The sequence below is a fragment of the Pelobates fuscus genome, chromosome 6 (genome assembly GCF_036172605.1).
Source record: "Pelobates fuscus isolate aPelFus1 chromosome 6, aPelFus1.pri, whole genome shotgun sequence".
Lineage (NCBI taxonomy): Eukaryota > Metazoa > Chordata > Amphibia > Anura > Pelobatidae > Pelobates > Pelobates fuscus.
In genome coordinates this window covers 182,127,973-182,200,061 of record NC_086322.1, presented here as the reverse complement: position 1 = coordinate 182,200,061, position 72,089 = coordinate 182,127,973, and positions in this window count along the sequence as shown.

Sequence of the window (72,089 nt, the reverse complement as noted above, 5' to 3'; positions counted from 1 at the left end):
GAGGCCATAGCAAATTGGCCCCAACCCCGCACTAAGACCCAGGTATTAGCTTTCTTAGGCACAGCAGGGTACTACCGCAAGTTTGTCCCCGAGTATAGCACTCTAGCCAAGCCCCTCACCGATCTAACCAAAAAAGCCCTACCCAAGCAGGTATCGTGGTCCCCGGAGTGTGCAGCAGCGTTCCAAAGTCTTAAGGCAGCTCTGAGCAAAGCTCCAGTATTGGCGGCCCCAGACCCTAATAAGACATTTCTCGTTCACACAGATGCCTCCATGTTTGGGCTGGGAGCCGTGCTGAGCCAGGTGGGGGAAGATGGCATGGAACACCCGGTGGCATACCTCAGTCGGAAGTTACTACCTCGGGAGGTCAGCTATGCCACCGTGGAAAAGGAATGCTTGGCGTTGGTATGGGCCTTAAAGAAGCTCCAACCGTACCTCTACGGCCGAGCTTTTATGTTACTAACTGATCACAACCCCCTCATTTGGCTCAACTGAGTCTCTGGAGACAATCCCCGGTTGCTACGCTGGAGTTTAGCGTTGCAACCATACAATTTTACACTGCAGTACCTTCCGGGCAAACAGAACGGTAATGCGGATGGACTTTCCCATCAGACAGACTTGGACTCTTAATGCTACCACCCGGACATCCCCTAGGTCTAGGCGGGTATGCCGACCCATGGAACTAAGGGGGAGTAATGTGAAGAAAAGAGACCTCAGCCGACCTTTTCTTCTATTTTTGTGTATTTTGTTTCCCTTTTTCTGCCTATAGTGGATTATTCATTCGGCAGTTTGCAACTACCGAACCCCGACCTCCCTCCTGGCTTGTTGTGATCTGAAGCACCGACAATTGAGTGTTCCCTGGGTGGCTGCTGTTCGTATAGCCGAACGCCACGAGGAAAAGAAAATGGCGGCCATCTTGTTCGCACGAGGCGAGTCAGCGGGACTTGGTCGTCGAGTGTCTGGAACTAAAATCGGACACTCGACCGTGCGAAGTACCGCTGAACTTATGTTCGTATGGACCAGGGGAACAATCGCTCCTATGAGCCAGGAGGGTATCTTCGGTATTTTGACCGCTTTCGCCTTTTTCTCCAATTGACCGACCACACACACTGAATTCGTGGAACTGTTTTGGGCAGGAGCCTCGTGTGTGGTCGGTAAAACAAGACTTCCACACTTTTTAAGAACCCCTGAACCGATCTGGGTGAAATTTGGATATGTTTGCCTCCCAGATCGGGGCTATCAGGGGATATGTATTTTGTGGGGATACCTTGTGGGGAAAGGGGTGTTCCAATGTTTGGGTAAAATGTGTGCCCTCTGCCTGGAGATAATTGATTTACCCCTTAACTTATCTCACTATCTTCCAGGCAGAGGGAGGGCGTGTATTAAGAAAATACTGTACAGTGATTGGTGATATGTTTGTTTGTTTGTTTTGGGAGGTCCTCTTGCATGAGGATCCCCCATAAAAGCCAGCCTGTTTCAATAAAGCTTTAGTTCTGTTACACCCTTCATGAAGTCTTGGCTCATGTTTGGGGAAAGAATACTCTAACTACTGGGAAGGATTGTCTGGAAGCTGTATTCATCTCTCCCCCCTGCTGGAGCTATAATCACTTATACTCAGCAGCTGGAAAAGGAACAAGGGACCGCAGCACCATCACCCCTGCAGGTCTTAACACAGGGTTAAGGTTAGTGGGAGTTGGCACCCAGACCACTCCAATGGGCAGAAGTCGTCTGGGTGCCTGGAGTGTCCCTTTAAGGGTTTAAGCTATACCTGCTCTGTGCACTCGAGCCGGGTTACAGTATTCTTTTGAAAGAGGCTCTACCTTCTGTTGAAAAGTAGAGTATTTTACATTTGGAAAAAAAAACAGTTCCCCTTAAAATGCAGTTTACTAATCTACTGAAGCGGAAATAATATTTGGTATTTAGATTTTGGAGCCTGGTTGTAGCCATGTAGTATGAGCTATGTCTGGGCTACACAGCTGTGAGTTTTATTTTGCCAACTTTCTCTATGCTCTGTAATATTCCATGTAATTCAATCTTATTAGCAGTTGTATCCTTCCTATTAACATTTTAACTGCTTTGTTTTCTTCTGTCTTATCAAATTTTCAACATGTTGTTTTAGTAGATTTTTTTTCTTAGTAGATTGTAAATTACATTAATACTAATAAAGGAAGAAACAACCACATAGACCACATCTTGCAATTTCCATGATTTCGTTTTAAATTAAATTTGTCCATTACATCTAAACCCAAAACCAAAGTCTGATACCAGACAGACAGTGAAAAAATACACATCTGTATCCATCCTTTATTTGTAGCTGCAGATTGGTAACTAGTTATAGAGTTGAAATATGTTTCAAACATGTCTCCCTTTCACTACATTAGCTGTTTAGTGGATAATGATAACTACAAAGAAAGTGTTAGAAAATATTTCTATGATAACACTGGGCTTTTTTATGGGCACAATCATAGTTTCCTTTTTTACAATTATATTTATTTCTTCCTCTCTCTCTCTCTCTCTCTCTCTCTCTCTCTCTCTCTCTTATCTCTTGCTCATTTATTTTTCATTGTTGAAAGAGATGATTCTAGATAGAGCCATATAGACACTGAGGGAAGGGAATCTTTTTATTATTAAAGCAGTTTTACACTATGCAAATCTTTTTTTGTATCCTTTTAAGGTATAATCCACACAAGAGCTTCAATGTATCCATGGATGGTACTTTTTCTACTGCAACATAAGATTAACCCTCCAAAGACTCCAACCCAGAACTTTTGGACTCTTTTGCAAGTTTCAATATACTTCTTGTTGTGTGTATAATCCCCTTTAAGCACCCTTTTAGAACGGAAATTCCCTAAGTACAAAAGATATGCCATGCATGTAAAAAATGAAAAAATGACTGAATTGGGAAATACATATTTTCTATGTTGTGAACGGATAAAATTACAGCTTCCAGGAAGGGAATCACAGGAATATATACATCCATGGATCATAAAATGTCAGAGACTATGACAATACAAGTGCACCTTATTATTAATTAAAGGTATCTCCTAATGCAAAGAGCAAATATGCCTGTAAGATGAATATCAGTCCCAACAAATAGTCTCATAAAAGTGAAATATGTTCAAACCTGTCTTATCTACGCCCGGTTTTGCTTTGGGCCATGTCATTTACTCCTTTATATGCGGTTATATGTTAATTTTCTGCTACTCTACACTTTGTTTACTATTTGGTTTAGATAGGAGAGCGCAAACGTAGTAAATAAACAATATAAAATAAATTAATAATCTATTCAAGCAGCTGAACACAAAATAAAATTCCTTAAAAAATCTTACCTAAATAGCATTTAGAAACAAAGTGCCAGCGCTATATGTGAAAGCCTTACATTTAAGCAATCTATAAATGTGTGCAGAATCAACAACTGCTCTCTGTAGGTAAATGGTGTATATATAAATAAAACACCTATATGTCACAATAAGTTGGATTGTATAAAGTGTAAAGTGCAGCCTCACAAAAAATGTCTGTTTATTTAAAAGCATTTGAGGTCTTGGATTATATTTATGCTGTTTCCAAATTGTTAAAATTTTCAGAATAATCACAGCATTCCCTGTGCATAAAAAGCAAAGTGTGTTTTGTTTCTCATCTTCACAAGCAACTATCTGGGCTTCCAACAACAGTGTGGCTTACTGCTATGGAAGACTTTTTTGAAAGAGGGTTTCATAGTGTACCTGTATACAACAATTTGACTGGTATCTTGGGCATTTTGTAAATTATTCCTTTAGAGATTATACAGTAGATGCTTTACAATGGCAATGGCCATATACACATCTCTTTAAATATAGATCATGTTAGATGTTTTATGTCATGGTCTAAAGGGAGTGAATGTTCTTAATTTACTACAGGTTTTTTTTTGTTGGTATTTAATATGGCTGCTGTGCCAAGAGCTTAAAGGGACACTATAGTCACCAGAACAACTCCACTTATAGTATTTGTTCTAGTGAGTTTAATCATTACCTTCAGGCTTTTTGTAGTAAACACTTTTTAGAGAAAATACTGTGTTTACATTACAGTCTAGTGAAAACTCCACTGGCCACTACTCAGATGGCAACTAGAGGTGCTTCCTGGGGAAGTGCTGCACACTGTGCAGTACTGCCATTCAGTGTCTCCACCCTCTGCATGGAGACACTTCACTTTCCTCATAGAGATACATAGAATCAATTTTGTATTCCAAATAAATGGATTTACCCCCAAGTCAGCAAGCTGGACAAACCATATGTGATAAAGTGATTTGGCAAAATCCCCAGAATATGTTTTGAACTTTGGATATCTATTTGCCGTGATTAGGATTCATGGTTAAATCTATTTTAGGCCCACGTTTCCATTATAAGCATAGGCTGTCCTCTAGCTCTTTGGAAAACAGAAACAATTTCTTACCTGTAATCAGCAAGCTCAAAATAAATTCAAAATGTTGATTAATTAATTCCATCTCCTTCAGCAATGATATCTCCTTCTGCTACACCACATCACAATTTAAAGTACATGAAAAATTATTTTTCTTGTACTGCTAGTTCTTCCTTTCTTTAATTTCCACTTTTTCCTCTGATATATATATGTAATTTGCTTGCCTACTCTCAATATTTTCCATAAGCAACTTGTATTTCTTTTACCATTTTAGCATTACTGTAATGCTTATGCTCAATTATTTATGTATATGTCTTGTACACTATTCAGCCACAACTTTAAAACCTTGCTAATATTTTATAGGTCCCCAGGGTGCTGCCAAAACAGCTGATGCCACAAGTACGGATGCCACAAGTCCTCTGAATTAGTACTGTGGTAACTGGTACCAAAACATTAGCAGCAGATACTTTATGTCCTGCAAATTGCAAGGTGAAGCTTCCTTAGTTTGAATATGTTGTTTGATCGCATAGATGCTCAATCGGATTGAGATCTTGGGAATTTGGAGGAAAAGGCAACACCCTGAACGCTTTGTCATGTTCCTCAAACCAATCCTGAACAATTTGTGCATTCTGGCAGGATGCATTATCCTGCTGAAAGAGGCCACTACCATCAGGGAACACCATTGTAATGAAGGCAACCATCTCTATGTAGGTGATACACATCAAAGTAACATCTACATGAATGCCAGGACCCAAGCAAAACATTGCCCTGAGCATAACACTGCCTCCGCAGGCCTGCCTTGTTGCCATAGTGCATCTTCCTGTCATCTCTTCTCCAGGTAAATGATGCATACACACTCAGCCATCCACCTGATCTAAAAGAAAACATGATTTATCAGACCAGGCAATCTTCTTCCTTTGCTTTATAATCTAGTTCTGATGCTCACTTCCCTGTTGAAGGCACTTTGAGTGGTTGACAAGGTTTATCATGGGCACTCTTACCGGTCTGCAGCTACGCAGCCCCATGAGCAGCAAACTGTGATGCACTGTATGTTCTGACAGGTTTCTATCATAACCAGCATTACGTTTTTCAGCAATTTGAGCTACAGAAGCTCTTCTGTATGATTGAACCACACAAGCTAGCTTTCACTCCCCAAGTGAGTCAATGAGCATTGGGCACCTATGACCATGATGCCAGTTCCCTGGTTGTCCTTCCTTGCACCACTTTTGGTAGCTCCTAAGTACTGCATACCAGGAACTGCCCACAGGCCTTGCCATATTGGAGATGTTCTGACCCAGTCGACTAGCCATCACTAATTGTCCCTTGTCAATGTCATACTTGACCTGTTATTGTTTGGAATTATCTGCACTTCTATGTATTAATATTAGTTTACAGGATACCTAGTATATATAAGGTATTGTATGCATATTATGTTAACTTTGTTTCATGTGGTTGTCTAAGGGAAAATAGCTTTACTTATTTGCATGGTTTCCTTTCTACCCGACCCACTCTATTTCCAGTTCTGTCAGTCCACATGTCCAACAATATTCCATTGGCTCAATTGTCCTATGTATTCATGGTGAATGCTATATTCCGACAGGTGTATATTCACATCTAATGAGATTTTTATGAGAATATTTTTTAAAATTTGAAAATAAAAATAAATTTCATAAAATAATAATAATGCACAATAATTACATAAATAAATACATCAATGAACAAAAGTAAAATTATATTAAGTCAACACAGTTTCCATTTATACAGGAAAATATGATTAACACAATAACTTATTACATTTTTTTCCTGCTATCTGACAGATTACTTTATATAATATTTCCTTTTTTAGATGCGTTTTATATATAAAATCTAATTTTAGAACAAGTTGATGTATTATGTGACTTTTGTGTATCCTATACCATGTATCTAAATAAATCTTGATGTATAGACTATAATACATGTTGACAATATTTTAAACATTAAATCAGTGTCAGGACTCCAAGATGGTGTTTATACAGTGCTGTGTCAGAGCAAGTTTGATTTATTTGTAGCATATGTGCATTTTAATTTGCAGAGTATGCAACCACATATTAAATAAGATTTAAACTGCATGTAGATCAAGACACTGGGGTTGTTCACTAAACGTTGAATTGTAGTGAATAGGAGACCCAATTTCAAAATATAGGTCGATTAAGGAAAAATATGAACTTAACCAGGGCCGGTGCAAGGATTTTTGCCGCCCTAGGCAAACAAAAATTTGCCGCCCCCCACCCCCCATATGCTCTGCCCACCATGTGACATCACAATATCCCACCCGTATGATCTGCCATATAGGCCAATGCCAGGGCTGCACACAGTGTCTTTTTTCTGAAAAGGCAGTGTGTTTAAATTAAAATCCTGCAGGGAGTGAAATTGTGTTAGTGATGTTGTGGAGACAGGCTCAGGCACTGTGGGTAGTGGTATTCTGGAGACAGGCTCAGACATTCCATAAGAACACACACATTACATCCTCTACAATAACACATCCCCTACACACATATACTCCACTCCCTGTGAGCGAACTCAGGTGTGGGCAGTGTAGGTGGACTTATGGGCGGGCCTTGTAGGCATACTCATGGTCAGGCCTTGGGAGCCCATACCTTGAGCTGTGTAGGGGCCTCAAAAAATGTAGCTGCTTTCTGTATGTTGATTTTTGTAAGCAGAGTTAAAACAGCCTCCAGAGAGCCTGTTCTACACCTGACCAGTGGAGCCAGATTGCAGCCTGAGCCCATCAACCTCTTGTCCTCATCTGGTGGTAAGTAGTCTCACTAATCTCTAATTTACATTAAAGGGACACTATAGTCACCAGAACCACTACAGCTTGATGTAGTGGTTCTTATGTCATAGCCTGTTCCTGCACGCCTTTTAATGTAAACACACTGCCTTTTCAGAGAAAAGATACTGTGTGCAGCACTGGTGTTAACTCATTTGGCAGATCATGTGGGTGGGCATTGTGATGTCACATGGTGGGCAGAGCATATGAGGGGGCGGCAAATTTTTATTTTCCTAGGGCGGCAAAAATCCTTGCACCTGCCCTGATGGGAGTTATGATTTACGAGGTACATTGGCAAAAAACAAAAAAAAACATTATTAAGGGGGTTAGGGTGACATTGTGAGTGGTAACACCAACCCTAGTGACGCCACTGCTGCCAAGCGTCCAGCTCACTGACTGCTGGAGCCTAGCACTTCCACAGGCCCGTCACCCAGCTCCCACCCAGGCCAAGGGTCATTTGGCAGTCCAGTGCCACGAGCTAAAGAAAGCAGAGGTCAGTGGGAATACTCCATTGCTTTTATATTTGAATATGTTTAAAGGAACACACCAAGTACCATAACTACACACAATAGCCCTCTCTAATGATTATATGCCAGGAATGTTCTGGCAGCCCCTCCCCACTGATGGTTTTACTGCTTACTTAGATATTATCAGGCACCTAATATCTTCTCCATAGAAAGCTGGAAGCTTTCTGCTCTAAGTTAGACCGGCAGTGCAGGCAATTTTGCCAATGGTGAATGCTTTGGCTAATTACATCTTACATTGAAAATGCTAGAGAACTCTATGTATCATAACCACTACCACTTGCTCCTTTAACCAACACATTTTTTCCTATTTCCTCCAAATGTGGCAGATTGCCACTCCCGACATTGGACTATGGTTCTGCTCCTGCTGGCTACTGGAACTTATGCTTACAGCTCTCCATCAGATGAGGTGGATGGAAGAGCGTCTCCTGGTGAACCCCAGGTAAGAAGTTCAAATGTTCTAAAACCGTTTCTCTACTTACAGTGCTGGGTGGGAAGGGGGAGAGGGGCTGCTAGGGCATGCCTAGCACCATATACACTACAGGATGTTGTAGTAGTTATGATGATTGGAGTGTTCCTTTAATTACCCGCTGAACTAAAGACAAATGTAAAGCAATTCAAACTAATTTGCACTGAGCTTAATTATTCTTAAATATATCTGAATTATTCACGATTTAGGGCCTACACTTACAAATATACCCAGTCACATAGCTCGCTGTACCCAACAACCTACAATTATATACCAAAGCAGTCAAATAAATAAAAACCTAAGTGACAGCCACCAGGGCCGTCATATTCCGGCCCCGGTCTCATTAAGCTGCGCGCGAGGGATGGGGAGCAGAGAGAGAACAGCCTGCTCCCCCAGCGGCCGCCAGAAGAGCTTCCCCTGCGGCCGCAGGACACCCACATGTCTCCCCGGCCCCAGGTACCAAAAAGTATGTATGTCAGTGGGAGTGTGTGTGTGTCATGCTGTGTGTCTGTCTGTGTCATGGTGTGTGTGTATGTCTGTGTCATGGTGTGTGTGTGTGTGTGTCTGTCTGTGTCATGTTGTGTGTGTGTGTGTCTGTCTGTGTCATGCTGTGTGTCTGTCTGTGTCATGGTGTGTGTGTGTCTGTCTGTGTCATGCTGTGTGTCTGTGTCATGCTGTGTGTCATGCTGTGTGTCTGTCTGTGTCAGGGTGTGTGTGTGTGTGTGTCTGTCTGTCTGTGTCATGGTGTGTGTGTCTGTCCGTGTCATGCTGTGTGTCTGTCTGTGTCATGGTGTGTGTGTGTGTGTCTGTGTCATGCTGTGTGTCTGTCTGTCATGGTGTATGTGTATGTGTCATGGTGTGTGTGTCATGCTGTGTGTGTCTGTCTGTGTCATTCTGTGTGTCTGTCTGTGTCATGGTGTGTGTCTGTCTGTCTGTGTCATGCTGTGTGTCTGTCTGTGTCATGGTGTGTGTGTGTGTGTGTATCTGTCTGTGTCATGCTGTGTGTTTGTCTGTGTCATGGTGTGTGTGTGTGTCTGTCTGTCTGTGTCATGCTGTGTGTGTCTGTCTGTCATGGTGTGTGTGTCTGTCTGTCATGGTGTGTGTCATGCTGTGTGTGTCTGTCTATGTCATTCTGTGTGTCTGTCTGCGTCATGGTGTGTGTGTCTGTCTGTGTAATGCTGTGTGTCTGTCTGTGTCATGCTGTGTGTGTCTGTCTGTGTCATGCTGTGTGTCTGTCTGTGTCATGGTGTGTGTGTCTGTGTCATGCTGTGTGTGTCTGTCTGGATCATGGTGTGTGTGTGTGTGTCTGTGTCATGGTGTGTGTCTGTGTCGTGTGTGTGCCTGTGTCACGGTGTGTCTGTATCATGGTGTGTGTGTGTCTGTCTGTGTCACGGTGTGTGTGTGTGTGTCTGTCATGGTGTGTGTGTCTGTCTGTGTCATTGTCTGTGTCATGGTGTGTGTGTGTGTCTGTCATGGTGTGTGTGTGTGTCTGTCATGGTGTGTGTGTGTGTCTGTCATGGTGTGTGTGTGTGTCGTGGTGTGTGTGTGTGTGTGTGTCAGTCATGGTGTCTGTGTGTGTTTTTTAAAAATAGTGTTTTACTCACCTTTTTTTTTTTCCAACATCATGCTGGTCTCTGCCTCTATGAAGCTTGATGATCTCAGCCAATCTGCACTGACACAGGAAGCGCCTCTAGTGACCGTCTGAGTGTCTGTCACTAGAGGTGTCACTAGGAAGCAATGTAAACACTGCCTTTTCTCTGAAAAGTCAGTGTTTACATTCAAAAGCCTGCAGGGACAAGCTATAGACACCAGAACCACTACATTAAGCTGTGTGTGTGTGCGCCTGCTAGTGAGTGAGCTTGCTTGCATGTGTGTGTGTGCCTGCTAGTGAGTGAGCTTGTGTTTTTATGTCAATGAGCTTATGTATTAGTGAAATTGTTTGTCTATGAGGCTGTGTATCAATGAGCTTGTGTGTGTCAGTGAGATTGTCTGTGTCTGCATGTGAGTATGCTTACTGTATAATTAAATGTTTTACATTGGATTAACCGAAAATAAACACCATTGCTTGGAAGACCTAGAGTGCCGGTATTTTTTCTACTTTATATATATATATACATATATATATATATATATATATATATATATATATATATATATAACTCAATTATCTGGGGTGGCAAGACATAGCCCTACATATTACATGCAACAATATATGGCGCAATGACTTATGGGGCTGGCCCAGATTTTTTTTTTCCAGGGCTGCTTTGTATCCCCAATCCGGCCCTGACAGCCACGGATTCAAATGGAAAAAAGAGGGAGTTTATGACTTCATTAGGTGTTCCGACTTTTGCTATGAAAAGGAAACTTATATCTCTTTTTCTCCATCCAAATGATTTACCATCTCTCAACTGCAGAGCTATGAAATGTACATCAATGGATTATGAGGAATAGTAGTTGTTTTATTTCAAAGCTAAAGAAACTGCAAACAAAATACTGATTCAAAGTGCACATTTTATAGAGTGGCTGAACATTGTGAATGGCAGTAAATTAAGTAGTATGTAAAGACAACAAAGAAAAAATCTCTGTGATCTTAGAGGTATACAATCAATAAAAAGTATGTGATGTACACAAGACTTTGATAGACTCATAATAACAAAAACTTATTAAACAACATTTTTTATAAAAATGAAACTTCAACGGATTTAAAAATGTAGGCTATAATAAGCTCGCTCACCCCTGCAATACTTAGTATGAAGTTGAGGATCCCACCCCAAAAAAAATAGCAGCCAGGGGTGGCTGTAGACTAATACATTAGTGTTCACCCAAAAAATGTCTAATAGAATTATTTATTTTAAAAAATCACTGCAGGAAAGAAAGGAAATACAGAACGCATTAATGCTGAGAATTCTAAAGAGATCAATTTATAAGAAGCTTTTATGTGATAAAGTATAATAATTTCAATCGCTCTTAATGCTTCAAATATTACAGAAAGTCTGATTCAATATTTATCTCAAAATAAGCTTCATTAGTAGCCAATACATAACATTACCTAACTTATCACATATTTGAAATTCACTTGAAATATGTAATTTCCTGTGTGAGAAATGTAATTAGATAAGCAGAAAAATATGCAAATTAAATGTGTCATTGCCATTTACAGGCAATATACCATTAGTTACCTCTTTTCCATCTTATGATATTCATCTTAAAGCAGAGCAGTTGGATTTTGGCACAAACCAATTGCTAAATATATGTATTATTATATTGTTATATATGTCTTACTAAAGTGTTATTATTCAACTCTAAGCTGTTTTTATTTTTTTTTTACTTAAATTACAATCTGACTAACCTGAAGAAACTATTCAATTAATTTAAACCCGATGGTGCTGTTGAGAATATTCAGCATGAAAAGGTGACATCTAGCATTTATGCTCATTGAGCAGGACCTTCAGCCCCTCTGTTCTTCTGCCTTCAACTCATGTGGGAGAGTAACAAACAGGGTGCAAGAGAATATTGAGAACGGACAACAGTTCAAATAGCTTGGCCTTCAGTGGCTTCTCCTCAGATCTCAAGCTGGTTTTAGCTCATCTTGTGCCATTACAAACAGAACCAGGCCATTTTCATATCATACTGTTTCCACCCAAAAGGGCAGGACAGATCGAAAATGCACGCCAGCTCTCTCTGCACGAGAGATACAGCAACCCCAGACAATCGTTTCAACCTTGCTAGGCATTGTCAGTGAGGTATAGCCAATATCTCTACAGGCACCATGAGCATCTTGTTACAAGTATGTGTCTGTTAATCCATATATACAGGCTCAGAAACTCTTTGCAGGTGTTATGGCTTACTTAGCTGATTAGAGTGGGACACTGTGAGCCTAGAATATTGCACATTTTCACGATATTCTAATTTACTGAGATTGTGGATTTGGGGTTTTCATGAGCTGTAAGCCATAATCATTGCACTTATGACAAATTACTGCTTGCACTATCTTGCTTTGCATGTAATGCGTCTATCTCATATATATCTCATATATTAGTTTCCCCTTTTACGTTGCATTACTGAAATAAATGAACGTTTGCACAATATATATATATATAAAACAAAAATAGTAATGCACTCCACCTTCCTTGATGTACTTGCCCGGTGCTTATCAGCAAACAGATACAGCCAAAAGTACAAGATAGCACTCCAGGGACTTCCAAGTCGAATGAATAAAACGTAGCTTTTATTAGCTCAAAATAAAAATCAACGTTTCAGTCTGTATCCTCATCCTGATGAAAGTCTGTGATACAGACTGAAACGTTGATTTTTATTTTGAGCTAATAAAAGCTAAGTTTTATTCATTCGACTTGGAAGTCCCTGGAGTGCTATCTTGTACTTTTGGCTGTATATATATATATATATATATATATATATATATATATATATATATATATAGCTCTGCAGAACTTGTTGGCACTTTATAAATAGTAATTATAATAATTAACATGGACATAGAAGCAAACATAAGTATGTTGTTTTTCACTTAGCTCCACTGCTACTCTTATCCCACTAAACACATAAGTATGAAACAATAAAAATAACCACTAATTGCAATATATAAAGTGTATACAATATGAAACAAAAATATCAGAAAAACCTACTAAAGAGTATTCCCTCAAACAACACCAACCTTTAAAAGAACCATACAAAAGCGTAGGATTTCTGAAACATCAAATTGATACTACCAAAGGTAATATATAAATAAAAAAAGATAATGCAGACTTTGCAATCAAATATATTTATTGCTTAAAATTGCACTTGCATTCATTTTAAGTGCAATTTTAAGCAACAAATATATTTGATTATACAGTCTGCACTATCTTTTTTTTTCTTTTTCTCCATTCTCATGCATATGTAGCCACTTATTACCTAGGAGAGTAGAAACAGCCGTCCTAAGATACTCCTCCCAGGAATGACAAGTCTGGATTGTCTATCCATCTTGAGAGTTTTCTACCAAACGCACAAATAGCCTTTAATGATGAAAGAGAAAGATTAACTGCTCCTTCCTGAAAGGGATCATTCCGCTTTAAAAGAGCGTTTTAAGCACCATAACCACTCTCAACTTGCTGCTGTATTTATGGTGCCAGGGGTCCTTGTGCCCATCTCCCCAATGTAAGTAGTTAAAACAGTTTAACTAATCACAATGGAGTTTTGCCAGTATATTCCTAGCACCAAAATCTCTACTGCGAGTAACAGAGGTTCTTGAGCTTGGAGTATTTCTTTAAGAAATCGATAACTGAATGCAAATATATAATGCAATCAAATGACAAGGCATTCAAAATCTCACTTAAAGATTAAATAGGTTCTAACTCAATACATTGCTTTGACATCAATATAAAACCAAGCCTAGAATAATCAGATATTACTTAATTAATTATGCTGGTAATCATATATGCAGATTATTTGGCTCAGTTGGAGCCAATAAACAAGATATGAATATCTGTGTTGACCTATAATAACTTTGAAAACATAAGCAAAGCACATTGTAGTCCTGTGACTTTTTTTAAATGGGCTCTGTCATACACAAAATGAAAGGAAACTTATTTCTACTAGTAATTTCAACTTCCCACGAAAATAGTAAATTATCCAGAAGATACTTTCTGTTCCGTCTCTGACTGCACGATGAGGCCCTTCTGAGCATGTACCTCACACACCACCTTTTTTGATGTAGACTATAATGGCTTTACTCTTATATTTCACTGTTTAAATAAGCCTACATAAACACACTCAAGATTTCATGAGGTGGAACTTCTATTTGCATTATTTAAAAGTCTGAAGTGTGTATAGTGTTAGGATGAGGTTGGCTACTTATCACTCAAACTATAGTAAAGGTTATCTGTCATAGCTCTATGGCAGGGGTCGTCAACTCTTTAATACCTACCGCCCACTTATGTATCTTTTTTGATGGTAAAATTTCCTTCCGACCACTGGTGCCGCATTAACTCAATTTTTTAGAGCAAGTGCAAAACATTTTTTAGAAAGGAGGGTTTTTTTTGTTTTGTTTTTTAAACATGTACTTAAATGTATATTTTTACTTTATGCATGTTTATACCGGATAATTTAAATTACATAATGTCCGCGTCTCCATCGATGAAGAGCCTACTAGCACAGGAGCTGCTTAAATTGAAGAAAAAGTTAAATGCGAAAACTGTACTTTTGATTTTTTTTCTTACTCTTCTTTTTGTTTTTTCTCTTCCTTTTTGTATGGCTTGAATATAAGTGGCTTGTTAGATTATGAGGCTTTGTATTTAAGCACTGTATTGTATCTCTGTAGGATTGAGAGAGAGGAAAGATGGTTTGCTAGGAGCCTGGTGCTTAGTTACTAAAGTAACTTAAAGGGACACTATAGTCACCTGAACAACTTTAGCTTAATGAAGCAGTTTTGGTGTATAGAACATGCCCCTGCAGCCTCACTGCTCAATCCTCTGCCATTTAGGAGTTAAATCCTTTTGTTTATGAACCCTTGTCACACCTCCCTGCATGTGACTTGCACAGCCTTCCATAAACACTTCCTGTAAAGAGATCCCTATTTAGGCTTTCTTTATTGCAAGTTCTGTTTAATTAAGATTTTCTTATCCCCTGCTATGTTAATAGCTTGCTAGACCCTGCAAGAGCCTCCTGTATGTGATTAAAGTTCAATTTAGAGATTGAGATACAATTATTTAAGGTAAATTACATCTGTTTGAAAGTGAAACCAGTTTTTTTTTTCATGCAGGCTCTGTCAATCATAGCCAGGGGAGGTGTGGCTAGGGCTGCATAAACAGAAACAAAGTGATTTAACTCCTAAATGACAGTGAATTGAGCAGTGAAATTGCAGGGGAATGATCTATACACTAAAACTGCTTTATTTAGCTACAGTAATTTAGGTGACTATAGTGTTCCTTTAAGGAATAACGCACACACAAAAAGACAGGTTTACATTTTACAGGTCTACTTAAAATCTCAGCAAACAAATATTGAGTACAAGGCTACTTACAATCACCTAACTCAGTACCCATTATTGGGTACTGTGGTGTAGTAGTGGGCGAAACACAGTAGGGCCATATGGCTGAAGTGAATCCCCATATTTATTTGCTGATATAAGTAATTCTAAGTAGCCCTATAAAATGTAAAACTATTTTTATGTGTGTGTTTATCATGTTCCAGGTGTGCCCCAATTCCCTTTTTTTTGTGCATTGTTACTATCTTCACAACTGCTTCTCACAATGGTTAATCAATAAATAATGAAAAAAACAAAAACCCAAAACATAAATTTCATATCACTCCTATCTAACAATAGGTCAGCGCAGATCTTCCCATTCCAACATCTCATCCCCTCTTATGGTCTAGAACTGTGTGAAATCCATATACCATTAGTCAGTGAAAGCATGTACAAGATCATATTGTAAAGGTAAATATTTATTTGATCTATTATGTTTGAGGACGATAATGCTTCTGAATAAAGTTCAATATGAATTCTGAACAATACGAAGTTTATTGTGCTATTACCATCGTGAAGAAAGTTGGTTTGAGGTATATTAACCCCTTCACTACCAAGCACCTTTTCATTAAAAATGTTTTTTTTGCATATATTTATTTACACATTTATTTGAAGCAAGTGAATCATTGCTAGCATATACACATATCATAACACAGCTTTTCTGAACATATTGCTTGCACATGTAAAAATTAACATTATGCAAATGTACACTTTTTTTTTATTTTTTACTTTTTCATTCAGCCTTTATAAAATGTTTGGGAAATTAATTATACAGTGCACTTTATATTGCAATCTTTATCACTCTCTGAAATGGTAGCGTGCATCCACAGCTTTCCCCTCCTTGACTGTAGCAATGATATGACCCATTGGAACTTCTTCTTACTATTTGAAGCAGGGAGTGAGCTTACATTTTCAACAAACTTGCATGCATTATATCTGTAACTAGTAACTTTTGGCAGAGAAATTTGTTTTTGTACAGGCTGTTAAATATTCCTGTAAAATAAGTGAGGGTGAATGAGTCTTTATAGATAAATTGTGCACACCAGAATACATGAAAATAAAAATGTTTATACTTGATTCTGGTACTGAATTGATTAAGTATTTATTTTCTTTCACTATAAGAAGTAATCTGAAGTTTAAATTTGGTATATATTGATTTATAAGTACACTTCTTGCATTAATACTTGATCTTCATATCCATCCTACTTTTACCTTAACCAGCTTTCTATAGCTCTAAGTAGGAATGCTGGGTTCCACATGCTATTGCCATTTGCAGTGGTCTATATGCTAATCTAAAGTAAAACATTTTAGGAAATCTGAGGCAGAATGCACAGCTCTCAATACTAGGTTTGAGAGATGACTATATAGCCCTGGTAGAAAACTCAAACAACAAATCTTCAGGCATTATTTATTGTATACACACTATGGTCTTAATTATATAATTGTACATAAAAACAGCATAAGCAGGACAAAGATTTATGTTTGTATTTCTTATAAAAGATGAGTGAGATTTACTAGTCCGATTCATGTTATTGGACATTAAGCAGCCACTATTTGCTAAATGTACATGTAGCAGCTGGCCTGTAAAATGTAGCATCAGGCACTGGTCGCAGGGGTTGTCACTGCAATCAGGCCCGTCACTCCAAAGGGGGGACGACCGCAGTGGCGAACGCTGCAACCATGGGCCTGGGTGGCTGTGTTGTTGCCAGCAGGAGAAGAGAACTGTGCTGCTCCCCTCCTGCTTGTGTGTAGAGTGGCCGAGTGGTCTGACAGTAATTGCTCACTGGGAAAGCACTTTCTGTCAGACTGGGAACCGCAGTGATGAGCAGGTAAGGGAGGGGGGAGAAATAAATCGAGGGGCTGGGGGCTGATGGGACACATAAAGGGGCTGGGGGGAAGGAATGGGACACATGTGGGCTTTGTAGGGGATGATACACATGGAGGGGCTTTAGGGGGAATGAGACACATAGAAGGGCTGGGGGTAAATGAGACACATGGGGGCTTTTGCAGGAATATGACACATAGAGGGACTTTGGATAGGGATAAGACAAATGGAGGGGCTGGGGGGGAAATGAGACACAAGGGTAGCCAGGGGGCATGATACACATGGAGAGCCTGGGGGAGGGAATGAAACACATGGAGGGGTATGGAATAAGACACATGGAGGGGCTGGGGGTGTGTGAGTGTGGGAGAATGAGACACATTGGGGAGCAGAACAATTTTCCCACCAGGGCCCGGTGGTTTCTAGGTATGCTAGCCTAGGGCAGACGTAGAATTTATAGTGAACAAAATATATACAATTTATGCGTGCATGTTTCTTAGTTTCATGAATACCATTCCCTATTCCTATTTCTATGTTTCACTATGGAAGTTGTTAAATGTGCTCGGAGAGTTTGAAATGCCAGCGCAGTTACATGAAAGTAACTAAAAGATTTTTAATGCCGGCCACTGAAATCAAGAGATAGAAAAGCAGTGGTTCTTGTTCCTTTGTTCCTTTGTCTTATTTGAAGGAATGTACCACTGGCCTGCCATTGGCTTCCATTGCTACAATTTTATATGAAGACACATATTACTAGGAAAAAAAATCTCTGTGTACAAAACATTTCAATTGTTTAAATTCCCAATTTCCCTATTTTTTAACATTAACACAAGCATTACAATTCACATGAAATGTGTGCACATTCCGCATTTACTGTCAGTGCAATAGAATAATGTATATATGATGTATACAAGGTTATAATATGAATTAATGGATAAGGAAACTTTACATCATGTAATAATATAATTAACACTAGACGTGTTGGTCCTAATGATTTTTAGAGTTAAGACCATCTGTAAACATTTAGAAATGGCTGCTGACAGGTAACATTGCCAATATTTGTCATATTGTCCAAATTGTTTTAAATGTAATATTTACAGCGTAATAATTGTACAGCAGTTGGGAAAGAAACAGTAAGTGACATTTATTTTCACAGTCCCTTATGACAGATGAGAAAAAGTTTTAAACTTGAGTTAAAAAAACTCTGCAACTTTTACAGTAAATATTTTTCATATACTATGGTTTATATTTGCAGTAATGTAAAGTATATTTCAAAAATAATGCAACGCATAATGGTGCAGCAATGGTTGTAGTGGCATCCAATGGCAGTAAGAGAAGTATTTTTACAAAATGAATGTTCTGAACTTAAGTACCATCAAATATGTTGAAGTGGCAAGGCTGCTTAATTGCTTAACTTTTCCAGAGCATCCACAGCTGTTTTATTTAATTTGTATAGACCAAACTATGTAGTAGATCTGAAGATCAAAAGCTTTCAACAGAAATTCTCAGGAAAGTATAGTTTAGGATTTATTTGTTCTTGTATAAATTATTAAATAAATAAAAATAATCAAAAAGTTCAAACATTAAATGCAATTCAGTATGAGTATGGCTCCAAAATTTGTTTTATTTTTATATAGAAGAGGACAGTCTATTCAGCATATTCTCCAAATATGATTCCTACTATCATCAGATTCCTGCATCTGTAGGTAACAACATACTGCCTGTAACAAAATGTGGTCAACAGAGGTGGAGATAGGACACGATTGGAATTATGGTCTAATAACTGGAGCTTCACTAAAAGATCTACACATTGCGTTAACCTCTTAAGGATAGAGTCAATTGTACAAGTTGTGATCAAAACAAAACGTAAACAAAACCTGGAACTTGCACTATATGTCTGTTCAACCATAATTCACGTCTTTCATATTAAGTGCACCCACACTTATTATATATAATTTTGTTTAGGAGAAACGGGGCTTTATTTTAATATCAAATAGCTATATATGAAACTTAATTTAGTGTGAATAAGATTAAAAAATAAAATTTGCGAAATTAAGAAATCTGCATGGCATTTTAACTGTGAACCCCTCCCCTCCATGTGCTGGTTACGAGGTCAAATATAAGACTTGCCCTTTTCTGTTTTTGCCCATTGAAATTTCCCAGATTGGTTATGTTGCCTTTGAGACCGTATTGCAGCCCAGGAATGAGAGTTACTGCCCATCATGGCATACCATTTGAAAAAGTAGACATCCCAGGAAATTCAAAATGGGGTATGTCCAATCTTTTTTGTAGCTACTTAGTCACAAACGTTGGCCAAAGTTAGCGTTTATATTATTTTATGCATTTTCACTGATGATATCATCATTGTGATACATTTTACTGTTTTAGAAAGTAAAATGTGTTCAGTAAAGTCCCCCAAGTGAAACACTACCCCACAAGTACAGGTTTTAGGGTGTTTTGGAAAGTTAAAGGGTTATATATAGGGCTTGCAAATTAAATTATCTGGACTTTCTGCCTGGGCTGTCAGGGAGGTCCCTTAAATTAATAATTAATTAATGAAATCACATAATTATGTTAAAAGATTACATAAATATACACGTAAAAATTAAACATCTATAAATAAATATATATATATATATATATATATATATAGTGATCTGGAACTGCACTCACGGTCTTCCAATTGAAAATTTTTCTTTATTGCATCAAAATCAAAATCGACGTTTCGTTCCGCACAGGGACCTTCCTCAGGATCAAGTGACAACTACAATACATATATATACCCCCCAATAACATAAAGTAATAACTTACCCCAGGTGTGTGTCATTCAGTCTGGCGTCTTCCCCGTGTGTCTGCGCATGTGCGCTTACGCCACGCCCCCACTTCGATGTCTAACTCCCACGTGATGACGTGGTGAAACGCCGTTACCATAGTGATGTAGAAGCCATCTCCTAAGCAACCCGCTGTATATATTTAGACAGCAGGGCATCCTTGTGGGATAAATGTAATTGGGGAATCAGCCTTTCTGAATGAGACACAATAATAGGTTAAAAGTATTGATGACATTAAGTTTCAAAATAAGCATTAGGAACTGGAGGTATTTAAGAAAATATTAAATCTATCACTCTGTATTAGTGACAGTGAATCTATATTAGGCAAAGATTGCATACCCCCGATAATTTTAATAGTATCTGTGGCACATAGTGAAAAATTCTATCTTGTAATAATGTGTTAATGTGAAATAAATTCTTATTAATAATTCTAATACAATAATTCCATGTTATTATATTGATGTGAGTTCTATATAGTAGATTTTTTTAAAAGAATATATAATATATACAATTTGTTATGAGTGTCTGTGAGTGAATAAACACTACCTACATTTGTGTACATGTCGATTAGTACCGACTCATGATAATGTCTATAATTAGTGAATATATGTAAATTATATATCCAAAAAATAATGAATAATAGTGATAATAGAAAGTGAAACTAAACCTTTAACTATCATATAATCAGGAGTGTATTGCATTTTTTTATTTTTTAATCTCCCTAACTTCACTAATGCATTATTTACAAAAACTGAAAATAAGAGTTCCTAGTATGCCCAAGTATAAATCTATTATGATAATTTTAAGCCATACTGTTAACAATAATTTTAATAGATGATTGAGCATTGCTTTGCTTTCTTATCAGCTAATGAGGCAAAATGTGCCCCTAACTTTAAATATAATATAGGCTACTTAATATGGGGCCATCTAGGTAACTCTGAATATCATCTGTGCACTATTAAAAACAATTAAACCAAGCGAGAACCTTACAGACATAATAATCTGAAACTATTACAGAAAGGAATGATATGTTAATAGTTCATTCAAGCCCTTCGGATAAACTGTATCCAGTTTAAAGATCTAATAAGTTTCTTTCAAAAGCAATTTTCCTCTATCCCCACCTCTCCGGGGTTCCGGGTTGTGATCTATTGCTGTGAACTTGAGTGATGCCAGAGGGTGTCCTTTGTCCAAAAAATGTTTGGCAACAGGTTTGTCACTGTGTCCGTCTCTATAGGCAATGCGTATGTTGGACCGATGTCCTCTTAAACGTTCACACAGAGGTGTTTCCGTTTTGCCTATGTATGATAACCCACAAGGGCAATTGAGTTTGTATATCACAAACGTAGTCTTGCAGGTAATGGTGTAATTGATGGAAAATTATACACATATATAAACAAAAATATAAAAATGATCAGCACTAATACACCTAACTAGAAGATATTAAATAAAAATAAAATTAAAAATAAAAATAGGAGACACTCCCTCTAAGCCTTACACACAACAGAGTAAGTCAAACAGGGGGGATATATGTATTTAAATTCTATGTGTATATTTATGTGTATATTTATGTAATTATATATGTTTATGTATATATATATATATATATATATATATATATATATATTGATTTATTTGTATTGATTTATATATAAACATATATATGTAGAATTTAAAGTGTATTCTGTTACATATATATATATATATATATATATATATGTAACTTCATTCAAAGTGTATTTTAAAATTAATATATAGAATTATGTTAAAATTAAAATACACTAAGTATGAAATCACATATATATGAAATATATATATATATATATATATATATATATATATCTACATCTACATATAATTTTTTTTATGTTTACTAATTATTTTCTTTATCATTTTACACCATTCAGGGGACTGCCTGACAGCCCAGTCAGTCCCCCTATGCCTGCCATGTGATCACATGGCTATGCCTGCCATGTGATCACTCTTTGAGAGCGATTACATGGCCTGTGGTGGCATGATTTGCCAGGGGAGGACTGCCTGGGTTCTCAGGCAGTCCTCCCAAAGCGGACTGCGGCGGAGGTGAGTATCCTGGAGCTGCAGCGGGATTAAACCGTTACGTTGTTCTATGACGCCGCAACGGCTTTAAAACCCATTAAACGCTGGACTGCATAGAACACGAGCAAAGGAGTTAAAATACAGGGGCTCCAATTTAAGATAATGTTTAGATGGCACATTGTCTCTTAAATAATTAATATGTTTGATCCCCTAGCCCTAAGCGATTGTTGGCGATGTAGGGAGGTTGCATGCACATATCGTGGGAGTGCAAACTTTTCAAAAATATTTGGAAGGAGATCTTTGAGGTGATCTTGAGTTTTATTAATAAAGACATCAGTCCACATCCAAAAACAGCATTGTTACACTGTGGTTTGGAGACTCTGACAGCAGCAAAGAGGAATTTAGTTATACATATCCTGATGGCCATGAAGATAATAATTACTCGCAACTGAAAAAGTCAGAGTCAGTTAAGATGGGGAGAAGTTAAAAGTCAGATTAACCAATTCGCTTTGATAAAAAAAAAAAAAATTATTGCACAGGCAAAGATGGAGGCATACTGTAAGATATGTGACAATTTTAAATCAATAATTTTCCTGAAAATTCAGATATTGACATTAAAATTCCGTTACTCTTGTTGTGGGCTGTTAAAATGGTATGAGGTCGCAATATAGGTGATGGTGGTTATTTCGTCTACTTGGGGAATTTAGGTTAGTTTTTTGTATTTTTCTTTTGTATTTGTTTATGTTCTTTTGATACATGTTTTTATATTTAATATGCAGCAATGTGATGACATGTCCAGAGACTATATGTATATTTCTCAGAGAGTTGTCTTGTGATGGAATTTCGGTGAAATGTAAATTTAGTAGGCCGAGATTTCCACGTGGCATATGTGTATGTTGTATCAGTTAGTTAGTTACATGTAGCTAAGATACTGTCATCAATGTACTGAGCATGTGCAGGAATGTAGGAACTGAAATTATACTTTCTCCTTTGTTTCGGATGAGCCATGTTGTCTGACCGGATCAGCAAGTCCAGACTCTGTTCATTGATTGGTTAAGGGTATGTGTGGGTGTAGCTATTTATGGGAGGAGCTATATTGCTATATAAGGAATGTACTCCATGTGCTCTGGGCTCATACCTTTTGAACACAAGTTCAGTGTGAGACCCGATCGGTGCATGAATAAAGGCCTCTTACTTTCTGAAGACTTGTGTACATCTCTCTGTGTCTGGCTTCTGCAAGTTTACTCGGTTACATCTTTGGTGCATTGGGTCCGGGAACCTCATCGCACGGAAGCTGGCGCAGAGATTTGAGACGGTAAACTTTTTACCAACGTTCTCCACGGCTGCACCCCTGGACTTCTGCGTGGACCTCCGTTCATCTCGGCGCCACCGGCCTTTTGTCCAGGAGATCATCGGCTTCTGTGCAGTGAGTAACGGGGTGCCCCATCAATGAGTGTGAGCCTAGGTTCAAGAACGAAGAATTAAGATTGATACCGTTAGAGCGGTAGGCTCACAAGGGGTTTTATATTTGGAACCGGTTATTGGATTGCGAAGGCGCAACGCTTATCTGGAAATTAGACGCTCTGTAGTCAGCCCATCTAATATAGGTGGTTTGGGTCAGACTGAATTCTGGTGTAAATAGTTCATGTCTTGACTAGCGTGTCTAGGTGTAAATTTGGTTGCTAGGTCGGGGAGGCCGGCGAGACTAAGCAGATTTTGGTGTACATTCCGTCTGCTAGTTCTCAACCTATCTTGGCTAAGTGTGCTCGGTTGTAAATTCAGCCACTAGACTATTGATAGAGTAGATAGACTAAATGGGTACTGTTGTAAATTCCGCCCACTAGTTCGCTATATGTGGTGCTTGGGCAGCGTAGACTAACCGAATCTTGGTGTAAATAGTTCGATAGTTCTCAAGGTGCTGGCCAATTAGAATAGTTGGGATTATTGTAAATGTTGTTAAATATACTGTAGTTGGTGAATTTGTGAATTGTATGTCCTGCTAGAAAGCTTGAGCTCTGCCGTTTAGCGGACGTGTAAATTAAATGTATAATGTAAAATAGCGCACGGTATCATAACCACCGACATGTACCATAACCACTGACTTGTACCATAACTACTGACGTTGTGTAAAAATTACTAAAAACTGTTGTCTTATGTTATATGTATAACACCATAACTGTTACTAACTGATCTATGACTGTAAAACTGTATTATAACCACTTGCTAACCGTACCATAACCACTGATTGTAAAGATGAGGTTACTAGAATGTGATATAGTCGGTTAGTTAAAAGTTGATTTATAGTGTTGATAATTGTAGGGTTTGATTTATAGTTACAGAGATAAGTATTTAGTGTTTGGTAAATCGTTGTGAGTGAGACGTCATGATATCACTGTATGTACGAGAATTCGCTACGTGTTTTCATGTGTGTGTGTGTTTGGGCCTAGTAACCGTGCCGCGTGGTGCTGTTGCTAAGGTAACTGTTGTGACTGTTGAAACTGTTTGTATATTTGTACTGCTTTGAATCAGATGCTCTGTTGAAATCATGGGTGGTTCTGATTCACAAATGGTCCTTTGTCTTCTATGTTTAAAAAAAAAAAAACTTTTCTAAGGAATATGCTGTTTGTGATTATGGTGTAACACTGCCCCCCAAAAGATTAAAATACTCTGTGTAGCAGAGTACGGCCTGTTCTGGTAACCAGTGTTCCTGTGGATCCTTGATCCAGATTTAATACAGCAGGTTTACGTTGTTATAAATAATATGCTGGGGCTATACAGTAGTTTCTGTATACAGATTGTTGAAACACTGCTAAATGGATCAAGCTGTGCTAAGAGGAACAATGGAGTCCATGGTAGCCAGAACATGTTTGTCCACTAAGGCCTTAATTCCACCTAGTTTGGACACCCCCCTTGCATCTGATTCCCAACCTCCTACTCTTCCTCCCAAGCTAAAAACTGGTGTAGCTGGTATTTGCACTCCCCCTGCTCTATTGTCCCCGCCTACCCACATACCTATCTGTTCTTTTGTTTCAAACTCTTGTATTTCTGTACCAACCCCCACTGGACAGTGCAGCCCTTACCCTTGCCAAACAGTCTTATTTTACCTCTCTCATTAGTTCATGTTCCCGCAACTCCAGGCGTCTCTTTGACACCTTTAATTCTCTTCTTCGCCCTGCTGTGGCCACCCCCCAAACTAACCTTACTGCTGATAACTTTGCATGTTACTTCACTGACAAGATTGAACAGCTAAGGAAATAATTCTCCCCTCTTTGCCTTTCTGTTTCTCAACCACACATAGATCATGCCTTTCCTACCCTTCAGACATTCTCCCCAGCTACTGACCAAGAGGTGGCTGCTCTTCTTTGCTCCTCACGCCCCACTACTTGCCCACTCGATCCTGTCCCATCTCACCTTATCAGATCTCTCTCCACTTGTCTCGTGCCTTATTTAACTCACATCTTCAACTGCACGCTGTCTTCTGGCATCGTCCCTGCTGACCTTAAACATGCCACTGTAGTACCTATACTAAAAAAAACATCCCTCGACCCATCCACCCCCTCTACTCCATACTAATTCTTCTTGACCTCTCAGCGGCCTTTGACACCATTGATCATGCTCTCCTTCTTCAAACTCTTCAAACTCTTCAATCGCTTGATCTCTGTGACTCTGTCCTCTCGTGGTTTTCCTCTTATCTCTCCCAACGCTCATTCAGTGTCTCATTTTCTAATACTTCCTCCCCTCGTCCTGTCTCGGTTGGAGTCCCCCAAGGCTCCGTCCTTGGTCCCCTTTTTTTTTCTATTTTCTCTTTATACTGCCTCTCTTGGCAAACTTATTACCTCTTTTGGATTCCACTACCTCCTGTACGCTGATGACACCCAGCTATATCTCTCCTCCCCGGACCTCTCCCCTGCCGTCCTGCAACGTGTCACTGCTTGCCTTTCTTCCATCTCTGACTGGATGTCCTCCCGCTTTCTGAAATTCAATCTCTCAAAAACTGAGCTCCTTGTCTTTCCTCCTCCTAATACTGATCCTCCTCTTTCGCTCTCCCTTCAAGTTCCCTTCTGGCTCTCCCTTCAAGTTTCCCATCAGTCCATCCTTGCAAGCGCGCTGTCTTGGCGTCATACTTGACTCTGGTCTCACCTTTGAGCCTCACATCCAGCATGTTGCCAAATCCTGTAGATTCCATCTTAAAAACATAGCCCACATCTGCCCCTTTCTCGCACCAGATACTACCAAGGAGCTTGTCCATGCTCTAGTAATTTCCCACATGGATTATTGTAACCCTCTCCTGATTGGTCTTCCCAAAAGCCATACTGCACCCCTACAGTCCGTAATGAACGCTGCTGCTAGACTGATTTTCCTCTCTAGTCGTTTCTCTCACACCTCACCCCTCTGCCAGTCCTTACATTGTCTTCCTGTATGCTATAGGAGTCAATTCAAGGTACTAACTCACATCTATAAAGCACTGAACAACTCTAGCCCCACTTATATCTCCTCACAGATCCATAGGTATGTCCCTTCTCGGTCTCTCCGCTCTGCCCGTGACCACCTCCTGTCCATTGTCCACACCCATACGGCCAACTCGCGCTTGCAGGACTTCTCGCGGGCGGCTCCCTTCCTATGGAATAGCTTGCCTACCGCCATCAGACTCTCCCCTAGTCTTGCATCTTTTAAGAAGTGCCTTAAAACCCATCTCTTTAGGAAAGCTTATGGCCTCCAAGACTAACCCTCACCTCACATACCTGTCTCTTGCCCTCTCCTAAAGGGCAGCCCACCTTATTTGATTGCAAATTCCTGTCCTAATGTGTTTTACACCCCACCTCCTATAGAATGTAAGCTCGATTGAGCAGGGTCCTCTTCAACCTATTGTTCCTGTAAGTTTATTTGTAATTTTCCTATTTATAGTTAAATCCCCTCTCATAATATTGTAAAGCGCTACGGAATCTGTTGGCGCTATATAAATGGCAATAATAATAATAATAACTGACTTCCTTTATGGTAGGAGTGTATTTTAGCATTGCATTTTATTAACAGTTAAATTGTGAGTAGAATTCTTAATAAAAGTAACTGAGTCTATTGGATCAGATAATTCTCAGCAGTGACATTGTACCATAATCATTGAAATAGCACAAAAACTACTGTGTGCATTCAGTGAAGTCTAAAATACAACTGGAAGAAATGATCAATGGTATAAGATGCTAGAGTACACTTTTATCCTTTTTTAGTTACTGGATGGGCCCCTTCCAGCTTTGTCCAAAATATCCCATTTACTAAAATACAAACTGAGATGTTTAATTTACCATAGAACTAAAGCTTTACTCAAGCCTAGATATCAGGGTGAACAGTGATTAAAATAAGCAATAATAAAATAAGCACATCATTAAAGTCTATCTGCTTCATTAGATCCAGTACCAACACTTTACTTAGTCTACCTCAATATAAAAAGAAAGCAGCCCGATCCTCCTTCTCCTACAGAGCACCGCATTTGTGGAACGACCTCCCGCACAAATTAAAATCTTCCCTAAGTTTAAAGTCCTTTAAGAGATCCTTCTCTACATACCTCAAAACAGAATGTACCTGTCATGGTTGATTATATATTTCCTACCTGTTCTATGTTAAATGTTGTATATATTGTATATTAATTTTGTATTTTATTGTACACTAACTGTAACAATGCAATGATTTGTGGACCCAGGACATACTTGAAAACGAGAGAAATCTCAATGTATCTTTCCTGGTAAAATATTTTATAAATAATAATAATAATTAGACTTTAGGAAGGCACTCTAGGGCCACCTACTGGCCATCTTCGGGAGTTACATTGATATTACATTGTTTAATCATCTTTAACTCTATACTGGCATACAACAGACAGAAGTAGGATTGCTTACCCTATTTTAATATATTTATTGCTATGAGGTTTTATTTTATGTATAAATATATTAAAAGTTAAGGTTTATTATTAGACCCATAACGATTATTTTGATACAATTACTTACCCTTTGGTGACACCTACTGGTAGGTTTTTGGTTTAACACTTTTTTTATTTTTTCCATCCGCCAAATGCTGACTAGTAAAATTAGCTCACCCCCTTCCACCTATCTTACTACTCCCAGACCGGAACCTATTACTGAGCAGCCTTGCCGAAGTCCCATACTAGCCTGACAATTGACTGGCACCCTTCCATCCCGACATTGCCAAATGCCCCTCCGACTTACACCGGGCCCAACAAACGTTGAAGAAAATGGCCAAATACAACTGGCAGATCCAGTGTTTGTCTATGTCCCCTTCACCACAACTGATCTATTTCATTGGAAGACCCATAACTCTTCATATACCGATAAGCCTCAAGTCATGACAGATTTGGTCACCTCCATTATACAAACACACAATCCCACCTGGGCTGATTGTCAGCAATTATTACTGACCTTTGGAATGTAAATGGCACTGACATGATCCATCTAAAGGCCAATCAACAAGCCATTATTGCTGGCATGAAGGCAGGAGGGAATAAGGCAATTAACATGTCCAGGACGGCTGAAGTGTTATAAAAAGCTAATGAATCACCCAGTGCTTTTTATGAGAGACTGCTTGAGTCAAATAGATTGTATACTCCTTTTAATCCAGAGGCCCCTGAGAAAACTTCCGAATGATGGACTCAGCATTTGTCAGCCAGGCCCAGAGCGATATTAAGAGAAAGCTACAAAAATTAGAGGGATTTGCAGGGATATCCATGTCACAGCTAATGGTGGTTGCAAATAAGGTGTATATGAATAGGGAAACTGAGACAAAGAGGAAAGAAGAACGTTAAAATGAGGAAGAAGGCAGATATGCTAGTGGTAGCTATCACAAGTGTAGAAAGACAGGGAAGGAAAGTGAATAAAGGAGTTGAGAATAGGCTGAGTAAGGAACCTTTAAGTAGGAATCAATGTGCGTTTTGTAGAGAGGAAGGACATTGGAAGAATGAGTGTCCAGCATTATGAAAATAATAGACAAGGAGAGAGAAGAGTACGGGGAAGTTGGTAGCTATAGAGGAAGAGGAAGTTTTGGAGGGAACGGTAGGAATAGTAGAGGGAGTGTTCAAGGAAATAGATATTATCCACCTACTCAGAGACTAAGAGATAGAGAGGATAGAGATTTTGTGGGTCTGGCTGACACTATCATGGAAGACTATTGATACCGACCGAGCTCCATCCCCCTTGGCCGAGCGTAGCCTATGGTCGATGTAGCAATAGGGGGAAAGAGAAGTCCTTTCATGATTGACACAGGTGCTGAACATTCTGTGGTGACCAAGTTGGTAGCTCCTCCTTCTGAGAAGACTATAACTGTGATAGGAGCTACTGGGAAAAGCGCTGCTAGACCGATTCTCAGGAGTCGTACATGCATTCTAGGAGGCCATTTTGTTAAGCACCAGTTCCTATACATGCCAGAGTGTCCAGTTCAGCTTCTAGGATGAGATCTATTGGCAAAGTTTCAAGCTTAGATGACATTTCTGCCCAATGGATCAACATCCCTGCAGTTTAATAAATCACCTGGCATAATAGCGGTATTGGTGACAAAAGAAGAATGGCGTTTCTATTCTGTAATAATAAATGCAAACCCTAAGAGTGATGGGTCTGTATTTGACATTCCAGGAGTATGGACAGAAAATAATCCTCCAGGACTTGCCCATAATATCCCACCGATATATGTTGAGTTAAAGCTTGGGGTGTATCCTGTTAGCCTCCCTATGTTGTTCTTTTATCTACCCCAACAGCTGAAAAGGTGGCAGAAGTGACTCCGTGGATTCATCATTCTAGGGTTAAACCAGCGGCAGATTCTTGGCAAGCTATTTCAGATCCTGAAAATCCTTGCAAGATCTGGTTAAAGTGGGTAACTCAGTCGGAGTGAGAAATGAATACAAGGAGATATTGGGACATCTTAGTTGAAAGTAACGACAGATATCAGCAAGTAGGTGTTTTGACGGCCATAATAAAGCCTGACCACCTGAGTGTCTCGAAGGGACCTCTGTGAAGAAAAGTGAGGATCAGAAGAACGACAATCCTTGCAGCCCTCACAATCGGGAAGCTGAGGTGCCATCGCACGGTCGAAGAGTAGAAATGAGGACTTCTGAAATAATATGTTATATTATGTGTTTAGGTATTTTTGTGATTTTTCAGGAAGGTAAGAGTACAGACATACAGAATTGTGATAGTTGCATTAAGACTACAAAAACAGGTAATTAAATATCCCAAACTCTTATTTGGCACTCACAGTATGAATGTGAGGGATCTGTATCTAAATGTAGATATCTAGATATTGATTACAGTGTGTGCAAACCAATATCAGGAGAGCCTAAATGTTTTGATCCCCAATTCCTACCCCGTACAATTTGGTTGGTAATTCAGAACAGTAACTCTCAGGGGACCTTGATAAATAGGACTGTGATAAATACCATACATTCTACTGGCATTCTACTATTTGATGCATGTAAGGCGATCCCGGGTAGTGGAAAACCTTGGAATGTATGTGGTAATCTTAAATGGGAACGACCTTATGGGTTTAATGATACATATTTATGCCCTACTAAAGGATCTACTGATCCTGACTGCCCAAATAGAGACTTTAACTGCTGCCCATATTGGTCATGTGTAGGGTGGGCGACCTGGGGAAAGATAGTAGATCAAGACATGATTATCTAAAGGTTGCCTACCACACCACATTGTAAATCTATGGAGTGTAATCCCGTCCATATGACCATCTCTAATCCACAACATTTTATTGATAAGTTTGGAAATCTATTTGGGTTCCAAATATATGGCACAGGAGTAGATTCAGGGACCATAATATATGTAGGACTTGAAACTGAGACGATAGCAACTCAAACTCATCATTTTTTTCATTCCTTCTATGAGGAGATGAGTGTTGAGGATAAAATTCCCCATAATGTTAAGAACCTATTTATTAATTTGGCTGAGAGTATTGCGGGTAGTCTTAATGTAACTAATTGCTTTGTATGTGGAGAGACCAGTGGCCATGGGAAGCAAAGGAAGCATGGTACCCAGGTTCTGAGACAGATGAACAACAAATACTTTCTCAGTCTTATCATCAAGTAAGTACTAGAGGTAAATCAGAATGGCGGTTAAAAACCTCCATGTTTAGCCAGGAAAAGGGCCATTGTATACCACACCTGTTGGCGAGTTGAGTTAATATGTCTAGGACAGAAAGCCTATAATGCCGATACTAAAGATACTACTTGGTGGTCAGCTTCAAATGTCTCAAAGCCTACTAATTAATTTGCCAATTATACCCATTTAAAAGAGGTATGGTTTGACTTATCTGGTACATCCAGTTGGAAAGCCCCAGCAAATCTATACTGGATCTGTGGTAAGAAAGCATATTCAGAGTTACCACAAGACTGGGAAGGGGCATGTGTATTAGGTATGCTCAAACCATCCTTCTTCTTGTTGCCAATTGAGACAGGAGAGACCTTGGGAGTTAAGGTTTATGATGTAAATCATAAAAAGAAGCGAGCATCCTTGAATATAGGTAGCTGGGAAGATGATGAGTGGCCTCCCCAACGCATTATTAATTATTATGGACCTGCTACTTGGGCAGAAGATGGCACCTATGGATATAGAACCCCAATATATATGCTCAACCGTATTATAAGATTACAGACAGTGGCTGAACTTACCAGTCACATGGTTAAACTTACGCATGTACCTACTCAGGTCTGGAATGGGTATAATCCTAGTAGTTGGTTTGGGAGTTGGTATGAGCAGCTTGAAGTGATTAAGGTGTTAGTAAGAGGAGTAATATTCATTATATTCTTATGTCTCTTTCTGCCCTGCCTAATTCCATTAGTGGTCAGATCTATATGTAGTATCATAGAGAGTACTATAGAAAGAAAGACAGCTGCTCATGTAATGGCTGTCGATAGATATGAATCCCTAGCCCAAAGAGAACATATTCAGGATGAGGAATGCTGAAGGACTTTGTGATGATGCTAAGATGCTTACAAGGTCTGCTCTGGTCCAATGGCTATTTGAGAGGTGTTGGTAAACTATGATTGGTGATGCATCTGGAATCATCGTGTATCAGAAGCATCAAAGGGGGGAATGTGATGGAATTTCGGTGAAATGTAAATTTAGTAGGCCGAGATTTCCACGTGGCATATGTGTATGTTGTATCAGTTAGTTAGTTACATGTAGCTAAGATACTGTCATCAATGTACTGAGCATGTGTAGGAATGTAGGAACTGAAATTACACTTCTTTCTCCTTTGTTTCGGATGAGCCATGTGGTCTGACCGGATCAGCAAGTCCAGACTCTGTTCATTGATTGGTTAAGGGTATGTGTGGGTGTAGCTATTTATGGGAGGAGCTATATTGCTATATAAGGAATGTACTCCATGTGCACTGGGCTCATACCTTTTCAACACAAGTTCAGTGTGAGACCCGATCGGTACGTGAATAAAGGCCTCTTACTTCCTGAAGACTTATGTCCATCTCTTTGTGTCTGGCTTCTGCAAGTTTACTCGGTTACAGTCTAAAATCTGCAACAACAAAAAAAAGCAAAGTATAGTTTAGGATTTATTTTTTTATTGTATAAATTATTAAATAAATAAAAATAATCAAAAAGTTTCAAACATATTTACATGTTAAATGCAATTCAGTATGAATTTAGCTCCAAAATGTGTTTCATTTTTATATAGAAGAGGACAGTCTATTCAGCATATTCTCCAAATATAATTCCTACTATGATCAGATTCCTGCATCTGTAGAGGCAACAACATACTACCTCTAAAAAATGTGTAAATGTAGCTTAGCTTAGACAAATTAAAGGTTCAATCTAAGAACCATAAGCATGTTGCATCATTGAAAAATACATGCTGCTTAGAGTACAGCAAAACTAGAAAAATATAAAGTCCCTAAAAGGGACTATGTGGTGTTTTTAGCGACCCTGTAAAGGGGGTAACCCTCCAATATTATAAACAAATAGGTACATAAATGCCCAATGGACTTGAAGTCCAGCAGACACAAAAAGATCCCTTATGGATGTTAACAAAAAATAATAGTAGTTAATGTACAATTTTATTAGAAATACGTAGGGCCATACAAAACACAACAAAGAACCATTAAAAGAGCCAAAGTGGCTCCGCAGATAGGTAGCAGGAGAGTGTATTACTGTACTAGGTGGGAGTAGGCTGGAGAGGGTGGGAGTAGGAGTCAGAAGTATAATGATATGGCAGTACGAAGGGAAAAACCCAGTGACAATACCTATGCCAGATTATTTGACCTTGATAGTTGTTACAAAGGAAAATAGAGAAACCCTATTGAACTTATGGAACCAATTTCAATAGTCTACTTGGAAGTGCAGTCACAGGGTAGAGAAAAAGTATCTTGTGAATATATGAAAATGTTACCTTATGTAGCAATATGGAGAGCAAAAAACGGGGCGCAAGAGAATACTGAGAACAGGCAGCAGCTGAAATAGCCTGACCTTCGGTTGGTCCCCGCTCAGTTCTCAAGCTGGTTTTAGCTCATCTTGTGCCATTACAGAGAGAACATCTCTGAAACATATCAGTCTGGTCCCACCCATACGGGCAGTCCAGATCCGAAATGATAGCAAGTTCCCTCTGCACGAGAGATACAGCAACGCCAGACGATCGATTCAACCTTGTTAGGCATCATCAGTGAGGCATAGCTGATATCTCTCTAGGCACCGTGAGCAATATAGCTAGAATAAGACTGGACTGTTCCAGATAGTTATCTGTTTGTTGCACTCAAAAAAGGGAACATGCATCAGCCTTCTTGTAGCTATCTAGTATATTTGACTTCAAGGTCGCTAATTATAAAAATTAGGTAAAAAGAAAGCTTGATGCAAAAAAGGGCAGTACTCCTGTCTCCTATAACTCCAACAAAATATCTCAATTGTTCCCCTAATTAATCCCTGTGATGAACTGAACCTCGTCACGGGTGCTTGGAGGGGTTTGCTGGCCAGCCTCTTGCCAAAAGACTGCAGGCCAAGTCAACGACTATAAAGACATATTTTACTCCCCCTGGTTCCCCTGGTTTGGGACTTTCCATAGAACCGAATGCCAGCTCCCTGGCGGCCGTTCACATGGTTCAAAACCGCGATTAGACTTCCAGGGGACTTAGCCATGATTCTATGGAACTATTTTTGGCATGAAGACTTTGCGGTTCCCGGTCAGCCGCCAGCGGCACTTAGCCGCGATTCTATGAAGCCGTTTTGGGCATGGGACCATGCGTGCGGTCAGTAAATACTATGACTACCATGAAAGTCCTGAACCCCTGAACTGATCTGGGTGATTTTGTGGGGATTTTATGTGTTTTAAGGTATTTGGGGGGTTTTGTAAAAATGTGTGTTTTGTGTTTGGAGATAATTGAGTTTAGTATAGTGCTTGACTCAATTATCTCCTACGTAAAGGGGAAGGCTTATTGTATTGTATATGGGAGTGTTATGCATAATAACACTGTTATTATTGGTCTGTGACTTTGCAACAGAGTTCCCCACAAGGTACATGTAGGAGTGCCCCTTGCATGGGGATTGTCATTAAAGGCCAAGTGTGGCACCATTAAAATGAGTTCCTCTTCACCCTCAACATAGAGCCTCGTCTCATGTGTGGAGGGGGCAGCTAAATTCACTCTGGGGATTGCTATATCACAATAATCCCATGGGTATAATACCCTAGCTATTATAAGAGCTGTTCCTACTACGCTCTCTGGAGTAGGAGAGGTTCACCCAATGGAAGCTGGATCCTGGTGTTGGGTCTAGGGTGGGTGGAGGATGGCGAGACCCCACCAAGCTGCGGCATGTTGGGGGGTCTACGGTGCTGATGGTGTCTGGTGGAGTGCTTGAAGTCCTTGGTGAGCACTAGGAGCATCGATTGACGGAGGAACATGGTCGGGGTGCCAGGAGGTCCATCACAATCCCCAATATCGTCCTCATGCTAACATATCACTACTTGATGATTCCTGCCACTTGAAATCTGCCACTTGATCACATCTGTGCTAGAAAAACTGTGCAGTGATAAAAAAAAAGAAAATAGTAAGCCGACGTGTGTTTCAGCGCTACTAGAGTGCCTTCGTCCAGGGCATTCAAAAGAGTCGTCCTGTGGATCGCATTTTACCAGGGAAGTGGAGCCAGCCATGTGGCCAATCTAGCCAATGAGAGTCATAGGGGGCATTCACTACATATGTCCCATCACAAGATCACGCCCATGATATAGCGCCCACCCATACAGCCTCCCTTCCTCTTCCACAGCACACCAACACAAGAAGAACGGTGGGAGAGGTCTTGCTTGGTGGAATTCAGTCTCAAGGGCCAGGTTCGTGGGAAACATATCCGCCCACTGTACCTCTGCCACACCTTATCTGAAGGAGATGGGAGGGGGAGGGTGGGCGTTTATATATCAATATAGTCATGAATGTGTAACGCCCATAATGGTCTCGATTATATGAAGTATATGTTATAGAAGGTTATGTACTGCATGCTAGTAAGTATTTTGTTGGATACTAGTAACAACCAAGATAACTGTTAGTACTTCTTGCTTGGGAACAGTATCGTGCTCTCATAGGAGAGGGTAACATCACGTATAGATGACTAACCTGTTGTAGGCAGTGTGTTGAATTCCTTGCCTATAAATACGTACTATGTACTGATAGGTATTTTGTTATATTGCTGGATACTAGTAACAGCCACAGATAACTGTTAGTTTTGTCTGGGGACAGTATCCTACTCCCATATGAGAGAATAGTTTCACATAATAGTGAATAGTATGATAAATTCCTTGCTTATAAATGTATATATAATTTTATTTTTATATTTTGCTACCAAAAATAAACCATGACATTTGGAAACCGAATTGTACTCCCGTGTGAAATATGTATCATCATCATGAACTAACATTCATAATGACTAAATGTGACTCTAACTGTATTAGATGTCCCTCCCAAATTTACAGTAAGTGTATATAAGATGCTTGGTACATTGTATTGCACACTAACAAGTGTGTGTAGACAAATTATATACTATCCCTAAGATTACATTATTTACAATATTAAAACTCGACACACTAAGTGTCAATAAAGTGGGTGAAGGTAATGCCATTGTTCAAGCCTTTTTCGTGCCATTGTATCCAGTTTATCTCTCTTTCTGAGGGCTAGATTCAAATCACCTCCCCTCTTACCCAAGATGACTCATTCAATCCCAGTAAACTTTATACATTTAGGAGAGTCTTTATGGTATGCCCTGACATGTCTGGCCACTGGAGTATCTTTAAGAGTAGTTACGGAATGGACATGTCCCATTATTCTCCTTTTCAGTGGACGAATTGTTTTTCCCACGTATTTTAGGCCGTATTCACAAGTCAAGAGATACACCACTCCAGAGGTATTGCAATTAAAGAATTGCCTAATTGGAACCTTAAGTGTACTCGTGGTATCTATGATAGTCTTTGATTCTCTTTAGATATAGTGACACGCTACACAGTGACCACATTGATATGTGCCCACCACTGAGAGCCAACTTCTCTTGCTAGTGGGGGCCGATAGATGACTCTGCACTAGCATCTCTTTGAGATTTTTTCTCTTTTTGGCTGTCAGGGAAGCCTCTGAAGAAACAACATTAGACAGATGTGGATCTTGAGTCAGGAGGGGCCAGAATCGATCCATAACATTCTTCTCAACCTATAGATGTGTTGCTACATGGCAATATGTGTAACAAAGGACATGTTAAATGGAAGTGTGGGAATTCCAAAGCTACTCATGTGGAACCCAGTATTTCAAAAGAAGATGTCCAGGAAACTGAGCAGTAAAAGTATTGTATATTTGCATTCCTTAAGCTCATTTGCAAAAAACGTGATTGTGAACTCACAACTTGTTAATATAAGCAATTTATGTATGGATTGTAGTAAATTGTGTTATTTTATGGTTATAGTTCCAGCTTCTACTTTTCTCTTTTTATGGTAAAATTAATGTGGTGAGACAAGAAGATTCCTACTTTCATTTATTCTTTTAAAGATAATATCAATATAATTATTTTATTATTATAATAAGAAAAGATTATTGTAAAGATTACCCTCTTTCCCTAAGGCTTATACTGTGAGCTAATGAAGAGCCTCCATAGAATGTGAGTAAGCCTTTTAAGGACAATTTGAACCTTTGTCATTTAAAAAAAAAAAAAAAAACACTATTGCACATATATATAAGCAGGATTTTGAGTCAGTCTTGAAGCAAAAAGATTAGAACACTTTAAAACAGATCTCACTACCTGACTGCAAAGTAGACATGTGCAATTTGTTTTGTTCCAAATGTACAAATTTCGTGCAATTCAGACAATCGGATGCTTACGAATGTCCGAAGTTCAAATTGGCGAATTTACGAAGTGCTTCAGATTTCTGAAAAGTGGCAAAACAAGAGAGGGAGAGAAAATTATGTGAATGATGACAGGAATTTTTCCCAATAGGCTAATTCCTGGCACAGCGAGTCCTATAGATATGTAAATGGTTGTGGTGGCAGTTCGGGCACTGGGAGCCCTATAGATTTGTAAGTGGTTGTGGTGGTTAGGGTTAGGGAGCCCTACAGATGTGTAAGTGGTTGTGGTGGCAGTCCGGGCACTGGTAGCCCTATAGATGTGTAAGTGGTTGTGGTGGTTAGGGTTGGGGTTAGGGAGCCCCACAGATGTGTAAGTGGTTGTGGTGGCAAAGTGCTTTGGACTTCTGAAAAGTGGCAAAACAAGAGAGGGATGTTTACGAAGTTCCAAATTGCCGAAGTTCAGAATTTCAGAAGTGCTGAACCGAACCGGATGCCATTGGTCCAAATTGCCGAAGCAGATTAATTTGTTTACTTACCCGAATTTCCGAACTGAACCAAATTTTTTGCCCATGCACATCCCTACTGCAAAGGTTGCTGTTTTTTAACAAAGCCTTTAGAAAGAAATTAACGTAAGTATGATTTTGAGTCAGTCTTGGAGTAAAGAGAACTCTTTAGTACAGATTCACTACCTGACTGCAAAGGATGCTATTTTGTAAACACCTCTTAGAAATAAATAATTTTGGGGGGTATATCACTGATTTCTACAGATAGTAAGCAGAAAAAAGGTATATGTAAGTAACAAAAAATATAAGAAGCCCAACCCAAGTAACTTGTATTCAGCTGCGGACTTTTAACACAATCTCTACAAAAAAATAAATAAACCTATCCTCATATGCCACTGTGGGTTCTAAAGGGCAGTAAAATAAATACTTTCTCCTGTAGCCAATATTGTGAGCTGAGTGCCTGCCTGAATGCTTCCACTCCCTATCACTGAGTGGATATGAGATGGCTGATAGAGGGCGGGGCTGATGGAGGGCGGTATGATGGCAGGCATGCATAGTGGCGCAGTCTCACGATCATTTAGCGGCGGATATCTTGGATGTGGCGATTCACTGCCAGTTCAACCCCAGTTTTGGAACACCAATAGGGAAACGCTGCTTTATATACATACTGTATCAAACAGAAGCTTAGACATTGCCTTTGGCAAATATAGTTTTATAATTTTATTGAAGTGCTCATCTCAAAGTTTTTATTTACTTAGCATACTTTGGGAGGGTTTTGTTGTGGACGTGATCACACACTCATTAATTTTTGGAGCGTTGCATTATTCCATCTGTAATATCAATGCTTTTTTTATTTTTTGTATTTGTTACTTCTATTTAATTATTTTCAGTTCTCACACATAGGTTGCCTATTTCATGCTGGACATACTTAAACATCCTGCCAGAATGTTTGATTCCATTGATGCCATTGACTGCACTTGCTTTCAGAGTGTGATTTTCTACCCTGTTAATTTTCGACTTCTGACAGTATTCTGATTAAACTTGTGCACAGCGGAAAAATTAGGTTAAGCTGAATCACTTTATCCAAAAGATAAATTAGTTTGGGTTGCCTATTAGTTGTTATCCATGTAGCTGTCCGGCTCATCTAGATATTGTTCATGCAATGCCAATTCTGAATTCTCAAAATGATATTATATATCTGTATTGAAAATATAATAATAATTTAGAGACATGTGTTTTATCCTTTTACCCTTTGACTGTTTTTACTGTTGCAATTTTGGATCAATGTCCAATGGGAAGCAGAAGTAATTTTTAGTTGAAAAATGTTTTTTAAAGAAACAAGTCAGTGGGCAATGGACGACTCATTCACCTCTTTCACCCTAAAAAGAACAACACTTTCCCACATGTCCACTCTGTTTAGTGAGTGACTGTCCTTCAGTATGTGCAAAAACGAAACAGTGCCCTATCAGCTTATAGCACCTCATCTGCGGAGGTAGCCACAGTATTCGTCATTCAGCCAGGCAGGGCAATACCATTGCAATGAATAAACCACTTTTATTAATAAACTATAACATCAAAACACCTTACTAATAAAATTAGCAATGCATTGAATAAAAATGGGTTAAATTAAGTAAGTTAGTACCTACAACACATAGTTTAAACTTGTGTGTGCAGTGTGTATGTCAGAAGTGCAGTGTGTGTCTATAGGGGATCTACTGTATGTATAGGGGATATAGTAGGTATGTGGAGGACCCAGAGTGTGTATAGGAGATCTAGTCTGTGTGTGTGTGTACGCAGATGATTCCGAGTGTGTATAGAGGATCTAAAATGTATGTGTGAGTACAAAGGATCCATAGTTATGGGTGTGTGTGAGGGGTGCAGTATGTGTATGTCTGTGCGCAGGGGTGCAGTGCATGTATGGGGGTTGCATTGTATGTGAGGGGTGCGGTGTGTGTGTGTTTGTGTGGTACAGTGTGTGTGAGGGATGCCGTGTGTGAGGGGTGCAGCGTGTGTGGTACAGTGCCCAGGGAGGGGGGCTTTCCCCAGAGAGCACTGGTGGTCCGAGTGGTGAGTAAACTCTAGCCAGGAGCACCTGAAGTACCCTCAGGTAGCCTCGCTGCCATCCAAACCCACTCCCAGGCTTACATACTGCTAATTTTGAGCCTCCTGCACTGCTACCAACATACCCAGACCACCAGTGTGCCATCAAATAGATGAAAGCATGCTGTCCTCTAGGAGCCTTCTATAAATCTGTGATGAATATTACCGCCTAACCTACAGCCTTAGCTAACTGTTCAATCATTAACTATTAACACACAGAAATGGGTACAGTGATGGGACTATGCTCCTGTTGAAAGTGAATCAGAAGGGAATAACATATTACTGAGCAATGGTCTGTATCAGCTGCTTATACAACTGTAAGGGAAAAATAAGCTTCCCTTACAGCGATTAGCTGAACAATCAGTTGTATTTTGTTAGCCTGCTGTTTTAATATGTTCCTAGAATGAAATCCAACAAAATGTCCAGACTGGGCTGGTGGTCACATCGCTTGGATGATAAGGACTGGCAGTCAGACAACCCCACTGGTTTGCCTAAGGATCTTAGTAACAGAGGAGATACCATTGGTGGTAAATGGCTACACAGAATCAGACACAGTACCTGTGGATCTGCCATCAGGCCTAGTAGTTCCCTTTTCTGCTTCCCTAAATAATACAGAGATGTGGTGTCTTTACATATATGACTTCTTACCATCACTAGTCAGATGACCCTTTGCTCTACCCTACTCACTTCTTTGCGCACAATTTGCACTTTGCAAGTCATACTTTTTGGAGGGACTCTAAAACAATCCCTCCTGGGATAGACTTAATAAAAAAATCTGCAGTGGTGGGGATATGAGTGATGACATCACCAGATTCATCACCATTAAAAAGTGACACTGGGGACACTACTTCAGTTTTCAGCTCTGCCAACTCAGTAAATATTGCTCCTGATTGCACCAATATGTCTATGTTGAGCTCTCCAGTAGTTGATTCATGGGGGCTACAAGAACTAAGATGTAACATTGGGAATGACAATAAGCCCACTGGTCTCTCACCAGTCCAAAACACAGAAGCTGCAGTAAAAAAAAAACTGCCACACTCAGTGCAGTGTTCACTTGTGCAGTTAACTGCCAGAAACTGTATTGCAATTTGCTGCTTAGTCTTTATTAGCATAGAGGGGGGACCTGACTAAGTGGATGGACATCCCCACAGTGGGGCAATTTAGTTAACTACTACTGTACCTAGTGTACCCTTCTGTCTCACCCACTGTCAGCAGGTGGAAGCTATTATTATAATAAATGAAGTGACCTATTGTCCCTCCAGGCCCCATCCATGAGTGGTTCTGATTTTCTTAATACATCCAGCAGAGCATACTGCCCCTGACACACTGACAGTAGGTGATAGCTTTCATTATATTTAGAATGTGAGGCGATCTAATTTCTCCCACTGCCTCCAAGCATTGGTGGCAGGTGGGGGCTACAATTAAATATAGAAGGAGGGTGAACATGACATTGTCCATCCACCAAAACAATTATATGCATGCTCACCCCTGGGTGGCTAGGGGTTGGAAAGCTCAAAACCACTCCCTAAATAAACAAATAACAGGCAACCCAATTAATAGTGTGGGATTGCCCAATAAATTATATTCCACCACCCTTTAAATGCCTTTTTAAATCTTTACTTTAGAACCAAAAAATGCCCCCCAAAAAATCCACAATGTCCATGCTGACTGAGGAAAAGCTTTTAAAAGGGCTTTCGCACATAATGCATTTTTGTAGTCAGAGCGCTCTGACAAAACAAGAGCTGAGATCTGAACTTATATCAGTGATTTATGCCACATTAAAAACTTTAAGACAGCCAATAAGTTATGGGAAGGCATACAAGAACTGTATAGAAGCAGCAGTCTAAAAACTTTATTTATCAAGAAAACTGTTCTATATGAAGTTTTCTGAGGGAAGATACCTAGAGAAACATTTGAATAAAATGCTAGAGTAAATAGATCATGATTGTATGAAAAAGAAATTTGATGAAGACAAAGTGTTTCTGATTTTTTCAAGTCTTCCAGAATGCTACAATTGATTAGTTCATGCACTATAAACTAGAGAGAATATCTAAAATATGTTCATGTCAAGTATGTTACAAGATTTCTTAAAGAAGAGACAGTGAGTAGAATTGGTGAAACATGCAATTTTATATCTGGCTTGATAAGCAGCATAGAGCTCTCCCTAAGACAGAGTGTCCAGCAATCTTCAACTCTATAAGCATATGGATCGGGTTACAGTGAAATTTGGTCTGTCCGCATTCCCCTTACCAATGTCTCCCTTTTTGAGTAACCACAAATTCAAATCTGTTTACTTAAGAAAAATGGCACCTTAGAGTGGCTATGATAGCAATATATAAATATATTTGTGGCCAATATAAATTATTTTCTGTAAATCTATTCAAAATTGGACTATACATAGGAGCATTGTGGACCTAATGCACACGTGTGGCAAGCTTTATCCACTCCTTCAAGCTTCCTCCTTGGAAAGGCTTTCTTAAGGGAGCTTCCACAGTAAGAGGGTTAAATACAGGCATGCTCACATCAGAGCTGCCTACATTGAACATAGTTGATGTTAGACATCCTCATGCAAAGCATAGAACATTGGATAACAAAGTTTTACTCCATTAGAAACCAGGAAGCACCAATATACAGATTCAGAACAGGCTAGAGACAAATAAGTTTTAAATTTAAATGTCACCACATCATATTACATATTATTGGAATGGTCCTATAGGCCCAACTAGTCATCAGCAAGAATCAGTGGCACATTTGGCAATGGTTTAACCAACTTCTGAAAGACTTGCAAATGCCAGTGTCCATTCAACTGATGGAAGACCACCTGAGCTGCAAAGAAATGGTACAATAACATACAACAGGAAATGCACACTCCAAGCACATTGACATTGCATGTCATGCTATAAGTGGTCTGTACCAGAAAGGATTTATTGAGATGCAGTACTGCCCAACAGCAGATATAACAGCTGACATTTTGAGAAAACTTTTGAGAAATTATGTTTCAGGATAAATTTGGTGGGTTTGAATTAGGCACATTCAGTAAGCTGTAGTAGTTCTGGTGACTATACTGTTCCTTTAACATTTGTTGGTTAAAGGGACATAATAGTCACCCAGAGCATGTTATCTCATTAAAGAGGCCTGGGTGCAGTGTCCCTGTCCCTCTTAGTCCTGCAATGTAAAACATGTTTTATAGAAACTGCAATGTTTCTATTACTGTGTTAAGACTGTCTCTAGTCCCTGTCTCGCTCTGCGTCAGTAAAAAACTCTGTGAAATCAAACTGTCCACTTAGGAAACAACACTGAGTGACAATCAATTTCACATGCTGTTGTGCAAATGGGATAGACAACAGGTGGAAATAATAGGCAATTAGCAAGACACCCCCAATAAAGGAGTGGTTCTGCAGGTGGTGACCACAGACCACTTCTCAGCTCCTATGCTTCCTGGCTGATGTTTTGGTCACTTTTATATGTTGGAGGTGCTTTCACTCTAGTGGTAGCATGAGACGGAGTCTACAACCCACGCAAATGGCTCAGGTAGTGCAGCTCATCCAGGATGCCACATCAATGCGAGTTGTGGCAAGAAGGTTTGCTGTGTCTGTCAGCGTAGTGTCCAGAGCATGAAGGCGCTACCAGGAGACAGGCCAGTACATCAGGAGATGTGGAGGAGGCCAACAACGCAGCAGCAGGACCGCTACCTCCGCCTTTGTGCAAGGAGGAACAGGAGGAGCACTGCTCAAACGGTCAGAAACATACTCCCTGAGGGTGGTATGAGGGCCCGACATCCACAGGTGGGGGTTGTGCTTACAGCCCAACACCGTGCAGGAGGTTTGACATTTGCCAGAGAACACCAAGATCTGATCTTCAAGGATCATCTGTCCTATAATCATCCTGTACCACAGTTGTCATATTCATGGGCCCTCGCCCTGTGTTAACCTTGGGCCTACTACCTAGCCACCACAGGGGTCCACAACTCGGTAGGGCACAGGACCATTAAATTAACATTTCACTTGTTTGTCTAGCATGTAACTTAACATTTGTTATTATTATTTCCACTGTTCAAACTATGTCTTGCCTAGCATGTAACCTAACAACCATTACTTAATCTCGTATAGTCAGTCAGTATAACCAAACTCCTATCTTATGTCGCTTTGTCTCTCTGCCGACTACTTTTCCCTTTTTATTTCTACATTTGAAACTGCGCAGTTTAGCTACTATACCTTTACCACAAAATACCGTGCTGTTTACTCGAATTGAAACGTAGTGTTATCTCTAATTGCACCTGATGTCATGTTCACTGTTTCGTTGTGTATTTGACGTATACCTGCAATTGCTGCCGTGGCATTGTGGGTTGCACTGTATACTCCCGCACGAGCAAAAATAAAGAATTAAAAAAATAATTATTATTATTTCAGGAAGTATTACTTTACAGAGCGGGTATAGCCTTCCATCTGAAGTGTTAAAGGTTAACACAGTGAAGAGTTTAAGCACGCGTGGGATAGGCATAAGGCTATCCTAGACTTAAGATATGAACAGGGACTAATGAAAGTATTTAGCTAATTGGGCAGGCCCATATGTTTCTTATCTGCTGTCTATGTTTCTATATCTATGTTTCTATCAAGAAGGAGATTGTTAGTATGTTGACTTCTTGCCTTGCTTCACTGACTCTCTCTTGCTCTGCAGCCATTTTGACTTTGAGATGTTCATATGTGGGCCCTGCCCTGACTTCTATATGCTTTGCTAATATAACTCTGCTAAAGTTCAACATTATCCCTTGAATAACTGCCATTACTTGTTTTGTATGATTTTGTATGATTGCATACAACCATCCCATTCTGTACCTTTTTTTTGTCAATCTGTGTTTATTACAAATTCCACTAGTGCAATACTGCACAATATCAAGCAAATCAAGACAGATAAGACACAATTGCTGGCAATAAACACATAGCAAAACTTTGTAAAATAATACAATGTGAGCAAGATATTACTTTGCTGCAGAGGGATTTAGATAGACTGGAGGACTGGGCACTCAAATGGCAGATGCAATTTAATGATGAAAAATGCAAAGTTATGCACTTCGGTGTAAAGAATACACAAGCAACGTATACCCTTAATAGAAGCGAATTAGGAATAACAACACACGAAAAGGACTTGGGAATTGTTATAGACAACAAACTATGCAACAATGTGCAATGTCAATCAGCAGTGGCCAAGGCCAGTAGGGTACTGTCATGCATGAAAAAGGGCATTCATTCTCGGGACGAGAATATCATTTTGCCTCTTTATAAATCACTGGTAAGACCACACATTGAATATGCTGTGCAATTTTGGGCACCTGTTCTAAAGAAGGATATTATGGCACTAGAAAAAGTGCAGAGGCGGGCTACAAAATTAATAAAAGGAATGGAACATATCAGCTATGAAGAAAGGTTAACAAATTTAAACCTATTTAGTTTAGAAAAACGTCGCCTGAGAGGGGATATGATAACATTATACAAATATATTCGAGGCCAATACAAACCATTGTGTGGAAATCTATTCACAAACCGGACTTTACATAGGACACGAGGTCATGCGTTTAGACTAGAAGAAAGAAGATTTTGTCTAAGGCAAAGGAAAGTTTTTTTTTACTGTAAGAACAATCAGGATGTGGAATTCTCTGCCTGAAGAAGTGGTTTTATCAGAGTCCATACAGATGTTCAAACAGCTACTAGATGCATACTTGCAAAAACAGAATATTCAAGGATATAATATTTCAATGTAGGGTAATAACTGCTTGATCCAAGGATAAATCTGACTGCCATTCTGGGGTCAAGAAGAATTTTTTTCCTAGCTTGTTGCAAAATTGGAAGTGCTTCAAACTGTTTTGTTTTTTTTCCTTCTTTGGATCAACAGCACAAAACATATGTGAGGAAGGCTGAACTTGATGGACTCAAGTCTCTTTTCAGCTATGTAACTATGTAGCACAAGTTACTGAGTAATAATATTGGAATGCATCTTTATGAAATAAAACTAACCTTCCTGTACCTTATATGCACTACTGTATTACCATGTTTTTTTGTATTTTTATGATTCTTGTTAAATGTCAGTGTGTTATTCTCTATTTATCATTGCAACAAATGAAAAAAATAATAATAAATAAAAACAATTATACCTTTTATTGTTCAAGTTTATCATGTTATCTTCTTAGAAAAATGTATGAGAGAGGTTGGATTAATAGAAAGATAAAGAAACAACTGAGTGTTTGGCATTCTGAAATCCCCTTTTAACAAAGGATGATAATCTAGCACCACTTGTCAGAGTGGCTATGAAAATAGTAGAAGGTATGGGTAGTGGAAAACTGTAAAAAAAAAAAAAAAAATATATATATATATATATATATATATATATATATATATATATATATATATATAAAGAAATACCATAGATAAAGAGGATAACCAGGGAGGCACAAAGGGAAATAAATATATATAAGAAAGACCAAAAGATTGACAATGATGGCATGAAAAAGACGAGATTAAATGGCACAGGAGGGATGTTGATAAAACGTAAACTAGAGGAGAACAACTAAATTAATAGTACAATCTATATTTCCAATACGCATTTAATTACTTAGATGATTGTTATTTAAACCATTCTTGTTAAACAATTGAACATGTTGGGACTGGACAGTTCATGGTTCACTATTAGTAACCAGTTATCAAAAAAAAAAAGTTACAACCCAGTGAATGGTCTTTTATTAGTGTAGCAGACTTGGGCACTCCTTAATTTACCATTATTTATTCCAAACTGCACACTTCTAATCAACTGTAGGCGGTTACATAAAGTAAACCTTATGATAGGAGGAGACTTGGGGACCCCTAGCCCACCTTTATTCATTACCTTCCACACTGTAGGCCACTGATAGAACCCAACCACACTGTGGAACTGGTGGAAGAGAGGGCTATTTGTTAAGCCCATTGATAAATGGAGGTGTATGAGGATTCACATTAACCTGCTTTTAGGTAGGGATATTATAAAAGTCCTCTCCAGTATTTGGGGATAACCTTTTTTTAACATGGGGCCCATTGCAGGTCACATAGTTTATTTTAAAGTATTTTATATATGTTGATGTGTATAAATGTAGGTGTAGGAGTGCTGTGCAAAATGTTATAAACTGTAAAAATGGTAAATACAGCTTTGATTAACATAGATTCAGTTAATCAGGTAAGAATAATCCATAGTTTGTATGTGGATATTCCTGCAATACATTTTTTTTTATAATTCAGCTACAGTTTATTATATATCAATAATATTAATGCAATTAATATGTTATCAATGAATAAAAGCACATATAGTTTTATGTTCATTTAATAACCTAGGGTCAAATTCATCTGGGTGGCTTGCCCTCTTTAAGCTTTAGATAAATCTAAGGAGAGTTTGCAACACAGTTTATTATATCGCTTCAATCTGCTATTTCTGCCTTTCTTTGGATTTAATTCATTTTGTGCCAGAGGGAAAACTAGAAATCTTAATCCGTTTTCCTGGCACTGGAGGTTCCCTCTCCATTTCACTCCCAATCCCCAGTTACTGAAGGGGTAAAAACCCCTTTAGTCACTTACCTAAAGGGACACATGTCACATTGCAGCATGCGGTAAGTTTTATTGTTATGAAAACAGGTTCCATTTAGCATTTAGAAGTTGTTATTACACTTTCATAGAGATGTTCAAAAGTTCAAAAATGTGTTACACTGAAACTGCCATTAATGTTAGTGACTACTATTCCAGCGATTGCCAACTTGTTCTTAAATAAATTTGGCAAAGTTTTTGTACGACGAATGATTTAGGGATAAAGTTCTAAAACTGGAGAAATCACACTAGAAAACAAGGTGTTATTTCTGCTGAATATTTGACTTTTAGGACTTTGCTACAAAATTCATAATCCACATTGAGTAACGTTAAATATAATCCAATTTACAAATGGCAGGGAAGACCATTATGACTTCAGGTAGTAGGAGCCCAGATATTTATTTTTTTTGTCAATCACATTATATTTGAGGCAGTAGGAGTTAACAGTACAATAGTAGCAGAGCAATAGTATACATGCAAATATTCAATCAAGTTGTATAAGAAACATATGAATAATGGATAGGTACACAAGCATCTAATACTCTACTCCTGGTAATATCAGCCTCATTTAAAATTATAAACCACAAGCTTGGTTCATGCATCTAAGCATTAGAAAAGTAAAACATTAACAGGCTTAGGTGCTGTAAGGTCGGTTAAGGGTAGCTGACAATATAGAAAGTAGTGACGGTGTGGTTAAAGCTACTACCTGTTGACATGACAGTAATGAAAGTAATGACCACTGGAACGAGGCATTGCAGCCATAAATAGCATTGCTATCTTAGTGTAGGAACAGTTGAATAATACATTTATAAGGCAACAAGCTGAAATCAAAATACCATAGCAGGACAAGTCTGCAGCCTGTAAGGGCAGGAGAGTTGTAAGCCTACATTTTGCGAGAGTCTACGTTTATCCAATTCCTAATATTGGGAAGCAGCTTGAACATATTGGGAGATCCATGAATCCTCTGATGTGAGGTAGGAGGGCCCACAGGTGCACCGGGTTACAGCTTAACCCTTGGGTGTATGGACGGTGAGCTGGGAACATCTCTGAGTGGGTCACTGGCCCAGGAGGGAGATGGTTTGATTGGCAATGCGGCAGGAGTGATGAGTACAGATGGTCAGAAGTTCTGGCAGACTGCATCAAATTTGGCAAGAAAGAGCTCCATCCACCCCTGGCCCAGTGGGCCTGCATGGTCGTGGTGAGTATCTTGTTCAGTAGCCATTTTGGTGGGGCTACGCGGCACTGAGGGCTTCAAGGAGAGTAGTGTTTCACAATCTCTGTGGGTCAGGGATAACCCGCACCGGTCCGAGGTCTGAGGAGGAGAGTAACAGGGATTCAAAGGTGAAAACCTGGCTGGCACGCACTACCATATAAGATCGTCCGCCTCTCACTCTGGCTTGCGCACCATCCCGGGTAGGCCTAAAGCAGGAACAAGGCAGCAAACAGGGCCGCCATCAGGGCATGACAACCGAAACGGTTGTCATGGGCCCGGCGGTCCTGGGGGGCCCGGACTGCTCAGGTCGTTCGGGCCCCACATTCAGTGGGAACATACCGGGTCGCAGGGGGCCCTGCGACCCCGGTATGTTCCCACTGGGCCAGCCTCTTCTCCTGGGGGGCCCAGCAGCCGGTCACCTCAGGGCCCCCCAGAGGCTGGCCCTGCTGACACCCGGCGCCGGCGGGCGCGCGAGGGAGCACTCTCCTCTGAGTGCTTCCTCTTCAGCTCCCTCGCGCACCGTACTGATGCCGGAGCCGGAAGATGACGTCATCTTCCGACTCCGGCATCAGTACGCGGCGCGCGAGGGAGCTGAAGAGGAAGCACTCAGAGGAGAGTGCTCCCTCGCGCGCCCGCCGGGTCACCGGGCGTCAGGAAATTTGGGTGGGCGCGGTGGCGGGGGGGAATTTGAATGAGTGGGGGGGGGAGAGGGAAGGCAGGAAATTTGAGGGAGGGGGGAGGGAGGAAATATGAATGAGTGGGGGGGAGAGGGAGGGAAGAAATTTGAGTGGGTGGGGGTGGGGGAATTTGAATGAGTGGGGGGGGGAGAAGGAAGGCAGGAAATTTGAGGGAGGGGGGAGGGAGGAAATATGAATGAGTGGGGGGGGAGGGAGGAAATTTGAATGAGTGGGGGGGAGAGGAGGAAATTTGAGGGAGTGGGGGGGGGAGGGAGGAAATTTGAATGAGTGGGGGGAGAGGGAGGGAAGGGAGGAAATTTGAGGGGGGGGGAGAGGGAGGGAGGAAATTTGGGGGGGAGAGGAAGGGAGGAAATTTGAGGGAGGGGGAGGGAGGAAATATGAATGAGTGGGGGGGAGAGGGAGGGAAGGGAGGAAATTTGAGGGAGGGGGGAGAGGAAGGGAGGAAATTTGAGGGAGGGGGGAGAGGAAATTTGAGGGAGGGGGCAGAGGAAGGGAGGAAATTTGAGGGGGGAGAGGAAGGGAGGAAATTTGAGGGGGGAGAGGAAGGGAGGAAATTTGAGGGAGGCGGAGAGGAAGGGAGGAAATTTGAGGGAGGGGGAGAGGAAGGGAGGACATTTGAGGGGGGAGAGTAAAATTTATTTACTTTCGTGAACTTTTCACTCACATATTTGACTTTGTTAGTTAAATGATGAGGAATTTTCAGGAGGAGTTTATACAAATAAAAAAGGTAATAGATATTTTTGCATTTTTATGGCTTTTACAGTTCTGGGAAATAAAACAATTAGGAAGGGAGGAGGAAGGAAATTTGAGGGGGAGGAAGGAAATTTGAGGGAGGGGGGAGAGGAAGGAAATTTGAGGGAGGGGGGAGAGGAAGGAAATTTGAGGGAGGGGGGAGAGGAAGGAAATTTGAGGGAGGGGGGAGAGGAAGGAAATTTGAGGGAGGGGGGAGAGGAAGGAAATTTGAGGGAGGGGGGAGAGGAAGGAAATTTGAGGGGGGGAGAGGAAGGAAATTTGAGGGAGGGGGGAGAGGAAGGAAATTTGAGGGAGGGGGGAGAGGAAGGAAATTTGAGGGGGGGAGGGAGGAAGGAAATTTGAGGGGGGAGGGAGGAAGGAAATTGGAGGGGGGGAGAAGGCAATGAGAGGGAGGGGGGGGAGAAGGCAATGAGAGGGAGGGGGGGAGAAGGAAATGAGAGGGAGGGGGAGAAGAAGGAAATGAGAGGGAGGGGGAGAAGAAGGAAATGAGAGGGAGGGGGAGAAGAAGGAAATGAGAGGGAGGGGGAGAAGAAGGAAATGAGAGGGAGGGGGAGAAGAAGGAAATGAGAGGGAGGGGGAGAAGAAGGAAATTGGAGGGGGGGAGAAGAAGGAAATTGACGGGGGTAGGGGGAGAGATTGACATCCATCACACACACACACACACACACAATGCACCCCTTGCACACAGAAAAACACAATGCATTACACACACACACACCCCTGTGAACAAACTCATTGGTAGAACATGAAGGTGGACCCTGGGACCCAGACCTTGAGCTGTGTAAAGGGCCCTCAAAAAATGGAGCTGCTTCTCCCAGAACATTGATTTTTGTGACCACAGTTACAAACCGCCTCCAGAGAGCCTGTTCTACACCAGACCAGTGGAGCCAGACGGCAGCTGAAGCCCATCATCATCCTCATCTGGTTGTAAGTAGGCAATCTAGTATATTATTCGTGGCACTAATCTTTAATTTACCTCACATTAAAGGGACACTATAGTCCCCAGAACCACTGCAGCTTAATGTAGTGGTTCTGGTGTCTATAGCCTGTCCCTGCAGGCCTTTTATTGTAAACACGGCGGCACTGCAGCACTGTTAGTTAACATGGCAGATCATATGGGTGGGGCACTGTGATGTCACATGGGGGGGTGGCAAACTTTACTTGTGCCTAGGGCGGCAAAAATCCTTGCACCGGCCCTGCAGACACTGCATCCCTGTGGGCGGACTCCAGGGGGAGGGGAGGACTGGGGGGGAGGGGGGGGGACTCGGGTGCAGGCGCCGGGGGGCCCAGACCTTGAGCTGTGTCAGGGGCCCCAAAATTTCTGATGGCAGCCCTGGCAGCAAAATTGCAGTATCAGAGCTTTATGCATATCCAGAGGAATCACTCGATAGGCTGCAGCTTCCACCGTCGTGTATTGATAAGTTACAGCATCAGAGTAATCAAAATTTCGATATAATCAGAAATAATTTAGGTTTTCATTGAGGAGCTTCAGCTATACACGTCTGCCTTGGTCCCCAGATCATTTATTGTCTAGGCTCTCTATTTCATGGGAATCTAAAGAAGAAAGGAGAGATGTCAATGAATGTGACTGGTCAGGAGATTGACTACTGCTGCAACCTGTAGGAAAGAAATTAGAGCTAGTCACAGTAAACAAACTGGTGCCACAAAAAATAATAATAAATAAAAGAGAACCACAAATAAACACCTAATGGTGATAGTGTCACACACAGTGAAAAAAAAAAAAAGAGTGATTAAAAAAGGGAACCAATAACTTTCAGAGCTGTACATAAAGTAGGAAAACCTTAGATGTCGTTATGAGTAGATAGAAGGCTATCATGGGATATTTGTAACTTTTTTAAACCCAACTATGGCTTACATATATACCCTGAAGGAATGATCAAAGTAAATGGATAAGAATTCTAATTACCAATATTATCTATAAAGGGCTTAAAAATTTATTTTCTAAAACTATAAATTCAGCTGGTTAGGTATGGGTTAACCTACTGAAAACTGCAAGTCCTGTATGCCTGGTAATTCAGGGGTTAACCGACTAGCATGATTGCAACTGAGATAATTTTAATGTCGGCAATTGGGTACCGCTAATGCCGATGTTGATTGGCTGTATGACGTAACTAAGAGGCGTGCCCTACTCCTTTATAATATCGGGAGAATGGGACTTACCTCATTGCTCTTGAGAAAGGCGCATTTGAGCGCCGAAATGTGCATTAAGAGGATGCTACAGATTTTTTTACTTTGGGATTCCAATAACCTGACTTTCATGTAGCTTACTTTAATGACTATTAGTTTAGATGCTCACGGGGACTGCCACGAACCAGTGGGATGGGTGGAGGAGGTAGTTTGGTGTAGTTTATTTAGTAGGGTTTTTCCGGCAATCATACCGTGCATTTTCCCCTATATATCCCACTACTCCCTGTTCCCCTCTCAGTCTCCTATGTATTTCTGTGGCACCTATATAATATAATAAATATACAACTGTTATACTATGCTGTGTGGTATGTCTTTACTCCCGGCATCAATCTGATACTATACTAGATTGTATTACTAGGAGTCTTTTTGTTGTGATGAACAGTTCTTTTGGATTTGTAATTTGGCTTATAACTGGTTAAGTGCTATTTTATTTATTTCCTTTATAGTTACTGTACACCGAATATAGCCTAGAATTCATAAGGAAAAAGATATTACCAAGTGACACTGTTAAACCTTGCCACATTGTTTTTGAATCAAACAGCCAGGTTGATACTTTTGCTTACAAATATCCCGTGATAGCCTCCTATCTACTCATTCCTACTTTATGTACAGCTCTGAAAGCTATTGGTTCCCTTTTTTAATCACTCTCTTTTTTTTTCACTGTGTGTGACACTATCACCACTAGGTGTTTATTTGTGGTTCTCTTTTATTCTTTATTATTAATTGTGGCACTATTATACATCATTGTCATCTAATAAAGTTTTATTTTTTCAAATTGTGCTATACATAGGACCTCAATATCTATAGTGGTAACATTGTGAGTTCAGGTACCAGTTTGTTTACAGTGACTAGCTCTCATTTTTTTCTATATTTGTATTTCAGGGTTATGCCCTGGATATCCACTTAGTCCCCTTTTTCAATGCAACAGGTGTACGACAGTTTCTGCCTTGCACCTGATGTCTGTTTCTTTCTAAATTTTGCTGCAACCTGGTCATCTATAAGTAATTTGTCTTTTTTTTTTTCAGGAAAATCTAATAATGATGAAGTATGCATCCATATAACCTGCATGACTAAACCATTTATTATTTATATCCATCTACAAGGTATACAGTAAGTTATAATCCTGAAGAGCAGGATTGTCCAACAATGGTCTTGCAGCTGTTCATTGTACAATTTCCATAATTATCCACCAGTGACAGCTGTAGAAATTAATGGAATAAAAAATGACCTTTCTTATGTCTTGCATTTAGAACTGTAAATGTATTATAATATATATCCATCTTGAATTTTAGATTTTTGAAAAACTAGTCTGATTTACTATATTAACACACGCTTAGGTGTACTTTTTTAATGTAATACTATATAATGAAATATTTATATATGTGTTCAGGATTAAATTTATAACAATACTGCCATCTGCTGGTTAGTATTACACTTAAAACATTTGTAAATCCATATGACGTTTATTTTTATTTATTACAGGTAGAGGGCCCTACCCGTGAGCTTACAATCTAAAGGTTAAAATGTGGAGATGAGACAAGAGGTAGCAGAGGAATTTGTATGTGATGGCAGAGAGAGTTATTGGTATAACTGCAGCAGCTGATAACATGTGAAGGTAATATGGAGGTGATTGGCTGTGGTTCCAAACAGCTAGAGGTGCATGCTAAGAAGGAACGCGGGTGGGTGGGTAGAGCCGAGTAAAATTAAATGGCCTTCATGTTGCAGGGATGGATGGTTTGGGACTTTTAAAGCTGCAGTTTTCAAAATTAAATTGCCTTTATGTTGCAGGGATTAATGGTTTGGGACTAAGGAAGAGAGATAAGACAGTTACTTAAAAGGAATTTACTGCTGGGACTGGCAAGCGGGGGGAGGGGGAATGGAGCAGGCAAGCCATTTGTTATAAACAGTTAAATATTTGCTAACCAAAATTTTAACAGCCAGATTATTAATAACTACATGTAACAGCAAGTACAAAAAAGTACAGTAGTACACTATATGTAACAATGGCAGTATCAGTATAGTAAAATATTAATCTAGTAACAAAATTAAAGAAGTCCAGTTGATTATTAGACATGTGCAATTCAGTTCAGTACGAATGGAAATTCGGACGAATTTCAGACAATTGGATGCTTAACCGAACTGAATTGTCGAAGTGCCGAATTTCGGAAGTGCTGAAGTGCTTCGGACCTCTGAAAGGTGGCAAAACGGGTAGGATTGGGGTTGGGGTAGAGTTAGGGATAGGGTTAGGGGTAGGGTTAGGTTAGGAGTAGGGTAGTGTTAGGAGTAGGGCCACTGGTAGGGTTGGGTTAGGAGTAGGGTTAGTGTTAGGGTAGGGTTAGGAGTAGGGTTTGGGTTAGGTAACCTACCCCTAACCCTACTCCTAACCCAACCCTAACCCTACTCCTAAACCTAACCCTATCCTAAGCATAACCCTAACCCTACTTCTTACCTAACATAGAAACATAGAAACATAGAATGTGACGGCAGATAAGAACCAGTCGGCCCATCTAGTCTGTCCAATTTTCTAAATACTTTCATTAGTCCCTGGCCTTATCTTATAGTTAGGATAGCCTTATGCCTATCCCACGCATGCTTAAACTCCTTTACTGTGTTAACCTCTACCATTTCAGCTGGAAGGCTATTCCATGCATCCACTACCCTCTCAGTAAAGTAATACTTCCTGATATTATTTTTAAACCTTTGTCCATCTCTGCCATAGTGATGGAGTCCATCTCCTCTTATCCTCCAGAGTTGCTAGCTGGCTGTCAAAGTTAGCCTGAGCCGTGGAGAGGTGCCTGTAGGTTCTGTAGTTCTGAGATTTGGGGGGGTATGCTCTTCCACTGATTGTTCCACTTTGGTTACGTGGGCTGTGAATCCCCTGACATCCTCCCGTACTTGGGATATGTCTGCAATGAGGCTTTGTCGGAGGTCGGCCAAAAGGTTAGTAAGGATGGCTGTGGTAAGCAGTGTTGAGCTGCTGTCCGCCTCCGGAAGCCCAGAGCTGCTGACTTATGCGGGGTGAACTCTTCCGAGACGTCGGTGAAATCGTCCAGCACGTCCGCCATTTCCGGCAGGCTCACACCATGCGGCCTTCTAAAGAGATCACTGATGTCAGCTGTGTACCCGGGCCGGTTCGGCCTCGGTTTTCTTTCTTCCGCCTCATCTGCTTACGGATGCCGTCGGCTATGTCCAGGGCAAACTGGGCTCCAGGCAGGCGCCCTTTTTAAGACTTTTACTGTGTTTTATCGACAGAGCTCCGTGGACATGCGACCGTTCCGATCGTGAGTTAGCTCCACCTCCCCCCTACCCCCCGAAATAATTTTAAACCCTCTAATTTAAGACTATGTCCTCTTGTTGTGGTAGTTTTTCTTCTTTTAAATATAGTCTCCTCCTTTACTGTGTTGATTCGCTTTATGTATTTAAATGTTTCTATCATATCCCCCCTGTCTTGTCTTTCCTCCAAGCTATACATGTTAACCTTTTCTGAACTCTCTCTAAGGTATCAATATCCTTCTGAAGATACGGTCTCCAGTACTGCGTACAATACTCCAAGTGAGGTCTCACCAGTGTTCTGTACAATGGCATGAGCACTTCCCTCTTTCTACTGCTAATGCCTCTCCCTATACAACCAAGCATTCTGCTAGCATTTCCTGCTGCTCTATTACATGGTCTGCCTACCTTTAAGTCATCAGAAATAATCACCCCTAAATCCCTTACCTCATATGTTGAGGTTAGGACTCTATCAAATATTCTGTACTCTGCCCTTGGGTTTTTACGTCCAAGATGCATTATCTTGCATTTATCCACATTAAATGTCAGTTGCCACAACTCTGACCATTTTGAACTCTGAATCCTACTTTACCTAAATCATTAGCCATTTGGATTATCCCTCCTGGAACATCAACCCTGTTACATATCTTAGTATCATCAGCAAAAAGACATACCTTACCATCAAGACCTTCTGCAATATCACTAATAAAAATATTAAAGAGAATGGGTCTAAGTACAGATCCCTGAGGTACCCCACTGGTGACAAGCCCAAGCTTCGAATATACTCCATTGACTACAACCCTCTGTTGCCTGTCACTCAGCCACTCCTTACCCATTCAACAATATTGGAATCCAAACTTAAATATTGCAGTTTATTGATAAGCCTTCTATGTGCAACAGTGTCAAAAGCCTTACTGAAATCTAGGTAAGCAATGTCTACTGCACCACCCTGATCTATAATTTTAGTAACCCAATCAAAAAAATCTATAAAATTAGTTTGGCATTATCTCCCTGAAGTAAATCCATGTTGTCTCTGATCTTGAAATCCATGTGTTTTTAGATGTTCAACAATCCTATCCTTTAACATGGTTTCCATCACTTTCCCCACTACTGAAGTAAGGCTTACTGGCCTATAGTTGCCCGACTCCTCCCTATAACCTGGGCACAACATTTGCCAACTTCCAATCTTCTGGGACTACTCCTGTTATCAATGCTTGGTTAAATAAATCTGTTAATGGTTTTGCTAGTATACCACTAAGCTCTTTTAATAGCTTTGGGTGTATTCCATCAGGTCCCATTGACTTATTTGTCTTTACTTTTGAGAGTTGAAATAGAACCTCTTCCTCTGTAAACTCACGTGTAATAAATGACTCATTTATCATTTTTCTTAACTGAGGTCCCTTCCCTTAATTTTCATATGTAAATACCGAACAAAAATATTCATTGAGGCAGTCAGCTAGACCTTTATCCTCTTCTACATTCCTTCCTTCTTTTGTTTTTAATCTAACTAATCCTTGTTTTACTTTTCTTTTCTCATTTATGTATCTAAAAAAAGTTTTGTCCCCCCTTTTTACTGACTGTGCTATTTTCTCTTCTGTGTGTGATTTGGAAGCTCTTATAACTTGCTTAGCCTCGTTCTGCCTAATCTTATAGATCATTCTGTCTTGCTCACTCTGTTTTTTTTTTAATTACTAAATGCTAACTTTTTGATTTTTACTATTTTGGCAACATCTGCGGAGTACCACAGTGGTTTCTTGAATTTTTTGCCTACTCCTAACCCTACTAACTCCTAACCCTACTAACCCTAACCCTACGAACCCAACTCTAACCCTTCTCCTAACCCAAACCTACTCCAACCCTACTCCTAAACCAACCCTAACCCTACTCCTAACTCTAACCATACTCCTAACCCAACCCTACTCCTAACTCAACCCTAACCCTACTCCTAACCTGAACCCTACCCTAACCCTATTCCTACCCCTGACCCTACCCTAACTCTACTCTTAAACCTAACCCTATCCTCACCATAACCCTACTTCTTACCCTAGTAACCCAACTCTAACTCTAACCCTACTCCTAACCCAAACCTACTCAACCCTAACCCTACTCCTAAAGAAACCCTAACCCTACTCCTAACCCAACCCTAACCCTACTACTAACCAACCCTAACCCTACTCCTAACTTAACCCTAACCCTACTCCTAACCTGAACCCTACTCCTTACCCTACCCTAACCCTAGCCTAACTCTACTCTTAACCCTAACCCTACTCCTAACCCAACCCTAGCTCTACTCCTAACCCTAACCATACTCCTAACCCAACCCTAACCCTACTCTTAACCCTAACCCTACTCCTAACCCTACTGCTAACCTAACCCTTCTCCTAACCCTAACCCTACCCCTACACTTACCCAAAGTGCCGAAGTGCCGAATTCCTGAAGTCCCGAATTTCAGAAGTGCTGAACCGAACCGAAGTGCCGAATTGTCGAATTCCCGAATTTTGGAAGTGCCGAACCGAACTGAATTGCCAAAGTGCCGAATTGCATTTTTCAAAATTAAATGGCCTTCATGTTGCAGGGATGGATGTTTTGGGTCTTTTAAAGCTGCATTTTTCAAAATTAAATGGCCTTCATGTTGCAGGAATGGATGGTTTGGGTCTTTTAAAGCTGCATTTTTCAAAATTAAATGGCCTTCATGTTGCAGGGATGGATGGTTTGGGATTTTTAAAGCTGCAGTTAGATACATACAAACACTAATTGTAATCTGTGATCAACTATTCAGTGGTTGATTATTTGATGGCACTATCTGACTGTGCTTTAAATCATTTGCATAGGACTAATACATTTCTTTTTACATTGTCTTACTCCTTTGCAACTCATTCATCTTCTCCCCCATTTGCAAAAATGACAGTGTAAGTTTAAAGATAACTGATCGCCGGATGTTAGTCAATCTGTGATGTCCCTATGTTGACGTAAGTGCGCATGAATCACTACATTGCGTTTCCTGCTTTAAATGTGCTAAATATGCGTAATTTTATGGGTTGTGAGAACAATATTAATCAGATTCACAATCATCCATTGACACAGCTTGGAACTGTGAAAAAGCAGGGCATTTTACAGAAGTAGTTTTTGCTTTAACATGATTAGAAGAGCACTTTGCCTCTTTGCCTTTGTCTAGCACTTTTGCTGGCAAGGAAGAAAGAGCTGGAGCACATCAGGTGGTCAAAAAAATAGATTTGCCAAAAAATGGCATAAACCAATATTGCTCAAAGTTCCAGGAATGTGTATTTCAAATAAATATTTAAAAATGATCTAACTTAGGGAAAACCATTTTCAAAAGGAAACATTTAAACTACCAGTAGAGTCCAACATTTTAAATCACAATATAATCATAATGTTCTGCAAAAGTCTCCCCAGGCATATTATAATTTAATAAGGAAAAAAAACATTTGTAAAATAACCAATTTAAAGGGACACTATAGTCACCTGAACAACTTCAGCTTAATGAGGTTGTTCAGGTGAGTGCTACAGCTCCCTGCAGCCTTTTTCTTGTAAGCACTGTATTTTCATAGAAAATACAGTGTTTACATTGGAAGCTTTGAACACCTCCAGTTGCAGTCAATCAGACGGCCACCAGAGGGACTTCCGAGTTCAGAAGCCCTAAAAAGGCCTCACGTCTGACGTATTCACGCATGGGTGAATACTTCAGACTGTGCACGAGCTTTGTATCCTGTGTCAGCACTGCGTGGGAGTGGCTTGAGCTGACAGGTCTGAAAAGGCTGAAGACCGAGGAGGGGAGCATTCAAACAGTAAGTAAATTTATTTAGTGAGTGTGGGTGGGTGACTGAGAGTGAGTGGGTGAGGATGGATGATGGGAGTGGATGGATTTGGATGATGGGAGTGGATGGATGGGAGTGGATGGATGATATGGATGATGGGAGTGGATGGATTTGGATGATGGTAGTGGATGGATGATATGGATGATGGTAGTGGATGGATGATGGGATTGGATGGATGTGGAGAAGGATTTGGATGATGGGAGTGGATGGATGATGGGATTGGATGGATTTGGATGATGGGAGTGGATGGATGATGGATTTGGATGATGGGAGTGGATGGATGATGGGATTGGATGGATTTGGATAAACTTCATATACTGTTTTTAAACATGTGTGCAATATTGTATATTTATATATATATATATATATATATATATATATATAGTGTGTATACACAGTAAATACACTTTATGTGCATTATATATATATCAATTTTGTTATTGTAAGTGTATTTACTGAGTATACACACTATATATATTGCACACGTTTAAAAAACAGTATATGAAGTTTGTGTGCAATATATATATATATATATATATATATAGTGTGTATACTCAGTAAATACACTTTATGTGCATTATATATATCAATTTTGTTATTGTAATTTTTTTCCTACTTTAATGTTTAGTTGTATGTAAATTTTAGGGGCATATTAGGGGCTGGTTATCAATTATATATTTTAATGTGACCTACTTTTTTTCCCGAAATATTTATTCTTTCTCTGACGGCTGATTAACTTTCCAATTTAAATTTTTTTCCAACAAACTATCTTGTTTTATATATATATATACATATTTTTTTTTTTTTCATTATTAACATCACACTCTAGAAACTTATATAACTCACAGAAACCAGTGACACTATTTAGTAAACTGTGTAGTCAGTGTTACTCTTGATGAATCAATATTAGAAAGTTGGGACTCACTTCTTTGAAAGTTGATAAGTTATATAGATGCAAAATATAACTTGGGAACTGTAATGCATACAGTTTATAAAGATGTGTGTTCGTAATCCATATTAATCTAGCTATTTGAAAGACACATATTTTTCCTCCAGAAAGAACAGTTTGTTTGAGATTCATTGAACATTACAACAAACTGGAAAGCAATGGTGTTGGATACACATCTATGAAGCAGAGAGGTACACTAATTTAAAAAAAAAAAAAGAACAGTGATTGCTTCAAATATGGGACAGTACTCATTGTATGGGTTAGATAAAAAACAACTGTCAACAAAAGTAAATGTTACATCTGGCACTCTTTGCCAACTACAAAATGTGGAGAATACATTTCTTAGTTTGTAGGCGGCACAAATCATCATGGCAATAGTTTGAATCTGTTCAAAAAAATTATTTTTAATGCAACGCTATCCTGTAATCACAGATTGAATAGTGGCATTCACGTCAGAAATGAATGAGAGGATATCAATAAAACAGCCACACGTAATATCACTTTATAGACCCATGCTGACACACCACTTATTGACACCATTCATCTATAAATCTACATAAATCTGTCTTTAGAGCTTGTTCTTAACCCCTTTCATGCCATTAATACTGATCTCTAGTTATTGACTTTTTTTTCCTGGTCGTACTTTGGGATGTCTGTTCTAATTACATCAATATGTAACTTGATCTGCATTTGGCACTTCAACAATTCAACTACATTTTGTAGAAAGGAAACTTGATTTTATTAATGACACAGAGGCTCCTATTATGCTATCTCTTTCTTACTTTATTCCTCAGCAGCAAAGAGAAAATATAACTGAAAGAGAAAAAATGTAAAATATGAACAATATATAACAGATACAACCAGATCTGCCTAGTAACAGGGCAGCCAATCAGCTTATAGGAACAGTCCATAAATGTCTTGCTATGTACTTCCACTTCCTCTTTCTTTGCTGCTGTCCTCAGACCAGCTAAGTATAATTTTTCTCCTGTATAATTGAGCTTTTTACTGTTACCAGGATTGTTTTTTCCTGTTGTAGCATATTGATTGTTTATTTGATTTCTATTTCCTATGCTCTGTGTGTTTTATTTGACTTAATTGTATCTGTCTTTGATGTGTTTTGCTTCCCCTGCGCTGTACCCGACTTCCCTGCCTGTGCTGGACCTTTCATAGCACAGACAGGGGTCCGCGGTTAGCAGGGGACTTTTTTTTTTATCCTGGAGCTTGACTGCTCCCTGGCTTCCCCTCCCTTCCCTCACGGCCGCGTGTGTGGCCGCGTTTTCAGCCGGCCCGATCTGTCTCTCCTCGCACCCGCTGGTGCGAGGGAGTTCCCAGCCGCGTGTTTCACGCGCTTCCTGGCCATTGGCGGGGGAGGAGCTCTGGGGCACCCGCAGCGCACCCTGCATGTGGTGCCCATCTTCTGCAACACCATGCTGGGTCTGTTCAGCGGGTCGGCTCCCTGTACCTCTCCCCTTTCGATTTTTATTTCTGTACAAGGTATTTTTTCTCAGTGGGTTACTCAACCCCTCTCTATTTAGGATATTTTGTTCTCCTTTTTACTATGTCATTCTGCTATTAGGATCCATATACTGCTCTGTACCTGCCCTGTGGTTATATATTTAAAGGTACAGATCTGATTACCTTGCATTAGTGTTTCTATACTCTGCACATTATGCAGGCTAGGGGTGAAGGGTCTGATAGCCCCAATTATCCCATTATGGATCCTTTACAGACCCCTATCACTGGGGAGATGGGCCTCACTCCCTCTCAGGAGTTCCAGGCCCTCATTGATTCCACCATGCAGAGGGCTCTGGCCTCGGCCATGGGAACTGTGTCTTCGTCCCTGTCTCATACCATTCAGCAGGCGTTGACACAACCCCTGGCCCCTTCTATGTTGCAAACTCCCCAGCCGACGCTGCAGCCTCAGGCGAAACGCAAGGCTCAGGCTAAAACTAAACACATCTCTCCCGATGTGATGCAGGTGTTACCTGCCCTGACTGACGTGCCTATGGCTGTCTAAGATGGCGCGTTACCGCGCAAAAGAGCCGCTAGCTGGGCAAAATCGGCCAGAAAATGGAAACGGGCGCGTGCCCATGGTAATGATGGATCGGATACCGATCTGAGTGGGGAGACGGACTCGGATGCCCCTGATTACGCCTCTTATGAGGAAGGGGGCTCCGGTGCTGAGACGGGGTCTGACGCTTCCGCGCTGCTTCCGGGTGAGGGGCAAAGCATATGTGATCCTCAGGGTTACCCCCTGTTCGATCCTGATGACCTTCGCCATCCTCGCTCGGCGGAATGGGACCCGCCCGCGCACATTGCTAGTTATCTGGCACTGCGTATGCGTACCCCTCTATCCAAGGAGGGGCGCAGTAAATTACGGGCTGAGTGCCCAAGGCCTTCAGTGCCTGATGCGGTGTGCAAGACGCCAGAGGTTGATCCTCAAATTACTCAGTTCCTGGCAAAAACGGGCCGGAAACCCAGGAAGGGACTGGAGTTTTCGCTCCATAATTGCCAGGACAAAATTCTGGACACCCTGGGGCCCACTGCCAAGCTCTATGAGCTCTTGGAGGCGGCTAAGGCAGGGACCAACCCCCTTGACTTCGATGAAGCAATCGGGTGGGTCCAAAGTTTGATTTGCCTTCTCGGCAACGCGAACACAGCCATGTCGGCTGAACGCCGCAAGGCGATTTTGCTCAAAATTTAGCCCAAGTTGGTGAATCTAGCGGTGAAAGAACCGGGTGCTGCCACCAAAGGTATGCTCTTTGGAGAGTCTTTTGTTAAAGATCTAGGCTCCTTTGTGCGCACCTTCACCGCCCTAGATAAGGCACAGTCAAACTTGAAGCGTGTTTTTGGCCCAAAGGTTTTCCATGGGGCCGGGAGGTATAAGAGCCGTCCGCCCGGCCGTGGAGCTTGAGGTCCCTCGCAGACTCACAGAGGGCCTACCAGGAGTACAAGCCCATGCCCTTCTTTCCCTCACGTGGGAGACCGTGGCAGAATCGAGGAGGACGTGGTCAACCCTCGTACAGACGCCCTTACGGTAAGTACCCCCAAATGTGTGTTTTCACATGCAAGCGTGGGGGGCAGACTAGCGCTGTTTATCGATATGTGGGGCATGATCACCACGGATTTATGGGTTTTGGATACGGTCAGGGGTTTCCGCCTAGATTTGTTGTCCCCCCTTGCCCAGATATGCATCCCACAGGAACTGAGATTACCGGAAGAGCAGTCCGGGTTGATTACCGTGGAGATCGCGGAACTTTTTGCCAAACGAACTTTACAGGAAATCCCGTACGATCACCCGGGGTTCCTTGTTGCCAAGAAAGGCGGAGGAGTCCGGCCGGTGATAAATCTCAAACGCCTCAACGGTTTCATCCGTTACCATCACTTCAAGATGGAAGGTAAGCTGGACCTCAAAGATGCCTATTTAACCCCTTAAGGACACATGACGTGTGTGACACGTCATGATTCCCTTTTATTCCAGAAGTTTGGTCCTTAAGGGGTTAACCATACCCATGGCAGAAGAGCACTGGGACTTATTGCACTTTACGTGGCAAGGATGTTGGTGGCGGTTTACCTGTCTGCCGTTCGGTCTATCTTCAGCTCCCTGGTGTTTAACAAAGGTGATGAAGCCAGTAGTGGCGTTCCTCAGGGCTCGAGGGGTCCGCATGATTATCTACCTGGACGACATACTGATTATGTCTTCGTCCCCCGACCAACTTCTCAGACACCTGGAATGGACGGTGAATCTTCTGGAGGGCTTAGGCTTCCTCATAAATTGGGAGAAGTCCATTGTGGCCCTGGTACAGAAGATAGAATTCCTAGGTTTCGAGGTCGATTCGGTCGCCCAGTTCTTGTACCTCCCAGAGGCCAAGTTAAAGTCTATGAAGAAAGAAATAGGACGTGCACTATGGGCCACCTCTCTCTCTGTACGACAACTAGCGAGGGTGATCGGTCTTTTGGCCTCATCGATTCAGGCGATTTTTCCGGGACCACTACACTATCGGACCCTACAACGTCTGAAGAGATCCCATCTTCGGTCGGGCAGTTCGTATGAAAGCGAACTGAGCCTGGACAGAGATTCCAAAGAGGAATTACTGTGGTGGTTAGACCATATGGAGGCTTGGAACGGTCGAGCAATCTTCGGTACCGCTCCGGATGTGGTAATAGAGTCGGATGCCAGCCTACATGGTTGGGGCGCTCGCTGCGGAAATGTCTCCACAGGTGGAAGGTGGTCCAAAGTCGAGTTGAAGCTGCACATAAATTGTCTGGAACTACTGGCGGGTTCATTCGCCATTCGCAGTCTGTCTAGGAAACTGTCCGTTGCAACTGGATTTGTTCGCGTCCAGACTGAACTCCCAACTGCCCCGATACTTCAGTTGGAGACCGGACCCAGAGGCCACGGCGGTGGATGCGTTCCTGCAAACGTGGCCTCAGGGTCGTCACTTGATCTCTCGGACACTGGCGTACTTGTCCAGGCAGGATTGCACGTTGGTGGTCATTGTTCCCCTCTGGCAAACTCAGCTGTGGTTTCCCCGTCTCCTGGAGATGGCGATGGATTTCCCACGGATGATCGAAATGCGACCGGATGTGGTTCTGGATCCAGATGGGAACTCGCACGAATTGGTGGACCAGGACCTACTCCAGCTCACGGCTTGGTTGATCTCAGGGGACCCTGGTGTGTCGCGGACGTTCCGCAAGCTACTACACGACTCTTGGAGAATGCCTGGGCACCAGGTACCAGAACGGTTTACAAATCTGCATGGCGCGTGTAGTCTGGCTGGTGCGTGGGAAGACTGTTGGATCCACTTTCTGCCCCTCTGAATGAGGTGCTCAGTTTCCTGACCACACTTTTTTAATCTGGTTTGGCCTACCGCACTATTAATGTCTATAGATCGGCCATCTCTGCCGGACATCTGGGAATTGACGGATCTCTGATTGGACAACATCCCTTTGTGTGTCGATTGTTGAAGGGTATCCGTTTCTCTAGACCTCCGAGATCCAGATATTCATCGTTTTGGGATGTTAACGTTGTTCTTGGCTTCTTGGAGTCGTGGCCCCTCAATGAGGAGCTGACGTTGAAACAATTATCATGGAAATTGGTTATGCTCCTGTGTCTCCTTTCATGCAAAAGAGTTTCGGATGTCAGAGCTTTGGACTGGAACGCAATATCCTTCACCCCCGAGGGTGTGTCGTCTAACATCTCGAGGAGGACTAAGACGGCTTCTAAGTCGGTGGCCTACCCAAGGTACTCAGTCAGGCCTGCTCTGTGCCCGGTGGCTTGCCTCCGAGTTTACTTGGATCGCACTCACCAGTTGAGGTCATTTGATTTGTCCCAACTGTTTATTTCCTTACGGACGCCATTTCTCCCGGTCTCCTCGACTACGTTGGCTCGTTTGGTTAATAATCTCCTTTCCGCTGCGGGGATTGATACTTCAATTTTTTCGGCTCATTCGGTTAGAGGTGCCATGGCCTCGAAGGCTTCTACGATGGGATGTTGCCTGGATGATATCTTGAAGGCGGTGGATTGGTCTAATGAATCTACGGTCCGCAATTTTTATTTCCGCCCGATTGACCATGTTTCCTCGTTAGTTGTGGCTCAGCTTTGAACTAGCATAATAGGAGCCTCCGTGTCATTAATAAAATTCCCAGATTTTACTAATAACATGACGTAAAGTATGGGTATGGGTCAGATTTAGGATATTTGTTCAATCGGGGGGTCTTCTTCCCTCACGGTAAGTATCCATGATTTACTTGTTATTATGTATGCGGTATGGTCTTTGTAATTGTTACATATGTGATATACCGATAGTGGTGTACATTGTTATACGTGCCGAATGATTCTGATATGTGACACTCAGATCCTAAATTTGGATTTTACCACCTATTTCTCTGTTTTTACAGCTTGATTTCGTTGTGATGACGCCTACCTTGTTGGCGATTGTTCATTCCTGAAGTGGATATTTCAGTTGTTGGGTCTTCGGTTCAGAAGGCAAAGAAGAGGAAGTGGAAGTACATAGCAAGACATTTATGGTCTCTTCCTATAAGCTTTGGCTGCCCTGTTACTAGGCAGATCTGGTTGTATCTGTTATATATTGTTCATATTTTAAATTTTTTCTCTTTCAGTTATATTTTCTCTTTGCTGCTGAGGAATACAGTAAGAAAGAGATAGCATAATACTCGCCTCGTGTCATTAATAAAATCATGACTTTACGTCATGTTATTAGTAAAATCTGGGAATTTTCTACATTCAGTTGTAAAGTGAGAACATATTTAAGTTGCAAGCACTGATAATTAGAGGGGGAGACAATAAGAACCGACAAAGATATCTATTTTCCTACGTACCTTAATGTCCTTCCATGTTAACTGTGGCAGTAACAAGTATGGCTACAAATCAGATTCTAATACAGTACCTGAAAAACAATATTTCTCAAAAGTATTTCTTAATCCTAAACTGTGAATTCCAATGGTAACAAGAGGAAACAAGTTTTCTCTCTTTTTTTTTTTTTTTGTGCATAGTGATAATAACATACAAGCTCAGGGTGCCCCAATAGCAGTCCTCGAGCATCTTTTCAAGCATAGCAGTAGGAGCATTAGGAAAAATCGGCACATTTTTAAGTATAATAACATTAGCATAATATCAGTAGTAGGTTCAATCGAGAGGTTAAGAGTTTCAAGCTAGAGTATTAAGTTGATACAAATAACAGAAGATACACAAGTAGTTATCAGGGTGCCAGCGGTTCGGTATCTCTGTGTATGTGGTCATGTATGCTGACTGGGATGAGGTTAATGGGTGTGTGGTATCCTGCGTTGGTGTTTAGTTGCTTGTCGTGGTGTAGTAATGGTAGTGGTGCTGGTTTTCCCCACTGATCCCCTGGATGGTATGTGTAGTCGTCTAGTGTTTGAGGCCTAATGGGTGTAGGTGCGCGGAGTGGGCTTAAGACTCGGCCATCGAGCTGCAGATGTGTGTGGTGCTGTTTTCCCCTGAGACTGTAAATTATGAGTGCCTTTGGAAGAGGGTGCAGTCCATGCGGCTGCCCATATATTATGGCCGTCAGTCGATGCCCTGCGGGATCTCGGTGGCGCCCTGATGTGGTGGTCTATGTCTCGCCCTATGTGTTCCAAGAGTGCAGGGGGGAGTAGCTCTGGTGTGGAGGCCTGGCTCGCTTGACGGGTAAGTTATAGTCCTGTTTGTGTATCTTTCCTTTAGTTGTGATTTCAGGCTGCTGCTGGTCCACTGCGGAGTAGTTCTGGTGTGGAGGCCTGGCTTGCTTGACGGGTGTAGCCGCGCGTGGTCCTGCTGCTTCACGAGCCGCGCGCGGCTCATCAGACGGCTGTAACAGAAAGGCGGGCAGTGACCGCGAGAAGCGGTCACGTGTCCTGCCTGACTCTAAGAGCGCGCCGCGGGTCTCGGGCACGCTCTTAAAGGAACAGTGGGAGCCTAAATTGGAAAAGGTCTCCCATTGGCCCCTGTCATGCAACATTCCCCATACACTCACCTTTTGGGGGTGTGGATATGACAGGGGCCAATCAAATTAATTGCTAAGGTATATATACTCACCTTTTTCCCTTAGTACCTTGCCCTATCGTGGTCTCTGTTTCAGTTCCCTTTAGCGCTTGTTTTTTTCAGTTGTGTTCCTTCGTACTTGACCTTGGCTTTGTTTCTGACTACGTTATCTCTTTATCCTTATCTGTTCTGTTTGCCGGCTTGCTGTTTACTGTGTACCAGACCCCGGCTAGTCCTAGTTTACGCTGTCTCTTTGTGCCCTTGACCTCGGATCACTCCTGACTCTGTACTCCTCTCATATACGTCGAGTCCGGCCATTCTAAGGTCCGGTAGACGTATCTCCCCTCTGTGTTGTCTTCTGTTGAATTGAATCCTGCGTGTTGGGGTATATGTTTGTTACATTACGATAGGGCCATGGACCCCGCAGATTTAGCTCAGCAGATGGCTTCTCATGAGGCTAGATTTGTAGAGCAGGATCACCGTATGGATCAGATAGCCCAGGCTCTCCAGACGCTCTTATCTAGAACTATTCCAGCAACCACACCTAACCCTCCTACACCTCTTCTTCCTGAAGTATCTACTTTGCCTAATACTTCGGCCCATTTAACACCTCCTCCTAGGTATGGAGGGGACTCTAAGACATGCAGAGGTTTCATTAATCAAATAGAATTCCACTTTCAGATGTATCCACGTTCCTTTCCCACAGATAGGTCTAAAGTGGGGTTCCTTATGCACCAACTTACCGATAAAGCACTTAAGTGGGCAAATCCTATTTGGGAGGCTAATGGACCTATGATGCATGATTTCAATAGTTTCCTTATGGCTTTTCGTAGAACTTTTGACACAACTAAAAGGTCAAAAAATGCCGCCAGAGCATTAATGAGAATTAAACAGGGTTCTAGGTCTGTGGCTGACTATGCCATTCTGATTCGTACCCTTGCTTCACAGGTAGATTGGACCAACAATGGGTTAACTACTGCATTCATGGAAGGTTTATCTGACACTATATTGGATGAGGTAGCAGCTAGGGAGCATTCTATTGCATTAGAGGACCTTATTGACTACCTCATTGATAGATAATAGGATTCGTGACAGGCTATATACTAAAAGCAGCAATAGACGTTTGGTTACACCTATTAACCCCAGAGTTGATAAACCTGAGAGTGTTAAAGTATCTGAGGAGGAACCCATGCAATTAGGGGTTGCCAAACTCTCTGATACTGAAAAATTACATAGGAGAAGGGACAGACTCTGCCTATACTGTGGTAGGAGAGACCATATGGTAAAAGAATGTCCCTTGCTTCCAGAAAACTCTCGCACCTAAGACCTTATAGGCGACTGGCCTTGGGTGTGATATCTAAGTCTCCTAAATTGCCTCCTAACCGTTTGCTTCTCCCTGTTTCTTTGCATATGGGAGAGAGTTGCATAGCTGAGCACATACAAGCCCTGGTTGACTCCGGGGCAGCTGAAAATTTCATAGACTCTGGTTTTGTTAAGAAAAACAACATTCCCATCAGAGAGAAGGAGATATCCTTGGCCGTTGAGGCCATAGATGGTAGACCATTAAGTTCTCCAGTTGTTACTCATTAAACTGTACCGTTACACATGTATACAGGGGTTTTACACTTTGAAACCATTTGGTTCCAGGTCATCACCTCTCCCTCTTCACACCTCGTGTTAGGGTACCCATGGTTACGTGCTCACAATCCCATTTTCGACTGGGAGTCAGGGCAAATAAAATCATGGAGCGAAGCCTGCCACGAGTCTTGTACTATTGAAGTCACCCCTTTGAATTCTATTAATGTTCCTACTACTCCTTCTTTGTCTACTGTTATACCCCCTCAGTACTTATTTCTCAAGACTGTCTTCGATAAAAGGGAGGCTGACAAATTACCGCCTCACAGACCCTACGATTGTGCTATCGATTTATTGCCTGGCACTATACCTCCAAAGGGCAGGGTGTACCCTTTATCTGTTCAAGAAAACTGTGTCATGGAGGAGTATATTAAGGAATCACTAGAAAAGGGGTTTATTAGGAGATCCTCTTCTCCGGCTGGAGCAGGGTTCTTCTTTGTATCGAAGAAAGAAGGTGATTTAAGACCGTGTATCGATTATAGAGGTCTAAATAAAATCACCATCAAAAATGCATACCTTATACCTTTAATCACGGAATTGTTTGACAGGCTCAAACATGCTACTGTATTCACTAAATTGGATCTTAGGGGTGCATACAATTTAATACGTATTAAGAAAGACCACGAATGGAAGACGGCATTCAACACTAGATCTGGCCATTACAGTATACTGTTATGCCATTTGGTCTATGTAATGCCCCAGCAGTATTTCAAGAATTTATTAATGACGTCTTAAGAGACTTTATTCACACATTTGTAATTGTGTACTTGGATGACATATTAATATATTCTACAGATTTACACACTCATCACAGACATGTCACAACAGTTCTGAAGACCCTTCTTGCTAATGGTTATTGTAAACTGGAAAAATGTCTATTTGACCAATCCGAAGTCCAGTTTTTGGGGTATTTGATTTCCGCTAAAGGTTTTCTTATGGATCCCCAGAAGCTTTCTGCTGTCATAGAATGGCCTCTACCATAAGGTTTGAAAGCCATTCAGTGTTTTCTTGGTTTCTCCAACTATTATAGACGCTTTATTAAAGGTTTTTCCTCTATTGTAGCGCCTATCACCCGTATGACAAAAAAGGATGGCAATACTCGTGTCTGGTCTCCCGAGGCACTTCAGGCTTTTGTATTTCTTAAGACTACGTTCGCCTCTGCACCTATTTTACAGCATCCTGTCCCCTCACTGCCCTATATTCTTGAAGTTGATGCTTCCGATATCGGGGTAGGTGCTGTCTTATCCCAAAGAGAGTCGCCTGAAAAGCCATTGCATCCTTGTGGCTTCTTTTCCAAACAAATGTCCAAAGCAGAAAAGAATTATGATGTGGGTAATCGCGAACTTCTTGCTATTATTTTAGCACTTAAAGAATGGAGACATTTGTTAGAAGGAACTAAGGATCCCATCCTCATATTTACGGATCACAAGAACCTATCCTACCTTAGTGAGGCTAAAAGATTGTCTTCTAGGCAGGCTAGGTGGTCACTGTTTTTGTCTCATTTCAATTACCGTATATACTCGAGTATAAGCCGACCCGAATATAAGCCGAGGCCCCTAATTTTACCCCAAAAAACTGGGAAAACTTATTGACTCGAGTATAAGACTAGGGTGGGAAATGCAGCAGCTGCTGGTAAATTTCTAAATAAAATTAGATCCTTAAAAAATTATATTAATTGAATATTTATTTAGTGTGTGTATATAATGAATGCAGTGTGTGTATGAGAATGCAGTGTGTGTGTATGAGAATGCAGTGTGTATATGAATGCAGTATGTGTATATGAGAATGCTGTGTGTATGAGTGCAGTGTGTGTGTATGAGTGCAGTGTGTGTGTATGAGAATGGTGTGTATGAGTGCAGTGTGTATATGAATGCAGTGTGTGTATATGAATGCAGTGTGTGTGTATGAGAATGCTGTGTGTATGAATGCAATGTGTGTGTATGAATGCTGTGTGTATGAATGCAGTGTGTGTGTGTATGAGTGCAGTGTGTGTGTGTATGAGTGCAGTGTGTGTGTGTATGAATGCAGTGTGTGTGTATGAATGCAGTGTGTGTGTATGAGTGCAGTGTGTGTGTATGAGAATGCTGTGTGTATGAGTGCTGTGTGTGTGTATGAATGCAGTGTGTGTATGAATGCAGTGTGTGTGTGTGTATGAATGCAGTGTGTGTGTATGAATGCAGTGTGTGTGTGTGTGTGTGTAATGCAGAGTGTGATGCAGAGCCTTGGTGGGGGGTGGGCATTTTTATTTTTTAATTATTTTAATATTTTTTTTGCTTCATTAAATTTTTTATTATTATTATTTTTTTATTTTATTATTATTTTTTATTTTATTATTATTTTTATTTTATTATTTTTTTATTATTATTAATACATATACATTTTTTTTGTCCCCCCTCCCTGCTTGCTAGCTGGCCAGGGAGGGGGGCTCTCCTTCCCTGGTGGTCCAGTGGATGGGCACTGTGTAGGAGGGGGCTGCAGAGAGATGTTACTTACCTTTCCTGCAGCTCCTGTCAGCTCTCTCCTCCTCCGCAGGTCCGTTCAGCACCTCGGTCAGCTCCCAGTGTAAATCTCGCGAGAGTC